This window comes from Carya illinoinensis, chromosome 11 (genome assembly GCF_018687715.1).
Source record: "Carya illinoinensis cultivar Pawnee chromosome 11, C.illinoinensisPawnee_v1, whole genome shotgun sequence".
Taxonomy (NCBI): Eukaryota; Viridiplantae; Streptophyta; class Magnoliopsida; order Fagales; family Juglandaceae; genus Carya; species Carya illinoinensis.
Window position 1 is genome coordinate 10,758,541 of NC_056762.1, and position 72,089 is coordinate 10,830,629.

Consider the following 72,089-nt stretch of genomic DNA (forward strand, 5'->3'; position numbering starts at 1 on the left):
GCATAGTAGGCCTATGGGGGAACATTTGGGTTTTGATAAAATCATCCACATATTGAAAATGGATTTTTATTGGCTAGGGCAAAAATATGATGTTAAGAACTTTTTCAAGGGATGTGACACTTGTCAGGTGGTAAAGGGGGATAATACACTCCCCAGTGGTTTGCTCCAGCCCTTACCCCATACCCTCATGACCCTCGGCAAATATCACAATGGACTTTGTTGAGCGATTGCCTACTTCAAGTGGGTTCAACTCCCTATAGATTAAAGTCGATAGATTCACTAAATATGCACATTTTGAGTTCATTTCTCTTCCCTACATAGCAAAGGTGGTAGCTCAACTATTTCTAAAACATATATTCAAACCGCATGAAATTCCAAACTCCATTATCTCAGATAGGGGCCCTATATTCACTAGAAATTTTGGAAGGAGCTCTTCTCTTTATAGGGAGTTCATTTGTCGTTTCATACTGCCTTCATCTCCAATCAAATGGCTAGACAAAGGTAGTGAACAAATAGATCAAAAATTACCTAGCTATGTGGGGGACAAACCTAAGGACTGGTCACAGTGGATAGCTTTAGCTGAATGGGGTTATAATTCAAGCCAACATGCATCAATGAAAGTTACACCTTTTGAGGCACTATTTGGGTGCAAACCTCCTAAATTGTTAAGCTATGTTTATGGAATAGCTAGGGTCGAGGAAGTGGAACTTACCCTACAAAATCAACTACAGAAACCGTTGAAACAAAATATGGCTAAAGCTCAAGTGAGAACGAAAAAATAAGTTGACAAGAAAAGGAAGGAAAAACAATACTAGACGGTTGATTGGGTCTATTTGCAAGTTCAGCCCTATGGGAAATCTTCCATCAGCCATTGGCAAAGCATCAAGCTTTCCCCTCGTTTGTATGGCCCTTTTCAGGTGGTGCAGCGGATCGGGGAGGTGGCATATTGCCTAAGGCTACTGGGGATTGCTTGGATCCATGATGTTTTCCACATCTCTCAGTTGAAGCAGAAATTGTGTTAGCACATAAACCCTATAGCCAGGCTACCACTTATGGATGCTTGTGGTGTTGTGAAACTTGAAACTAAAGAAGTACTTAACCGAAGGATGAGGACGGTAAAGAACAACCTTTATTAGAGTTCTTGGTCTAATAGAACGGTTAATAGGCAGAGGATGATTCCTGGGAGCAGTACCACCAGTTGTGGTTAGACTTTCCCCACCTTGTGGGCAAAGTCTTTTGATGGGGGAGGGAGTTGTTACACACCGACAAGGGGAAGACTTGGAGAGCTTGGCATGTGTTTTTCTTAAGAGAGAAAACCCTAGTTGATTGAAGAACTAAAGACAAGTTATGGGCTCGATGGTCTCAGAAGGATGTTGGGTCTGTGGTGAAGGGAAGTCAGATAAAAGTATGGGCCTTTGGCAATGGACACATTTGTGGTCAACAGCTATGGGTAATGAAAGGCTTCAGGCTTCTTTATTTTACTATTTCTTTTTATGTAATGAGTCTTAGATCTACTTTCTATCTAGCTCGTGGGCCTAGTTGTAATAAGGACATATTAGTACTTTCTCCTTGAGTAGTTATATACGTTCTGTTGGGGGGAATTTCGGGAAGAGAAATATTTTAATCACAAATAAATTACATAAAAGTAAATTTATAAATTGACGTGGCTTGATGTAGTATGTTAAATTGTAAAATTATTTTTAGTGTAAAGTAGATTTAACGGATTATATGAAATTATATCAATTTGTGGGTTTACATTAATTTTTTTTGTGTATGTAACAGTTGTCTTTAAAAATTACCTAAAAATTTTACTGTTTACTATTCACATGGAGTAGCTCCCCTTGATGAGAGCCGTTATCATTTCCCTTTTCCAGATTGAATATAGTTTCCTTTCATCTTCATTACACCTTTATATTCCATTTTAGTTTTCCATTTTTACAGTGTACCTAGTCCGATCCATGTCATCCAAGATTGATGCTACAGGCATCCTCTTCTTCGCATTCAGAATTAGAATAATATGTGAAAATAAAGACGGAGAAGAGTAATACCTACAAGATCGTGGCGTTCGCCAGTTTGGAAGGAGAAATTGTGGTGGTTTATGGCCTGGGTGTATAGATAGGAGAGGGAGTTGGCCACACTAAAAAATGATGCGTACCTAATCCGATCCACATCATCTAGGGTCGACACCATGGATATCAATCTTCTTCTTCAGCTTCAAGTTTCTTTTTCTCTCCAATCTCTCTAGTCTCTCTCTCACTTGCTCAATCCTTCCAAATAATTGCTTTTTGAGTCTTTTGTTTTTTTACTATTGTGGCAACGACTACCTATTTGTATTGTTTTTAAATTTAAATTTGATGATCTATCACCTATTATTTTTCCCCTATTAAAGTATCAAAAAAAAATTAGTCTCACAATATTTAATAACTTCAACGAAATCTTAAAACAAAATAGATTGTTACTATACTAGTGTTGAAAATATAGCACAATTTCTTGGAATAATCTAGAAAAAAAAACGAAATAAATAAATGACATCAATTTGAAAAACTCGTTTGAATATTGGTATTCTAAAGTCTCTACACCATATACTGTTATTTTAAGACCTCTACACCACATACTGCTATTCTAACTCTTGGAGACAAACTCACAAAATGATGTTTTGATCCTTTATAATTGAAAATCCTTTTAAGTAATTGCCTCAAAATCACACCCACATCCGACTTGCCACAATAGAGAGAAATTTAGGCTATGCTTGGTAAATGAAATAAAATGAGAAATTCTCAAAATTCTCACAATTTCCTTCTCAAACATCACTCAAACATAATATACTTTTCAATTTCAAATATTTAAATTTTTCATCCAATCATTACAACTTTTAAAAAATTTAAAACAAAATACAAAAATCAAAACTATTTTTTTAAACTTTGAAACAAAAATAATGTTAATAAATTATATTCAAACAAATTTTTAACTTTATAATATTTTTATTCAATTTTTTCTTTTTATTTTGCCAAAATCTTTTTTTATATATAAAAAGACAAAGGTCACCTGTCCATGAGTGACCCCCTCTCAATTTTATTAAAAAAACCCTCACTTATGGCGGAGGAATACCATGGTAACAAATAACATCCCAATTAATAATGAAAGACCCAACCCCACAAAAATTAGCATCTAATGTAGAGGAAACCCCAACAATCTAAACATAAAAGACCTCTAAGTCTTCTCGTACCAACATCTTCCCTAAAAAAATCCAAAGGCCCACTATTAGCACCAAGTTTAGCCAAAAAATCAGCTACCATATTTGCCTCTCTAAACACGAATTTAAACTGAACATTAAGCTTCCTAACAAGACATTGAGCTTCCTCCCAAAAATTCCAAAGTTACCAATAATTACAAACACCTAAGACAAACCATCCCACTATAACACTAGAATCTGACTCTACCACAAAATTCGTCAACCCAAGTTGCTTGCACATTTGAAGGCCATCAATAACAACTAGACATTCCACAATGGTATTAGTGGCTTGACAATAGCAATGAGCAAACTCACCCCAAACATGACCAATATCATCTCTAACAATTCTCCCTCCGTTGGACAGCACAGGATTAAGTTTCACCATCCCATCCTCCGGTAACTCCCACGTGATATATCTAGGCATTCTACTCTCGAAAGCCACCACAGGACAATTTAAATCTACTAATATCGAAACATCATGGGGGGCTAATCTTTTGAACTTCCTCACCATGCCCGAATATTCTAAAATAAAACCTTTTACCATTTGAATAACATTCTTCCAATCAAAATTCAGCCCTTCCATACGAGCTGCACAACAAGATCTCCAAAGTGTCTAAGAAATAAAGATAGGAATAACACCACATAACCAACGCACTTGGAAAGATTTTGAAGCACGACTCCACAAAATATTCATCAACCCAGCCTAAATCCATATAGAATGCAAATTTATTTCAAAAATAGCTACAAAATAATTCCAAACCTTCCTTGTCCCCTTCCCCTCACAAAGAATATAATCCACATATTCACTTGGGAAGATAGACAACAATGACACTTCGAAACCAATAGGATACCTAGTTTCTTAATTACCTCATCCACCGGTAGAGCATTACAACGTGCACGCCAACATAAGAAATACATCTTCTTAGGAACATCTTAACCCATTAAAACATCTTAATTCAAATTATTTTATTACTATTCACAAATCATTTTACTACCATTCATAGAACTATGAGATATTTAATATATACCATAGTGTAATTAACTTCTATTCCTTATAATTAAATGAAAATATATATATATATATATAAAATCAGGATGTGATATCAAATGGATTTTTTCACCTTCCAAATAAGAACTATCACCTTAACTTTTTCATCGTAACTAAAATATCACCCACACAGAATCAAACTTTATAATTATTTTTTTATTTTTAAAAAATTAATGGTGGCTGTCAACGACCAGATTCTGACGACCGACCACCAGATTCCTGCGACAGAAGTTGGAGAAAGTGAAATGATACAGATTGAACAAAGTAATTGGAGAAGTACGAAACAGATTAATATTAAAAGAACTCTTTACCTCGCTCCATGCTTGGGGTTCAAGTCTCACTACAGTAATATTACATAGAAATCACTTAAATTATTACATATGATCCTACTCATGTTTCCTACTGAAAAAGATACAAGGAATAAACTCAACTTTAAGATACATTGCAATGCCAATTGTCACATGAAACAAAAAACTGCATATCAAAAAGAATTTTCTTTCTGAATACTGTCCTATGCTTGGTACATCATGTTACAGCTAAAGCTGAACAGAACAAAAGAAAGCCTTCTGATGATTTTTACTACAATAATCTTGAAACGTTATGTGGTTAGGGAACAACAAAAAGTCAAGGGTCACGACACAAAAGGCCCTTAATATAAAGGCGGGAGGGAACCACTTACAGTAGAACTAGGTTGAAGTATGTAAGGTTATCATACAACATCCATTCACATTTGAAGTACACCCACCAGCATCTCAACCATCCCTATGAGTACTCTCCACTTGTGTTGATTTGAACAAAATTCAATTTGGAACTTTCTGTCTTGGGTGAGTGATTATATGAAGTGCATCACTACTGGTAAGCAAAGCATCATGTATTGGCATCATCTTGAGGTTGGTGTGCATTGGTAGTATTGGAATCATCTTGAGGTGGGTGTGCGTTGACAATCTCAATAACCTTACGGTAGAAACCCCATGATAGGTTTGATTCTGTAATGGCACGTTGACCAAAAGGATTCTCCTGAACATATTTCTGAACATTCTTGGCCATAGCTAACCCTTCCATATAAACTCGAAGATCACCGCCAGGTCCTGTGGTGAAAGCAAGTGCAAAAATTGTGGCTTATTGTAAAATAATCAGAGCAAAAGTAAGATGGTGCAACACTTTACATTCCAAAATTACCAAAATGACATACCTGCAGTTCGAATTACATAGCCAACAGTATAACAAGTTCCAGTGGCAAAAACGTAAAGAACACAGGTTGGGATTAAAAATCAGCAACAATACGAAGTCATTCATTTATAACTTTTTGTTAAGTGATTGGAGAAGAGATACATATTAGGACAGAGAACTTTCACTTTCCATTAACCCAAAGTGTCTCACCTAACGACATATCTTCCACGTTCCAATATTGATATGTATGTGGAAATATTGCTGTGTTCACCTATAGCAACAAGAAGATGCAAAGATGAAAAAATATATCATTATTGGAGTATAATCCAGAGTATCAAAAACAGGCCATATTTCCCAAGTGACAGTGGGGTTGATTAGCTCACTGGATTAAGTAAAGCCTTGTATGGTGAATCATCGACCAACAATGTGTTTGCTTCATTATACTCCCCCTTTTCCCATGGAAGATTAGGCTCAAGCTTTTCCCATAGTTTTCTAAGTTCCTTCAAAATCATAGGCTTCTCTTTATTCTCAACAGTACTGAATCCGGTACTGGTACAGTGTGACTGATCCTGCCAAAAAAAAAAACCATTAGAAAATATTGCACTATATGATGACTTGCTAAAAGCCATGGTTTTTGTCAACATCATATGGATTAGATAAATCATCGGCTTTTCATCAATGGGACCCCTAGAAATTGTTTGCACCCAAGGGGTCAAACCTTAGACATAGAGGGAGCATACCACTACGACCAAGGTACTTACCATTTGAGCCAATCCATTTTAATTGGTTGCATCATTCACCAAACAAGATTGCATGACAGAAAGAACAAAAAATACACAACAAATGTTTGATGAAATTATGCTTTTTAAAAATTCCAACTTATTAAAGCAAATCACAAGTTCACAAATCGGGAGCATTTTAGAATGGTAGTAACTCTGAAAATGTTACTATGAATTTGCTGCAGCACCTGATCATAGAGGCAAAGTGAGGGAAGTAGACAAGCAGAGAGTGGACACTCCTTAAAGATTTTTAAAGTACTACAAATTTAACAAGTCTACAATCTTGAAAAAAAACGAAGTTCAGAGAGTAGGTACTGGAACTTTATGAGGCAGCCAATTACAACAAAGGAAAGTTTAATCAAATACGACAGCCATCACTTCACCTCTTATAGTACCACATTAAAATTGTGAGTGGTCGTGACTGGTGAAGGATGAACTAGAAAGGGAAACATAAAATGCAAAGCAAACTTCATACCCAGAAATTGATACAAAAACATGAAATTTAGTAACAACAAATGAAGATTTAAAACACAATTACCCAGCAGAAGAGTAACTTGTGTCTGGAAGCTCCCATAAGTATATCAATCAGCCTGTCCATGTTCCTCCTACAAAATGTTACAGTTGTTTTGATAAGTTCCCACAAAATGTTACAGTTAAGGCACAAATTCATCAATCATAAAAAATGAAGCTGATTGGATCACAGATAGACTACACATCTTCTAAAAAGAATAATTCAAACTAAAGAGGAAAAAGAGTAATCAGACAGATTGATTATTACTTGGTTCTTGATGACCAAACACCCACTACAAATCTGTCAAAACAAAACTGCAGAAAATCGTCACAAAAAGGCCTCTTAAAAACTGGGGAAAAAAGAACAGAGAGAGACAGTCAAGTTAGAATTGAGTCTTTGAATGCCAAACTCTATATTCATGCTCAGTGTCGAGTTTCACCTGCTTTGCCTGATATCATTATGTCTGCATTATACCCATTAGGAACATAAGGAACAATATCAGCAAGAAGCCCATTCAGATCAAGGATGAGAAGCTTTTTCTTAGAAGAATCCAAAAGAGATTTTTCTGATGGAGACTCCAATATTTCTGAAAATTTGTGTTCTTTGACAACAATGCCCGAATCAGTGTCATCTTCTACCACACCTAAGTCTGATGGACTGGCTTTCATCTCGGCTATCTCAACATCCATCTGCTCTAGGTGTTTGTATGAAGGATCACATCCAGATAAATTAGTTGTAGTAATACCATTACCATAAGATGCAGGTTTATCAAGCTCGTCATTTACATGAGATGTATACTGTCCTGTGATATGGTTCATATGATGCTTTCCCCCATATTTATGGTCTTTGTGGTCTTTAGGGACATCTGGCACAGAAGCATCATTCACAAAACTAATTTCACATAAATTATTTTCCAAATTCGTCATTTTGCTTCTCTCCTTGCAGTCCTTAGATGCAAGTTCACTATTCATGTAGTTAAATGAGGCACCCACGATCAATTTATCTTTCATAACCTGTTTTATGGCAGCATGCTCTCCTGAGAGTGAGGTATCTAACTTCTCCATTAACTCAGCTGTCGGTACTTCACCCAAAAGTTGGTTCATAAGCCCTTGCGTATCATCCTTGATGGATTCTAAACTATTTTGAAAGGATGTAGAGGACACTTCACTTGTCTCACTGACAGTTCTACCTCTTTTCTCCCTACTATAAGTTTTCAGATTCTTCTGGTCAAATAAAATACATTTGTTCTTTAGGTCATCATCACATTTCTCTGTGAAACCAGTATTTGCACTCTCAATAAATCCAACATGCTCTCCAAGGACGAGGGTTTTATGCTTTACATCTGCTGAGTTCATCTCTGAAACTTCAGAAACAGTGTTCTTCTCATCTTTCCCAAAATGCTTAACATTAGTGGCAACTTCTTGAAGATCACAGTCCATACCCTTAACTTCTGACCCAATATGCCTCTCATTCTGCTCCTTTCCCTCAACCTTCACTTGAGAACAACTTACTTCTGCATGAGACCCTGCCATTTCTTCTTCCAACACTAAGCACAATTTGACTGGAGACTGAAGAGATTGATCTACTTCAAGGGCAGTAGGCAATCCCCTCTCCGTTCTTCTTTTCTTTGATTCTAAATTACTTTGAGGCATTCCCGATCCTGTCATTCCACCAACAGTATCCAAAGAATCTACATAAACCACTTTCAGGACTAGTTTTCATTCAAGAAGTAACCAGCTAATGTATCACTAATCTTCACACAATGACTGTGCTTCTTAAATATGCTCCATGCTCCTCTTAAGCCCACAAACTCCATTCTGCATCGCTTACTATACTCACCACATCCATCTTTAGCTAATATTATTGGAAGCCATATATATCAATCTTTGCATTGAAGACCTTCCACTACCAGATATCATGGCATTCTTCCTTCCATCATCCACTTTTACTCCAAACAATCTCCAATCAATGTCTCCTTGCGGGCCTCTTCCCCATAGTTTAAATGCACGTACAATCTTGTTTGTATGATTCTTTTTAGTCCCTTTCTTTACAATTCCCTGCAACAGTTGTTAATATAAACAATAAGTAAGCATCATATGGTATAAAAGAAATCTAAGACTTATACAGAAGTCCTGCTTGTCAAACATATAATTAAAAACACAAGTAAAAGATCCAAGAGCATAGCTCAACATTTCTTGTAGAAAAGATTAGGGTCACGTAATAGACTGATAGAGGAAATAAGTGGAGGAAGGCATTAACCCCCAAGACCTGAGCTGGCTTCTTGTGATGAATTTATAATCAATGGGAGCACTTGTTCTCAATAATGTGTAAATTTACACGAGGACACCAATAACAATAAAAATATGAAAGCTATCTTCTGGTAAATGACACATACAGTCCAAAATAGGAAGTTATACTCAATTTTATTGTAATTTCTTATTTGAGAAGAAGAAGGCATTAGATTGTCGCAGAAGAGTAGAAAAGACAGGTCTACGTAAGTATCATCATCATAAAATACATATAAACTTCCCATTCACAAATAGAAGGGAAGTTACACATGTTATAATACCTTTGTTCGTATATAAGAAGGTGGTGAATGGGATTTGACATTATTTGGGAATGAGAAGTAGCTGCCTTTTATAATGGATTCCAAGGGGCTCGAATTATAACATTGATTGGTCCTTTTGGAGTAAGACCCCAAATGTGGCTTGGGCCTTCCTTGGGTCATTACAAATGGTATATGAATCAATTCCAACTAGAAGTGTGGGACTTAAGTCATGCCACCTATGATAGAATGGCCTAACAAGGACATCAAGGATTAAAGGGGGAGATTGTAACACCCTGAATTGTATATAGGAAAGTGGTGAATGCTTGGGTCATTACAATGTTCTCCTACCCTCCTAGCCCATAATTCAAAGAATTACCATTCTAAACTTGTAGTAGTAATCTCCTGAAATACATCAAACCAAATACAATCACCCAATTACTATAAAGCAGATTTCTAATACATATTGCTACTATTCGACATAGCAAAAGATGACTGTGTCACTGACAATAGATTACATAAGCTAATGCAATATAGACATCAGCATGGAATAGCTTCCTAATAAATGACACGTTTTATTCATAGTAAGATAAGCCACAACCCATTTTTTTTCTTTTTCTGCTTAAGAAGTAAAATACAGGATTATTCATAATAGAAGTGTACAGGATTTTTAAATAACCAGACTAGGGAAAGTTGGAAATAATTATTACATTATCTGTAACAAATTGTCAAACTATTAAGCAAAAGTAACTTGCCAGGCCTCTGAATTCTTACATAATTACACATAATAGTTGATAAATACAACCACAAATGCTCATAATCTGTTGGGTGCACAAGTCTGCGCAACATTTAAACCTACAAACTAACACAGCAGCAATACCAAGCCAATAAGATTGCTGGAGGAGTTCTGAGCTAAGCAATGGCTAAATCTTGAAATTCTAAAACTCCATAATGCTTTCTAAGCCATACTAGGGATTATCCACCTTCCATAATTCTATTTATGAATACTTGAGTTGCGGCCAAATTTTGAATTCTGTTCTGGTGATCATTCCAATTAAGGTACTGGTACGAAATATTTTGGTACCGATACGTTTCGGGATGGTCATTATATAAATAAATTATATATATATAAATAAATTATATATATATATAAATAATTATATATATAAATTACATTCTAAATCTTAAAAATACCAATATAAATATTAAAATTATAATAAAAAGTGAAAAGTTACTCAAAGCTGTTTGAAAATGAAACATAGCAAAAAGCAAAGAGATTGACGGATCAGTGGGTTTTTCATTTGTACAGAAGGTTCTTTATTTATAGGAGTATACATTGCTCGAGAAAGTTAAGAGGGTAATGGATATTTTTATTTTCAGGAGTACTTGCTCCAGAAAGCTAAGAGAGTTTATTCCAAAAAAATAAGTTAAGAGAGAGTTTTCTCGTTGCTCCTGAAAGCTAAGAGAGAGAATTAGAGAAAATTCTTTTTTGAGAGAAATTTGAGAGAGAGAGAGAGAGAGAGAGAGAGAGAGCGAGAGAAGTGACTGCTCTTTTGTAGGTGGCCATGTTTTAGCATCAGAGGAAGTTTTGGGGCTGTTTTTGAATTTTAGAAGGTGGGGGTGACTTCTTTTTCTCTTTGGTTATTTATTCCCAATAGGGTTTCAATTCTTAATGGTTATGCCTTTTGTCTGTAATTCTTGTTTGTTTACATGGAGTTAGTTCCTAAAACTTCATATTTTAACAGGTTGAGCCCTCTGTGTCTTCTTATAACATCTTTTTGTCTTGTCATCAGGTTCTTCATGAGAAGCTGTAAGAATTTCTCTTCAAAATATAAAAACTCAATCTTCATCCCAGTTTTTAATCTTGGATGCCTTCTGTTTTGTTAATCATGATTCTAGAGAATTCATAGAGAGTATTTCTTCCCCTTCCTCCCCCATCACTCTCTATTACAAACTTTTCTTCATCAATGTTTCGCACCAAAATGCTAATTTCGGCCAGAATACCGGAATGGACTGGAACATGCCGAAATGACCAGAATTTCAGCCGGTATGGAACATCCCTCTAAGCCGTGCCAGCTACTGTTCTGGCACAGAAAATTCCAGCCGTTCCGGCCAGAACAGAAATGAAAAAACTGGTTGCGGCAATTCCAAACAAAGGAAAAGGAATTACTCTAAGGAAACTCTCTTCTACAAGCTCAAGTCTCTAGGCTGAGTAACAGGATAATTTGTTACAAGCCCAAATGATGGATTCAGTAAATTCTTGCCAATAACCACCCCCGATGGATAGAAACACTAAACCAAAGGCTCGCATACAAAATAAGCAAGGAAAAAGTGCCATATTCAAATAAAGAAAAACCATGAGACTGAATTACGACGGATGCCATGAACAATATCATATTGAAAAGAGTTCATCTTCCATCAGGGGATGTGGTGCAAAAGCTCCTTTACACCATCAAATAAGAAGTTGACAGATCAACTTCCCATTATTTTATTAAAAAAAAAAAAAAAGTGAAATGCACGGGATCATTTCCCAAAAAAAAAAAGACCAGAGAAATTTTCCAATCCTCTTTAAGTTTGGTCTTTGGTTGGTTGAGCATTTCCATCTCCAACTGTCACATCTTATCACCCACTCCCATCACCTCCCTGTTTTAAAAGCCACCCCAAGTTTGACCCTCTTACTCTCCTTTTTAGTTTTTTTTTTATAAGTCTCCTTCTTAGTTAGTTGGGTATTTGGATAAAAAATGAAGCCCTTGACTGTGGAGATGTTGGTTTTGTGATTTGTTCCCGTTTTCAATTTCTAAATTTTTATGAAGTTTTATTTTCTTTTAGGATTCATGAATTCTCTGAAAGTTCAGTACGAGAAAGAAGATAGGGTAAATAAAAATGGGTACAAGGATGGTTTTGTGGTTACATATTCCCAAGGCTCAAGTAGATGCACTGTTTATGGCAGAAACTTCAGGAAGGAAATGGTAGTAAGTGTTGCAGTGATAGTTGAGCAAACTTAGTATTTTGAGACAGATGCTATCTAATAAACAATGATCAACCTAAAAGAAATTAATCTTCAAGGGTAAAAAGTATTTGCACATAGTATGGTAAAGAAATTATAGCAATCAGCTAGATCACCAAGTCAACAAATCCACCATGACTCAACGGATTCCATCACTTCAAATGATGCAAAGATATTCTTTGATGACGAGGAATCTCAGTGTGCAAATGAAACATATCTTTTATTTTGGTTAAACACGTCCAAAGCACATGGCTTAGGTAAATCATCAGCTTTTCACCGATGGGATGTGGCCCCAAGAAATTGTTTGCACCTAAGGGTTCAGACCTTAGACCTGGGAGGAGAATACTCCTAAGACAAGGGTCGTTACCACTTGAGCCAGCCCCTTGGGGTTTAATACAGAGATATTAAAAGTAAGGAATCATAGAGCAAAAAATTATTTCAAAACAAAATATTTTTAGGTCGATTGTTTAAATAGCGTACAGGTCTGCAACTCACGTACAAAGGAAGTATATAAGAGAACACACCCTACTAAATAGAATAGGAAAAACAATAAGAGTCCATAAAATCTAGAAAACTAGCAAATCAAGAGTTGTTGCAGGCAGCCATCCAACCATGATGGAAGCTGACTCTAATGGCTTTTAACTCTAATACTGTCATCTTGCCATCTTCAAAGGTTTTTGCATTGCACTCTTGTGAAATACACAACCCTAAGCATAAAGAAACAATCTTCCAAACTTCAATATAACTGCAGCTACCCAAAGGGTTTCGCTAACAACTCCAGTACCTACTGGGACATTAATCCACTCAAACCCAAAAAGATGAAAGATCAATAGTTTCAACTCCCTATCTAGCTCAAAGTGAAGCAGAAGGTGGTCGATGTATTCGCCACTCTGGATCCACATATAACGCCAACCAACCTTTTAACCTATCTCTTTGTCAAATTATCCACCATAAGAATCTTCCCAATGGCTGCTGTCCAACCAAAGAATGCTACACTTGAAGGAGCCTTGTTCCTCTGTATGCTTTTTCAAGGAAATGAACCTCCGACTTGAGGGTTGAGCACATCATAGAAGGACTTGACCTCAAAACAAAACACAAATTGCTTCTTCTTTTTTCTCTCTATAGAGTGGAACGTCAAAAAAGAAGAGCCCTTTGAAAAAACCTCTAGGGCTGGGGAGTAAAACATGGATGCCATACCTCACCCTCCAAGTTTTGGTGTTAAGTAACTCCTGGTGTGAAATCAAACCAGAATATCCGAATCTAAGCTCATCCTGAGTTCATCTTTTGACTACTAAATTGCAATTGACCAGTAAATTTGTAACATAACAAGGGGAAGCAAAGCATCGAGGACAGGCTAATTCCTAGTCATAACTAGCCTTTATCAACTAACTTTCCAAGTTTCTTTTCTAGGAATTTCTCAGCACTTGCATTCATCAGAGCAAAGTCTTATACTTATCAGGAATATAAAACGACTATCTCATTTCAAAGAAAACAGCACAAAAATTTTGAATCTCGGATCTGCCGAGACGCGTAACCGCCAAACTTTTTCTTATTTTGATTGTACTTCGTTTTAATATGCTTCAGTTCGTCTCAGCAATTAAACAGAGTATCAATGATAATGCTACGAATAGAAGAAAATGAGTCAAACCAAGAAAAACAAACATTTCCAATGATGAAATCAACACTTATAACGCTTAGTTCTGTTAGAAAAAATCCCTACGAATATCCATTTCGTAAAAATTTGGTAACTTTGCAACGAATTGAAGACAGATCCAACAATAGATAAACTAGAGCGACAACGTTAAAGGAACAGAGAGAGAGAGAGAGAGAGCACCTTGTTATGGGGATTTGATTTGAGTCGCAGGGATTGTAAGAAGAAATGCGACAGACAGAGGTCGGAAAATTAGACAACTTTTCTTTGACGTGAGTTGCTTGTGCAGTTGTGCTCGTGGATTTGCAACAGTGACGGCTGGGCTAAAAGAGAATTGTCAATGGATTATCCATATGTAAATGTTTCTAATAAATGTAACATGATTTTAAATTTTAGTTATTTTATTTACATAAATTTATATATTAGAACAGTTATTTTTTATTATATAATAATAAAAAATAATATAAGATGAATTTGATTTTGATTATTTACATCAAATTTTTACATTGAATTATTTATTTATTCATTATATTAGTAATGAGTAATTAAATAATTAAAAAATCTTTAATTTTTTTAATTATTAATTTAATTTATTTTATCATATTTTACTATTCTATCTATTATATGTTAATTATTAATCATATTCTAATTAAATTATATAGATGTTTGTGGATGTAAATGGATAGAAGAGAAAGAGAGTTATAAGCATCAAATTTGACTTTCTGTTTGCAAATTCTGTAACTCAAAATCAAATTATTTGAGTTTGCCTCATCCATTGTGAGCCGCTTTTTATCCCTAATAGTTAAAAAGTACTTTATTTTTACTTTTACAGAATCCATAGAGTCTTTTTAATGGATTATACATATGTAAATGATAATTTTGATAAATATAAGATGAATTTAGATTTTGACTATTTTATTTACATAAGTTTCCATACTAGAATAGCTATTTTTTTATTATATAACAATAAAATAATATAAGATGGATTTGACTTTAGCTATTTCATATTAAATCTCAACATTAGATTATCTATTTATTTATTATATAGTAATGAGTAATTAATAATTTAAAAAATAATTAATTTTTTTAATTATTAATTTATTTTATCATATTTTAATTATCTATTATTATTATATTCTATTTTATCATATTTTACTATTTAATTTAAAAAAACTGATGAAAGTTTGTGGATGTAGATGGAGAGAAAAGAGTGTTATAAAAATAATAAAATAAGATTTACTCTTTGTACAGTATATGTCAAATTTGATATTTTCCTTTAGAATATTATAGCTAAAAGCTACAAACTTTGCCCATAGCTAATCCATTGTAAGTTTATTTTGTATCAAATAGTCAAAAGTCCAAGTTATTTTGGATATAGAATATCCAATGAGACTGCTCTTACCGTTTAGCCGAAGTTACATTGGAATGGGCTTGTCTTGCTTATTTATACGAGTGCCCATCTTCTAGTTCCCAAACAAGTTGAATCAAGTAGGTTTTAAGGCCAGGTTTGGCAAGTGGGATAAGACACAAAATTTTTATCTGATCATTACGATTTTTTTAAATTTTTACATAAAATATAATAAATAATTTAATTTTTTTAAATTCCAATTCAACTTTTTCAAATCTCAAAATAATAATAATATTAAAAAATAATATTTTAAACTTTCATCTAAAACCAAAAATTCTCATCTCACTATCTAAAACCAATTCATTATTATCCCATAATACAAATCATTTTTATAAATGTGATACTTTTCAAATTATCTCTTAATTTTTGTAAAATAATTTTAAAAATTAATAAATAATATCACTTTATCATAATAGGATAAAAGTGGGATAGTGGTATAGTTTGTGGAATTCTTCATTACTAAATGGCCTCAATACTCTTGCAATAGATGTTTTTAAATATTTAGATGAAAATGTTGTATAGTATTAAAAATCAAACAATATAAAAAAATTATAACTAAATTTAAAAGATCATACAAAGATTTTACTCAAATCCTTGAGATAAGAAAAAAAAAATCAAGGCTTTTCCAAGATAATGCATTTTGAATAAAATGCTCTAATATTTGATGTGTGAGTATAATATTTGGAGAGGATGTAGATTCTATTAATGTCATTGTGGGTATGAAATAATTAGGATTATTTTCATTTGCTTTTCACGGTTTAAAACTAATTAGAAGGGGAATTGTGAAAAAAGAGAAGAATAAACTTTCGTACTCAATATTTTTTGAAAAATGTTACAAACATAGAGATATTACATAAAATAAATTTACAAACTGATATAGTTTCATAAAATCTATTAGATGTACTTTATAATAAAAGTAACTTTACAATCTGACATATCATATTAAGTTATATCAGTTTATGAATTTATTTTTATGTAATCTCTTTGTGACTTAAAAAAATTTTATATTTTTTTACTTGAGTAATTAGGTAGCTCAAGAATTATGTGGTTTGAACAAACTACCTTGATGGTAGCCACCCTTTTAGCTCAACCCAAATCAAGCTGCCCAAGTGTAAGTAGCTCAAGCTAGACCACCCATGGACCAGACACGTGGAGGCCAAAGATAGGCCACCCATTAGGTAGCCCAAGTCAGGCCACCACACCATGGCCCTTAGTTTTCTCAACATTTTTTAGATTTTTTATTTGAAGCATGATTTCTTAATTCCAGAAAAGAAAAAATGTTAAAAGTAAAAGAGATTTTGAACATGACAGATTTTGTATGTTGTATATTTGAAAATGAAAGCATTTAACATGAGTGAAAACTAGAATTAGGTTGTTGGTTATTGTAACGTCTGTCTTTGTGGCAAGTCCTTTAGAAAATAATTTTTTGAAAATAAACGAGAATTACAGTTCCTTTTCAATTTTCTATTCCTTCCATGCTATGATACAAAAGATTTTATGCTTATGAATAAAATATGTTTCTTAATTTAAAAAGTTACAGCGGAAAATATTAAATTTTGACTTTCACTTTATTTTCGCTGGATAATTGTATAACCATTTTGAAGGACTTTTATTTTGGTGGTTCTGTAATAAAAAATTATGGTACTTAGTTGGCTATTTTTATTAATCCACTGCGATGTTTGTTGTACACTTTTTGCATGTACACACACTTAGTACTTGTCTTTTGAAGTGTATGACCCGTTTTGTCATCATCTCGATATGACGATTCCCGCCTTTTTGTACGTGGGAGTTGGGGCGTCACAATTTCATCATCTTTATTTTAAAAGGTTTGGGTTCTAAGTTTAACCCAATTGTTGTAGCCATTAACACGTATGATAGCTTTCCATCCCTTGAGGTCGTGATCAACAAACTACGTGATTTTGAGCTCTATATATTTGCTACATGAGATGCCAATTCCCTTGTTGCTTTATATACTCAACGTGATGCTTCTTCTCCCACTTATCCTCCTAGCAACTCCTCTGGTTGTGGACGATCACAAAATCATCACAACAAAAACAAAGGAAATGGTGGCAGTGGTCATCCTCCCACTTGTGCACCTACTGGTCACACACAACACACACCATCTCAAGGAAGTGGTCATTCTTTTGGCTGCAAAGGTCGCATTACTTGCTTCTGGAGGCCCCAATCACAAGGTCAACAGTTGCCATTCACCTGACAAAGAGGCAAAACAATACCAAACATTCCTCTATGTTCAAGCTGGAGACACCTTGGAGGACACTTGGTATACCAACACTAGTGCCAACTAGCATATGGCTCTTACCACTTCTGAGGCACAATGTATAATAGTTTATACTAGAACTGAGTTTATAATGGTCAGTAACGGGTCTAATCTTCGCATTTCTACCACTGTTAATTTTGTTGTTCTACATACTTCCCTATCTATAAATAATGCTCTTGTGGTGCTTACCATTAAAAATAAATTACTCTGTTTCGCAATTTACTAATGACTAACATTGTTGTTTTTTGTTCTATCCATGGATTTTTTTTTTTTTTTATATCATGGACCTAGAGACGAATTGAGTGATGTTTAAAGGACTAGTCGAAGGTGGCTTATACCTTCTACATTCAACGCCTCATTCTTCCTCTCCAGTTGCGTTTTAAGTCCCCAAAGTTTCAGGTTCCACATGGCATGCACGTTTGGGTCATCCCAACTCAAGATTTCTTGCTTCTTTGTTTAAATGTTTACCAAATTTAAATAAAACTCTTCCTTTATGTGAAAGTTGCACTCTTGGGAAGTCTTCCAAATTACCCTTAACATCTCGTACCATGCATGCTCTCTTTTTTCTTCACACTTTACGTATGGATGTATGGGGACCAAGTTCCATTTCCTCTTATGATGGGTTCCCTTTTTATTTGGCTATAATTGATTAATTTTTTCATATACTCAGCAGTTCCCCATGACCTGAAAATCCAATGTTTTTCAAATCAATCTTGCTACAGTCAGTTGGGGAATGCAAACGTGGGGTAAGCGCGCAGACCACGTCAATTAAATAAAATAAATAAAATGACAAAAAAAAAAGAAAGAAAGACATCAGGTGGTTGTCTTCTTCATCAGTCTCTCTTCTTCGAGTGGGTCTCTCATCTTCATTTTCGAGTGGGTAGATGAAAAAGGCAAATCTTTGGGTTGAGTCGTCTTCGTGTGTAGATGAAAAAGGCAGATCATCCTCTGCTTTACAAGTTCATTGAAGAATTTGCACTGACTTTCGATGGGAACAAGTGGGGGCACAATGGCCCTTACCTAGTCTCAAGAGTTGTTTCCAAGCTGAGTGGAAGGCCTGGATTTAATTTCACTGTGTTGCTGCAATCAGCATTTTATCCAGTTGATTAGAGTCGGATTCGAAGTCTGTTTCGAGGGCCTAGAGACGAGCTGCATTCACCCAAAAAAACACCCCAGGATCCACAATTCCTTTCCTTAGCCTATTAAACCACGCTTTCGCATGAGTATTCTTGAATATATATATAAATATATATATATATATATAATCATAATCTGGATTAATAGCCATTACCCTGAACCCCTCATCTAAGAAAGGTTTCAGAACTCGACTTCCTCCTTGATTTCATTGAATTTGAGACTATGACCAAGCAAGCATTTGGGTGAGACTTAAACAAGCTTTCCATAGCCAACACTTCTCTATCACCAAATGACTTCAACGAAATCCTAGTCATAAAGAATCGAAACTTACAAGAGGCAGTAGAATTTCCAATGAAGAAATTCTCAATTCTTGGTGAAAAAGGACTGGGCCGAGCTTCGGAGGGCACACTTTTGAGCTTGCACTTGTGCTTCCGAGCTCATCTCGGCCTGGAAATCGAAGAATTGGTTATGGGTAGGATTGAAAAGCGTGATTTGCGCAAAAGGGGCGACTGGGTCTTCAAAATCACAGTTGCTTTTCTTCTTTCGTTGCATACATCACTGAAGCAAGGTCAATGGGTTCAATGGAAGAGAAATGGTGTTTGAGTAGAGGGAGGAGAAGATGAGGGGAGACGAAGAAGATGAAGAAAGGAAGAAGATGGAGAAGATAAGAGGGGAGACAAAAGGAGGAAGAATATTTTGCATGATATACGCATTGTTTCATTAAGGACACGTAGGACCCAACTGCTCGGCGACTTCCTCTCACACTTGCAGTTAGCATTTTTCTTTTCAAATACATCCAAATTTTTTACAAATGTTGGAAAATCAATTTCACACCTTCGTTAAAATTATTCAAAGTGATGGAAGTGGTGAATTTGTCAATCTCATGTTAAAGAATTTCTTTGATTCCAAAGAAATTATTCATCATATTTCATGTCCTGGAACTCTTGAACAAAATGGTTTAGCCAAGCATCACTATCGCCATATTGTTGAAACCAGTCTTACACTTCTAGCACATTCCTCTCTCCCACCTAAATTTTGGACCGCTAATTTTTCCACCTCCATCTTTCTTATTAACTAGTTACCGACTCCTATTCTAAATGGAAACTCTCCCTATAAAGTTGTTTTCCGTGCACCACCTCCTTACACTCAACTCCGTATTTTTTGTTACGCTTGTTATCCAAATCTCACTCCTTTTGGTTGATCTAAACTTGATTTTAGATCCATTCATTATGTCTTTCTCAGATACTCTCCCAATCACAAGGGTTATTGTTGCATCAATTTAATTTCTAGTTGCATCTATATTTCCCGCCATGTCATTTTTTATAAGACCTATTTTCCCTTCTCTTCTCATAAAATTAGTCTTCAAACTCCTTGAAATTGTTTCGAAATCATGCTATTCCACCTAGCCTCCAAAATACCTCAACTCAGCATGTTCCTATTACTCCACCTGCTCTATGCTCAATGCGTGATGACTATGTGCATGACTCCTTGTCAACTTCTCCTAGTCCAAGCCACCAAGACCAATCCACATCACCTGTGCGTCGTAGCTCCCTTACTCTTTTACCCCATGGCACCACTTCATGACCTAGCACTCACCAGACTTCACCACATGACTACACGTACTTAGGATGGCACCAGGAAGCCCAAAATTTTTTTTTCCACCCATTATCTCATCCCCACTTGTTTTGCAACTACCTTAGTGAATCAACCCACAAAGCCCAAGTCTTATAAGCAAGCTCTTAAGGATCCACGATGGTTCCATGCTATGCAATCCAAGATTTCTACCCTTCATTACAACCATACGTGGACCCTTGTTCCTAAAATAGCATACAAGAATTTGGTCACGAGTAAATGGGTTTTTAGAATTAAGACTCAGGCCGATGGTTTATCGAGCATTACAAAGCTCAACTTGTAGCACGTGGTTTTACTCGGTTTCATAGACTTGACTATGAGGAGACCTTTAGTCCAGTTTTCAAACTTGGTACTATTACACTTATTCTCACATTGGCTCTCTCTCACAATTGGTCATTAAAGTAGTTAGATGCAAGCAATACTTTTTTACATGGTGACCTTCAAGAAAAAGTGTTTCTCGCTCAACCTCCTAGTTTTGAGGTTCCATTCATTCGGATTATGTCTGTCGTCTCTAGAAATCTCTTTATGGTCTCAAATAGGCTCCACAGTCCTGGTACATGAAGTTTAGCTTTTATATTTAGTAAATGGGTTTTCAGCATTGTCCTTACGACATATCATTATTTTTTCATCATCAAGGTTATGCTATTATTTTTTTCTTGATTTATGTTGATGACATTATTATCACTAGTTCTAATGCAACCTCCATCCATCATTTTATATCTCATTTGTCCAAAGTGTTTCACATGAAGGACCTTGGAGAGTTATTTATTTTTTTGGCATACAGGTTGCTCGTTAAAACTATACACTTACTCTCTCATACTTGTTATGATCCTTACTTCACAAATTCGAACTTGAAGGTGTCAAGCCCATTGACACACCTCTTGCTTCAGGCACTCAACCCAATGTTTTTTATGGTGTTTCTTTTTTAGATGCCACCTTGTATCCCCAAATGATTGGCTCCTTCCAGTATCTCACATTCAGCAGGCCAGATATCACATATATTGTGCACTTTGTTTGTCAATTCATGCAGGCACTACGTGACCACCATTTTATTGTTGTCAAGAGGATTTTTTAGTATTTAAAGGGCACCATCAGCGTTGGGCTTCACTTAATCAAAAGCTCATTGGTTTTGGTGATGCCAATTGGATAGGTGCTTGGCATGACAAACACTCAACTATCTGGTTTTGCAATTTTTATGGGTCCAAACCTACTTTCTTGGGGTGAAAAGAAACAAGCAACCGTCTCTAGGTCCACCGCTGAAGCTAAGTACCGAGCACTAGCCTCCACTACTGTTGAACTTATATGGTATTGCATTTGCTTAAGACTATGGGCTATGTGCTATCCTCGCCTACACTCCACTATGACAATAAAAGTGCTCTTAACATAACAAAAAAACCCGTCTTTCACCATTGCACTAAACACATCGAAATCGATTTACACTTTGTTCATGAACAAGTATCCCATGGTGTCATTCCGCTTGAACATATTTCTGGAGAAGATCAAGTTGTTAATATATTTACCAAACCTTTGTTTAGTCCAAAGTTCTTACCAAATTGAAACAAACTCTATGTCGGGCCAATCCCGCCTTGAGTTTAAGGGGGAATGAAGAGACATATCTTCTAATTTACTGCCCATATCGTTCCTCATGAATGATTGCGGCAATCTCTACCATTTATTTCTACACTGCATTATTTTTTTCCTTCTGTAAATAGCTCATCAGTTATCTTGTAATTGCTCTAGTTGTATATTTCCTTGTTTAGTTCTTTATATATCTACATAGGCCAACTGTAAACATTATATAAATGGATTAATAGCTATGCTCAAGACAAGCTATATATTCTCCCTACAGGTTCCCCATCTGACTGCTAATGACCTGCTTGCTCGTTATGATTTATATATAAATAAGAAACCCTAATCAATCAAATCAAGTGCTACCATTTTCATTTTCTTCCTCTTCTTTCTCTTTTTTATGCTTCTACCTCTTTATTCTTCTTTCACTCTCGTTGCAAAGACCCACAACCATGACCATAGTCCTAATGCACATTTAGATTTAGATGCGCACAAACAACTCTCGATGTCTATAATTCATTAATAAAATTAATTAAGTTTTGATCATACAACCTTTGTACTATGCCCTACTTTGATCTACCCCCATACTTGTTTTCTTAGACTTAACACTGTGGTAGACACAATTGTTAATGGGGATCTTTTGTTAGAACTTCCATCTAGTCCTTAACAAAAACCTTGGCATGTCGCACTGGTGCATGTGCTTTTGTTACTCATTTGGTGGATGATATGTTGACAAACAAATAATTGAGGAGTAACTGTCTAGTTAATGAGATGTACTTGTGTTACACCTCTATTGGATGACCTGTGTGATATATTGTGTCTAGCATGTTTTGGCTTTGTTTTCACTCCTACTAAGAAGTATTAACTTAGTTTTGATTTAATTAAAACCTATTATATAATGACCCAAAATTGTTACTTGCATAATGCGGTAATAGATTTACTATTAGCCAAGAAGATTCAAAAGAGAAATTCTAAGACATTGCATATATACGTGGAATATGATGTTAACGAACTTGAACATCTACCACTTCCCAGTAATGCAATAAATGAGGCTAAGGTTCATTACTATGAACACTAGCCTAAAGAAGAGTTAAATTCAAATCATAACTAACACCATGATCCACAAGCTAAGGACATGGTTCAAATGCAAACTACAGTTAGCAGTCACCAATATTCGATGATGACAAAGTCTAGCATGCTTTGTGGTCCCTCACAGGGATGCATTCCAAATTAGGACATTCAGGCTTCAACCCAAAGCACAATTGTGGGAGGCACTGTTTGATCAAGCAAGCAACTACCTAGAATGTTTAGGTCTAATTTTGATTGGAACGTCACAACTGTATCATAGTCCCATAGGGTCACTGTTTAATGTGAATTTTAAAAAATATAGGGGTTGATGTGTTACTCGCCTTTAAAAATAAATCTTTTCTTCTTAATTAAGCACTAGGTTATAGAATATTCCCTTTTATAAAATAAAATATAGTTTATTTTAAAACTTGTAACACTATGAAGTTGAAAAACTGTAATTTGGAAGTTGAAGTAACGATGTCTTCGTCTACCACCGGAAGCTGTGGCAAGGTGAGCAACAGTGAACCCTAGCTTTGATAAGGTGAACACAGTGAACTTGGGTGAGGGAGTTGTGAGATTATTTTATTTTATTTAGATAAATCCGTGTCATCTACACACTGGCCGGTGTGGCTAGTGTGTTAAAATTAGGGCTTCTCTCTAGCAATTTTCTAAAATAAAACCTCTATATAGTGAGGCCTCATAACATTTATAACTGCTCGAGTGAGCTTCTCGAGCATACATTAAATACCCGATAAATATTGTGAAACCTAGTTTTTATATTTATCTCTCTACCACTCTGGATTTTAGAGTTTGAACAAAATTTTTAGGGATTCGAAATTCATGTTTTGCTACCCAATTGTTCCCCCCAACAAGTGATGTGTTTACACCAATTCTATCTCTACATTAGCCCCAATAAACATTCTTCCACCACACAGGTGCTCATCACATAGATATCCTTTACCACACAAGTGCTTATCACATAGATATTCATCATACAAACTTATCACATAAAGAAATTTGTATCGGGAATGCTTCTACCCGGCCAACCAACTCAAGAACACCTCCACATGTATGCCGGGTGATCCTACATCTCAACTATTAGGTGAGACCAAGCATAACACCATTCCACCACAATCCCCACTAGGCATTCTCCTTCTTGTGTGAAGCACTCGACAACGTTTTGCAAGAAGCTCCAAAGCCATAAAAGAACTGTTAGGGATAATTTTAATATATTATTAGCACTAATCTATTGAGGATTAAGCAAAAGATAATTTAAAAATTAAGAACCAACACGAGTTATTCCATTCTAGTCTATCAAAAGACTGGTTTTTTCTGAATGGAGTAATCAAAGAGAATATTTGAAAAGATGAGGTGTTCTCTTACTCAAATTGGAGAATCACTCTTAAGAATTAATCATGTAAGTTTTAATTGAACCATGCAAGTCGACTTGCACCCATCTCAATGTCTCCTTAAGTCGTTGCCTGATTTTGGGGACCTCCAGTTGAAGAGAGATAAATATATTAAATATGCCTTAATAATATTTATTGTTGTCCGTACAAATGGAGACAACATTAAATAAACAATAAATTTCTTAGGGACAGACCTGAAGTTTCCGCTCCCTTGCATCAAGTTTGGGCAACAATTGAAGATCTTTTTCCCACAAATCCACTAATTAAAAGACCAAAGACCAGCCATCACGCTAGTGCATCATTTTCATTTTTTTTTTTTTTTTTCCCACCCTGGCTCTCATCTTTTTCTACTTCTTTTTCATCTGTAACCTCCTTTGCTATGGCAGCAGCGTCTTCTTTTGCTTGGGCAAAGTTCTCTCCCTACTTGGGGAATATATTAATGTTTCAAAACATAGAGAACTTTCCTCCTTATTTCTGAGATAGGTTTTTTTTTCCAAACAATACATGATTCCCATTTCCACATCAAACTTGTCAAAAAATAATAATAATTAGTAAAAAAAAAAAAATGGACGACATTTACCGAGATATTGAAAGAACAGTAATTTTATGGATGGCAACATTTACAGAGGGTGTATGAAATTGAATAAACTAGAGTCTAGAACAAAACACAACAGCTACATTCCAAGAAAACCATACATGCACCCTTCGCAGCTGACTCACAACTCTGCTGAGGTTGGGATCCCAAGTAACCTTTGTCCTCAAGTTCATCCTCCCAAATGCTGTAATATTTTTCTTGCACTTGAAATTGCAAACAGCAAAAAGTAGACTTCAAGATGCCGGCAGAAAACTCCCATCTATTCACAGAACCCTACAATGTTGACAAAACTATCATAGAGCTCAATTTCCAAATCTTCTACAGTAATAAGCTGGAATCGCAGCTTACACCTTGACATACTTATCCACATAGCCCTGCAAAATATGTTGGGAGAGTGGCTGAGAAGTATGAAAGATACAACTTCAAAGTATCATAGAAGTACATGGTTGTGCATAAGCCACTGTTTGCAGTCTCAAAACAACCCCCCACCACCCCCTTAAGAAAATTTCTGTTTCTACATAGAACCCCTTCAATTTTATATAAACATCTTGATCAACTACATTCCCCCCCCCCCAAAACAAAAACAAAGAATGGCCATGAAGCAGTTCATATACAATTTCTTGTTTTTCTTGACAGAGAAAGTTAGGGAATTGAATATTACTGGGAGCAATTAGCAACTTGTGTCAGTAAGTTTACTATTATTTATAATAGCCTAATAGGCCACCATCTCTTCCTAATTTGAAGTTTAGCCATTGCTAGGAGAAGGTTTAGGATCAAATGGTTCAAAATCACCCACCAACCTTTTACGGCGACAAGTTATTGATAACCTCATGAGATGATAAAAAGGGGCAGGCCATCTACTAACGTCATGCCATGTGAAGAGTGAAAACCCGTCATCATATTTAAGAACACAAGGATTGGGCTGAGTTTATAGCGTCTATTTTCTTTTCAGCAACACATGCTTCATACAACAAGAGAAATAACATCCATAAAAAGAACACAAGTATGGGTGGGCATGTAGAAAAGGATTTACCATCACAAGTTTGGTCAGTTTCCGCTGTGATGAATCGATATATTGATCTATCTTTGCCTGAGACTTGGGTACCTTGTGGCTCTTCATGGCTCCAGACACCTTATCAACAGTCTTCTTTACAATGGTCTTAAATGCCTCCTTGCTCATATTACCTTGTCGCCACGAAGGCTTAAGAACCTCTTTTACAAAATCAGCAACGGCAATCTTGAAAAGTTTCATTGATCGAGAATCTTTGCTCTTTTTGCTCTTCCCTGAGGACTTAATCTGATCAATCTCAATGTCACCCCCAGTTACGTTTGCTACATTAATAGGAGTACTTGGGCTCTCATTCTCGACAGCACCCACTTCCGCATCTGCAGTCTCACCATATTCATCATTGTCCAGAGATGTAGTTGAAGCAACAGCCCCAATCTCCTTATGCTTCTCTTCCACATCAGGCAGCTTGTGTGTCCCACTGAACCTTAATATGGAGTCAGACTCACCAGTAAGTTCTGGCTTTTGACCATGATCATCTCTCCTGAATGAATTCGATACCGGTTCAATGCTGTCAAAAAGTGGGTCATACTGGTCGCCACCTGACCTAGGCAAAAGCTGCCCAATTGCTTTAGTAGAACTTGGTGAGAAAGTCGTCTGGCTTGATCTGACATGGCCTATTCCTAGCCCATCAACAAGAACATGGCTCGGCTTGAAAGAACTATCAAATTTACTAGAGTAAGGTGCGTCCTTTTCTTGCTTGAATACACCAGAACTCAATATGGAGCTCAGTGGCTGCTCAAAAGTAGATGCATAAGGATTATGATGAGCAGAAATTCTTGAACCCCCAAACTCAGGAAGTTGAGACGACTGATGCCCACCCAGAAGCTCTGAAGGGTATCTGGACACCGAGCTGGTCTTTCCAGGCTCACCCAAAATGATATCAGCTGCAGGGTATTTCAAACCATATGGTGATTGTTGGCTTTGTGAATAAGGAACGCTCTGAGAAGATAACTGTATAAGTTCAGCTGGAGGCAAACTGTCACCAGAAAAAGAATGCATTTTGTCTTTAAACAATTCTCGTGCAGAGGGCAGCATGTTGCCAGCAGCAAAGGAGCTTGAAGAGATTAAATCCTGGGCTGGAAGCTGTGGAAAGTGATTCTCTCTCACAAGACAAGTGCCGCCAAAAGGCTGACTAGGGTGGTTGCTCTTTGGCAGAGGGTTTGATCCCAAATCTTGTTGATGAGGCCCCTGCCCTGGAGGACAGGCTTGAAGAGGAAATTCACTAACTCGTATATAAGCAGCCCTATCGCTAGGGTAGATCCTTACAGAAGCCTGAGAACTATAAGGGAGCGAGGGACTCTGCTGAAACTGTGAAGAAACACCTGAGGAGGCAGTTCCTGCATCACCAGTTGAATCATACAGCGGTCGTGGAGGGGGTGGCGGCAAGGAGGTCCAAGAAGAATTTGGGGGTACAGAATATTGGGAATGTTGTTTGGGTAGTGGAAGTTGATAAGGATGAAAACTGTCCCCAGGAACAGATTCAAATGGAAAGGATGCACTCTGTGGTATCAAGTCATCCTTCAGTAACTGCACCGTATGGCCAGCATTTACACCTAGTGAGACAGGAGGAGGGTGCAACTCAGAAGGATGGTGAGAAAATCCCATACCAGAAATGCTATGAGATGACTCTTTGGGAGCCAGAGATTGCAATGAAGATTGTTCAGACGAAAGCGGCCGGCTGATAGAGCTTGAGTCAGGCCATGGCTGAGTTGATGATTTCATATTTGGTAAAGGTTCACTTGTTGAGAATTTATTAGAAGTCAGGGGTGTATGACCAGGTGATGAATCAGATATAGAAGAGTCATGTATCTGCTGAGATGGGCGATCAGCATTTTGAACCCCTGGAATAGAAAGATCGCATTGACATTGCTGAGTCAATATATTTTTATTAAATGAATATGCATCTGCAGAAATATTACCTTGTAACTTGGGGATATCAGCATCACTTGCAGCTTGAGAGAGACAACACTCCACTGACAATGGCTGTTGAGAGTCCACGGTTAACCGACTGTTCTCAGCATCATGAATATTAGTAGTTTGCTGCTGTTGCTTTTCTTGAACAACTTGCATTTCCCACAATTCGGCAGCTACATCTCTAGAACTCTCATGCTTAATGATATTAGAATTAAAAATTGGGCCATCACTATCCGAAATACCAGATTTTCCAGCATCATTAAGAATATCTTCCCTTTTCCAACTGATGTTCCCATCTTTCGTAGCATCATGCACATCTTGATAGGGATGCAGCTCCTGGCTCTTCGATGCTTCGCGCTCATTATTAGGTACATTTGCTGAGGTTTTATGGATGTCTTCACGAGTATTAGAGTTCCTCAAACTAGGAGGATCTTCAGGAAACTGTCGTTTGCTCTTCTGGTACCTTGATCCACTGCTCCTGTCAGATTCATGGTGCATATACCGACAGGATGCTCCACGATAACACCTTCCTCTACGGAAGTCAAAGCATTCTGGAATATGACCCTTCTGCCGTCTCATATTTTCAATGCTGACCTCACCTGCACGCCAGGATAGGGGAGACCTGCTCCTGCTTCTTCGACTCCTTGGAGACCAGCTGAAACACAGGAAGTATTGACATTAAAGTGTTGACAGCTCCTATGCCCCAGAAAGTTATGAAAGTACAGAGTACGAGGTCACAAGCAAAGTAAAAGGCCTACAGCTAATATTCTAAACACCAAACAGCAAGTAATCAACCAATTACAGTGATCAAGTTGTATATAAAATGCACAAAATACCTGCGAGATCGGCTTCGCCTCTCCCTTCTTTTCCGGGGACGACTCCTCCTACTTCGGTCTATAGGAGATTGGCTACGGCTCCTACTTCTTCCCCTCTTAGTACGCCTCCGAGTGTGGTGGGAATCATCAGTGTCACTGTCAGTAGCATCATCCTTCACCAATCTCCCAAATTCATCAACTTTTAAAGGTGTCGATTCAAGTTTCGTGTTTTTCTCTTTATTTTTCTTTTGAGACATGGCACTCTTAGAAACATCAATACCAGTGCCTCCCAAGTCATCTTTTTCCAAGAGAGCCTCATGTGAAGCAGCATGGCTAATAGCCACTTGATTTTCATGGTTATAATCAACATGTTCATCAGTTGTCCCACTTGAGATAGATGCTGTACCAGTATCCTTCACCACTTTTTGTGAATCTGAGGTAACTTCTGGAGCCTTATGGGCAATGCTGGATTCAGAGTGCAGTCCAAACCCCTTTTCAGTCTCGTAGAAACCCTTGGATACCACATCTGTCCCTAGATTATGACTAGAATCTCTATTGGAATTCATAGCAAGAGGTGTAATTGATGGTGAAAGTGTTAGGGGACAACCATCTTCACAGTGGGGCTTATCATCATTTTCTGAACTGTCATCAGAAGCATAGCCTTGTAGAAGTCTGAATGGGCTGCCACCTTTGATTGGTTCACCAAAACACTCATCAGTAGGGATGGCTTCAGCTGCACCAAAAGTCTTGGACAGACAAATAAGCTCATTAGATAGAGAAGCAGGAGATTTCTCTAAATTTCTGGCAATGGTATGCTCTGAAGCTCCAGCTGAACTCACAATTGGGATATGAACATCATAAATTGGCTTTCTGAATGTTGAGTTGTCAAGATGAAGCCCTGAATAAAATATAATAATAAAGAGTCTGAACTTAGAGGAGGTGCAACCCAAATGAAAGATCGTTCCATATCAACGAAAAAGAACAAGCTAGATGAGAAATGAACAAAAAAGATAGATTATGAATACACAGTTGAGATGAGATCAACTTTAACAAAAATTACACAGGTTTAATAAGGTTATAATTAAACTTTAACAAAAATTACACAGGTCTAATCAGGTTATAATCCACTGCCTCCGTCAATTGGTGTATTGTTGGGAGGGTAGTTTATCAAGATTGAAATTAAACAACCCAACAGCTGCATCAGGAACTGAAAGATCCAAACCAACCGAGTCCCTTTGGAGTAAGGTACCATGAGCATGATCTCCAACTCCTAGAATAGGTAAATGCCTTATTTTTCAATGAGAAGTTAATACTAAAATTCTAAGTTACAATTAGAAACTGAAAGAGCTGCAATGTAAAGATTAATCTTGTGTACTGCAATCTATTAATAATTCAACAAAAGAACTTCACTTTCAATATCACTAATACTCGTGAAGTTGATATGACCCTCGTGAGTATAAAGTCACTTCAGCAAATCTGTGAACATTAAAAGCAACTCTAAAGCTCGAGCAAGGCTCATGGTTGGAAGCATAAATTAAAGCAAAAGCTTCAAGGTGCATGCTTTGAGAATTTGAAAAGTGATTCACCTTGGAGGGAAAAGATCAGAAGACAATCTATGCTAAAATTGATAATGAAGAGAAAACACAGAAAAGAGATATTCGAGTACAACCTTTACCTTCTTCTCCTATTTTGGAGGGCCCAGAGCAAGTCCCTTTTTCAGATGAGGCTTCCTTCATTAGGCTACCTTCCGCTAAACTATGTTGTGCATGTAAATGCTCATTTGCATCACACTTCTTAGGGACCAAATCACACCCATTGTTTGGTATTTCAATTGAGTGATTGACTCCCTGATCATTATCAGACTGGGCGAAATCATCTTAAAACCACCCATTAAAGGACAAAAAAGAAAATAATAATCAGCTTCTTACTTGTCAAAAAAAGGTGCTCAATCAAAGACTATATAGACTAGGAGAAATGTAAATAACCGCTTTTAACAATTCTTGCTTTCCCCTAAGGCCTCTAACCAACAAAATTCAACACAAACATCATCAGAAGAAATGACTTACAATCCATATAACAAATTAATAAGGGAATTGGACAGCTTGAACAAGATCAAAGTGAGATAAATTCACTTCAAGTTAGATATTATATGATATTTAATTGGAATAAAGAAAAACTAAACCAAAAAAAGGCTAGACATTAGAAAGATATGATGACCTATATTTTGGCTTACAAGAAGGCCAGAATCCAATAATCTAATGGAGAAAAAACCTAGACATTAGAAGGTAAGATAACCTATATCATGGCTTTCAAGAAGGCCAGAATCCAAAACTCTAATGGAAAAGAATCTCATAGCCTGTGATGACAAGTGAAATGTAAATCAACATCCTTGGTAGATTGTATTTTCCCATTAAGACAACCAATAAACAAAATTATAAGAAATAAATAAAAAAAGAAAAAAGGTTGCACAATTGTGTTCATTGGGATGGTTTATCACTGGTTTCTTTGGATGTGAGAGCCGAAAGGTCAGTTTTAATGGCTTTGTGGTATTAAGTTTTCAGCATCAAGCTATAGGTTTTCGTTAATGGGCATGTGGATGGAGGTAATCTTTTAAGATTCCAGAGAATCTTAAATGATTACCCCATTTGGATAGACTTCAGTGGGGAGAATCCAGATGGCTAAGGGAATTTGGAACCCATTCCAACCACTTTTTGAAGGAACTATTAATTCCATTCTAAAGTCCCACCTCACTTGGAATGTCCTTTCTTAAAAATAAACAAAAATATCCTTTTAAATTTTTTTTTGATAAATAAACGGTAGTATTAATAAGAATAGGCATAGCCCAAGTACACAACGAATAGGTCGCTAAATAGCAATAGCCCATTGAAATAAAGTGCTGAAAAATAACACGCAAAGCTCCTCTAGTGTGTGCTCCTTCTCTTCGAAGGTCCTCTCGTTACGCTCTTGCCATAAGCACCACATAATGCAGATAGGGACCATCACCCAACTCGCCAAAAGCTCAACCACTGAAGCTGGCATCACCCAGTTTAGGCCTATGCAACGGAAAATTTCGCACCACAGGACTCTAGCTGTCTCACAGTGTAGTAAGAGATGATCCACTGTCTCACTGGCTTTCTTACACATACAACACCAATCTGAAATAATTATCCGTCGCTTTCGCAAGTTATCGGTAGTCAGAATTTTACCCAGGGCTGCTGTCCATGCGAAAAAAAGTGCTTTGGGAGGCGCCTTGTTCCTCCACTAATTAAATTTTTTTAATTAGTTACATAGTTTTATTTATATAATCTACTTACAGCTGATCAACATTAGCCTGATTATTTTTTAACTTTGCCTAATGACTACAAATATGACTGTGATTCAAGTTCTTGCAGATGCAACTGTGAGTCAATTATATATGAGTGGCATTGATCTATGGTCGATAAAAATTTTATCATTTGCATAAACATTTTTTTTTTTAATGTATACCGTTTTTTTGTTGGATACTATTTGTTTGATCAACTTTTATGCTACCATTTGATCAAAGAATTTTATGTTACAATTTTTTTGTTCATTGTTTCCATTTGTTGAAATAAAAAAATTAGAAGAAATACTTCAAAAAGCCTGATACACTTCAGAGAAAATATTGGGATATTTTGGAAAGAACAAATAGCTCCAATAGAATTCTTAGCAATAAACCATACATAAGAACCTCATATTAAAGTGAATCATAACATATTCCCAGTATTTCCAAAATTGAATTTAGTCACATTCCCAAGAATTCAAATTCACAGATATCATATTCTTAGGAATTTATATGCCAAGGGAATGTTAGATTTCGCAAACAAAACACCCCATGAGGGTATAATCTTTTAGGTCCTTATTCAGTGAACTCCTGCATATCATTTGTTCATTATGCACGATCAAAAACTAGAAACTTGAAATTTTGATGACATTAATGATCAGCAGTAATAAATTTAAGAAATCCAGACAGCCTAAGATTTTATTATTCACACGAAACCATTAGATTTACAGGAGAAAAATTTAGCAATAGTAGAGGTAGGAAGAGAGAGAACCTTCAATGCTGCACTGTAAGTCAGTAACTCTTATCAGTATTGAAAAAACTCAAAGAAAACTTCATAGCCATTCAATGACGTGGTTGGTAGACTCCAAGTTTATTATCTACTTTCCTTGACAAAGTACCGAATGATCTCCAAAAATTCATTTCTACTGTTGTAGTATTGTATCCTACTAGAGGATTTCTGCAGTAAATTACTGGTAAGTACAGTTTTTTTAATAATAAAAAATTAACTCTTTAAAAGGAGAAAAATCCAAATGCTTTCTCAACAACATTCACGTGATTTTTTAAACAGTAACTTTTACTAGTGCGTGGTGAACTCCAAAAGTTCATAACAAAAACCTGTTGAACCTTAAAAATAAATTTGTAGAACTCATCATAACTACATGACAAACAGATAACAAATTTCTAAGAAAGTAACAAGTATCTTATAACACATGACATGAAAGCCAGTGAGGTCAAGCCTTCATCTAAGGAAAAGGGAAGCAATCATGCATACAATACAAACACACTAGACATAAAAATGCCATATTACTAATACTGGGAAGAACAACCACAATAGGTCATACTTACCTTCCATCTCCATGTCAGAATCTGTAGGTGAATAACGTCCAGATCCAACAATTAGGCGGTCAGGTTGTGTTGAAGACTCATTTTTTGAAGCCCTCAATGACGAACCACTTTGCCATTCACACGTCTTATATGCCAAGATGCATTTCTTCCTCATCCACAGGAAATACTCATGAGCAATTGCAGCGTCACTGCCTGGCTCACCACCATATAAAAATGCAAATTCTGGATTCTTGGATTCATTTATGTGAGCCATATCTTCAACACAATTTCCATTCTTAGCAATAAGGTGGCACAAATCTTCAATGTTCCGAACAACTTTTTTTTCTGATGGCTTAGGTGGAGGTGGAGGAAGATCTGATATAGCACTTCCATCTGATGTACTATCTCCAGCTATAGGACCCACCTCAGAGTCACTTCCACCTTCTTGATTTAGAAAGGCAACATGGGTAGGGGCATTATGTCTAACCTGATTGGGGGCAGAAGATGATGTAAATGAAGAAGTGGGTGGTGGCGGAGAAGGCAGACCAGGAGGTGGAGAAGAAGGTGGTGGCGGCGGTGGTGGTGGTGGTGGCGGTGGCGGAGGCAAAACCATGGAAGGCGTATGAGAATCTCCAACAGTTGAAGGTACAAAACCTACTTGAGCAGGACTAGATAAACTATAAGTGGGAGGGCGAGGTGGGATATGTTGAAGACCCTGCACAGAACCAGGCTGCTGTGGATGTGGATGAAGAGGAGATCTATACAATGTTTGTCCTTGCGGAGGAGGAGGAGGAGGTAACACCCTGGGAGGAGGTAGGGCCTGTAACATTTCCGAGTGAGGACCAAGTGGTGGAGGTACTGGTGGTGGAAGGTGATGCATATTTTGTGTCCCTAAATGCGGATGATACTGTGAATTCTGTTGGCTATTAGAGTATGTAAGAGGCAACTGGGCACTTCCATGAATTTGTAAATAAGATTGACCTGTGTTTGGCATCCCACCAGCTGGGACTTGAATGGGTGGACCTTGGTGAACTGAGAGGGATGGAACAGGTGGAACATGCTGATGATATATATGAGGACCTGGATGACCTACATGAGGTGGAACAGCAGGAGGAGCTTGTTGATTCAAAGGAGGTGGTGGGGCTGAGTGCCCTTGATGAGAATGAGGGTGAGGAGGTGGTGGAGCCAGAGGTCGCTGTGGGTACGCAGTTGACATGGGTGTATTAGGACCCTGCCCAAAATGAGGACCATAATTCCCTTGACCATACATCTAATGTGTTACGGCTTCACTGTCAATCTGGTAACAATTCGGTCACTCAGATTTTCCCAGCCTAAACCCAATTTTTGCCCATCTCAGATGCTGACACAACTCATAGCACAAGTTCTGGTTCGAAGCTGAATGAATTCATCGTGAGAAAAAACCAGTAAACACTACAATGCTACAACATTTATGTATGAGTACTACAAAGCTACAATTAATAAAGCCAAAAAAACTTTCGAACTTCTTCAAATTTTAATTGGGACCCAATGCACAAACATACAACTTTGGAAACCCATAAATGAAATTAGCATTTTTGTTTATCCTTTCACTCTTAGCACCTAAAGTAAACCCTTCACATTTATACGTCAAGCTTATAAAAAAAAAAGTTCAGAAAATTAAACATCATACCGAATATGCCTCAATAACCAAATTCAACTGAAAAAGAAGACCATTTCGGAAGTCGAAATTATCCGAAGCAAAATCCTCTCACTGGAAATGCATCATCCCCATCATAAACAGTATATTTTTTTTAAAACACAATAGGAAAAGCGACCGCTGATCTTCCCTTTCAGTGCCCAGAAAACCTAAGATAAGAAGCGAAAAGAAAAAGACCTAAAAGTATCCACTGTGTTTAGTCTAACTCCATTGAAGTAATCATTTGGCAATAAGCAGATTGTGTCAAATCTCAAAAGACCGTTTTCCGTCGTCTTCCTAAATATTCCCAGCAACCAAACAGAGAATAAAGCAGAAATTCATTGAAAACTAATTCAGAACTAGGCCGAAACCTTACCTCTAAAATCCAAATTCACGGAAACGAAATGACCAGTCCGCTCGATTCAAAGGATAATAAGTGCGAGAGAAATTTGAAAACGACGTATCTTTAGGGAGCTTCGAAGAGCTGAGACTATAAGGTATAAACCCTAGAACCTGGGCAATTGAAAGTTCTGGTGGTTTTTATTTTTATTTGCTTTTCAACAGTTGGGAGTGAATGTTGTGACCGCCTTTATAAACCCCACCCCCCCAATATAAAGAAAGAAAACAGAAAAAGGTCTCATCTTGTTTTTCACTTTTGAGTAGGCTATGTTTTGATTCCCTAGCCCTAACTCAGCGTGAGAATAAAGAAAGGAAAACACCATCCGGCCGTCTCATTCTTTTCGCTGTCTTACCGCTTGACGTCGTCATGCCATGTGCTTAAGTTTCCATTTGGTTATAAGATTAATTGAGGTTAATTTCATTTCATCTAATTTTAAATTAAGTTTAATATTTAAATATCTAATTTTTAAATTATTAAACTCATCTTAATTTAAAATTTTCTATACATAACTTTTTTCAACTCAACACATCTTTATACGTGGGACCTATAATCTTTTCTAATTTTCTATAAATAGTATTAAACTCATCTTAACATCTAAATATATCTAAACTCATTTTAGCTAGGCCTCACATAACTCACTCCGTCAAGTTAACTTACTATTATTCATAAAGAACTTAATTCAGCTCAATATCTAATCATAACCTAAGTTATTTTAAAAAAAGACAAAAAACTAAAGAAATGGAAGCCCTCCACCCCGAGCTACCAAAAGCAAATCCTAGAGCATTTGAAACCAAATCATCCCTTGAAGTGGTAGAATCTCAGCTTCCTTGAACTTGGCCCCAACATTACCTTCAGGAGGTTGGGTAATTTGTAATCTTTTGTCCACCTTTTTCTAGAGGCTAGGCAGGCAGGTAGGGTAGTGCTTGTGACACAAAAGTCCAGACGGTAGGAGAAATGCAAAGATATACCTGAAAGCAATTGGTTGATGATGAGAACATTTCTAAAAGCAAAAGACCAAACTGGTTGTACCTATAAATTCACATCCAATTGACCTGCTATAATATTGTGAGATGGGGAAAACCAGCACCTCATAGCTGCTTTTTCAGTCCCAAGTCCAACCTTTCATCTCTCTCCCTCTCTCCAAAGATTGTCCCTTTCTGTCTCTCTAACAATACGCCACAACAACAAATGAAAAGATAGAAGAAACCAGGAAAGTTCAAGCAACTCCCCTCCCCTCCCCCAATCAAAAAACAAAGGAAGAGTCATTAAGGTGTCCCTTCATTTTTAATTTATATTATTATTTTCTTTCCATTGTTTCTGATCCATTAGTTGTTTTGTTTGTTTATGAGTAGCAATATCTATGTCACTTAGTGGCAATAGCTCAAGTGTAATTTTAAGGGATGTGATCACCAAATAGTGTATCCCTTAAAATGACATCCTCTTCACGGTGATGGTTTCCATAAAAGGCAATAGAAGAGAAAGTGTCAAGAGACACAACCTTTTAATTTAGTCAAAAGTTTGTGTCACTTACCAATGATTGTGCCCATCGCCAACCAGTGCCTCATGGTCTATAAATAGAGATTATTTGTGCACAATTAATACACTTGAATTCTCCTTATCCATCACCAACTTGTAGGACAAATATCCTCACAGGAGTGTCACCATATTTCTAAAACTCTGTCCATTTTCATTTTATAAAATTCTACAATGGTATCAAGAGCCTAGTCATGCGAGATAGGTTATTTTTGCACATTGAGAAAACCATCAATAGGCAAGCGCTTCGTTTGGCAATCACAGTTACATATTACAATCATCTTCAGAGACTCTTGGATTCGAAGATAAAACTTTTCAAAATTATGGTGGGAGGCGTAGAGTATACTGGGAATCTTCACAATGTGGTAAGTAGTTACTATTTTGAAGAAAACTATTGAAATATTTTCACTCAAAGAGGAAAAACAATGCTACTCGAAATAGAGAAAAGTGAAAAATTTTCAAAAACTATTTTGGCTGGTCATTGAATTTTTTTAGTACCACCAGGATTTGAGTGTCAAAAATTGGGTCGCCATCATCCAATACGTTGGAGGAAGACACCACTTGGAGTTTCACAGAAATGGGAAGGGCATGAGGAAAAAGACAATACATTTGCTATCGACTAACGATAACAATACATACTATGATTTCTTGGGGCAAAGTATATGTAAATTTAAAGTTAATGGTTCCTTTATTTACTTATTGATGTATTATATGTATCTAGTATTCGTAAGAATTCAGTATTAGTGCTTGTACTAAATCAGAAAGGCTAAACAATTAAGTCTAAATCTGAAACTTATGTTATAAGTAAAGGTGATGTATCAATGAAAGGCATAAGAAATCACGATATGTACGTACTGAATGTTAATATTAATAAAGTATCTATTATGATTATTTGAATGTGTCTACTAATTGTATATGTTTATGGCATTTAAGATTAGGCCATATAAATAAATAAAAAATGATCAAAATATATAAAAATGGATTAATAGAACAAATAAACTCAAATAATTTTGATATATGTGAATCATATATCAAAAGAAAAATTAATAGTAAATATTTTTCCAAATGTTGAAAATCCACAAATTTACTTGAAATTATACATTTTAATATTTTTGGAGCTTTTAAAATAAAAACCCACAGAGAAATTGAGTATTTTATTAATTTCACTTATGACTATTTAAGATATGGGCATATTTACTTACTCAAACATAAATATGAGGCAATTGAGAAATTTAGGCCCCATTTGGATACGCATATGAGATTAAATATTTTGAATAGTAATGAGATATTTGAGTTAAGATGAGATGAGATAGTTTGGGTATCTAAATACTCATCTAGGCATCTAAATTGGACCTTTAAGAATATAAAGCAAGAGTAAAAACCTAGTTGGGTAGGCCCGTTAAAGGTTTGACTAGAGTGATAAAGGAGGTGAATTTAAAGTTTTGGATAATTTCTGTAAATTGAATAGTATAAGACATATTTATACTATGCCATATAAGCCTCAATAAAATGACATTGCACAAAGAAAAAATAGAAATCTATTGGATATGACGAGATCAATGATGATATATGCTGATCTATTAACACATTTTTAGGGAGAAGCATTATCAATTGTGGCATATGTATTTAATAGAGTTGAAACCAAAGTGAAACCTCTAACACCTTACGAGATATGGACGAGACATAAATCAGAGTTAAATAAATTCAAAGTTGGGGTTGTGAAGCACAAGTGCTTATCCCAAAGCCATTAAGGGACAAATTCAAAGTAAAATATGGAAATGCATGTTTATTGGGTATGCAGAAAACGAAAGTGGTTACAAATTTTATTATTCTAATATAGGATTAACAGAAAGTAAAGATGTCGTTTTCTTAAAAAATACTTACATTGTTACTCCAGTTAGTCAAATAGATTTATTAAGTGATCTTGAAAATCAACAAATTTCAATAGAATCTGAAAATGAAAATCTTGACACTACTCAAATATAGAGTAATGGAATTAAAAGAAAGTTAGATAAAAATCAATTTTCAAGTATTGATATTGGAGACAATGGGAGTAAAATAACCAGATGACCATCATTATTATTTCAAGATCATTATATCCTAAATACAAGTATAGAAAATTTAGATAATGATACTAAAAATTTTTTTGAGGCAATCAATAATGTCGATTCAGATAAAAGGCTGCCATGAAAGATGAAATAGAATTGATAAACAAAAATTATGTTTGAGAGTTAATAGATTTTCCAAAAGATGTAAAAGCTATTGGTTACAAATGGAAAATCTAAAGTTAATGGTAGTTTGCAAAGGTAAAAAGTAAGGTTAGTGGCCAAGGAATATACCCAACAACTAGGTGTAGACTTTGTGGACACATATTTGCTTGTGGTGAAGTTCACATCCATAAACATTATCATGTCTATTGTTGTCAATATGAATTTGAAATTACATTAGTTAGATATAAAGACAGCTTTTCTTAATGGCGAATTAAAAGATGATATCTTTATTATTCAGTTAGAAAGATCCCAAATTAAAGGATATGAAGAAAAAGTCTTTAAGTTGAAGAAATCACCATATAGACTCAGAGACTCGGACACAATCTTCAAGATAGTGTTATTTGAAGTTTCACCAACCCATTTTAGAAATGGGATATGAAATGAGTTCACCAAATCTCTATGTATACATATGGAAAAATGATAATAACGTAACATTATTATCATTATATATTGATGATATATTACTGGCAAATAATCATCTAGAATGATTAATAAAATAAAAGAATTCTTGAAATCTAAATTTGAAATGAAAGACATGAGTAAAACCACCTATGTTCTTGGTATAAGAATTTCAAGAGATAGAAATTCAAAAATTTTATATTTCGATCAAGAAGAATATATAGAAAAAGTACTTAAAAGATTTGGTATGAAAAGTTCTAAATCTTTAAATACACCTGTTTGCAAAGGTCATGCTTTAAATGAAGTATGTGCCCAAAAGATGAGGAGAAAATAAGTGAAATGCTTAAATTCCCTATGCTCAAGCTATGGGAAGTCTCGTAGTTCCCTATGCTTAAACTTTCCTATGTGCCCAGACATTAGTCATGCAATAGGACTAGTAAGCAAATATCAATCCAATCTAGATAAGGAATCTTGGCAAGCAGTAAAGCATATATTAAGGTATTTACAAGGTACCAAAAATATGAAATTGTGCTTGGAATCGGTGGTCTAGATTAATCGAATATTTTGATGCTGATTTTGGAAGTGATTAGAAAATCTACAAGTGAATATATATTTCTATTTGATGGAACAATAGCTTCTTGGTTGGATAAGAAACAGGGTTGTGTTGCTAAGTCTACTATGGAAGCAGAATATATTACTTGTAGTATTGCAGTGAGTAATGCGGTGTGAATGAAATATTTTATTGAAAGCTTAAATTTGGGTACATCCACATAACCAATCAATGTGTTTTGTGATAGTCAGTCTACCATCTCATTGATAAAAAGTGGAACACAAAGTTCCAAGGGCAAACATATTGATGTGCATTATCACTATATTTTGGATAAAATAGAAAGAGGTGAGGTCGAGGTTAATTGTATTATCTCAACTAAGATGGTAGCAGATTCAATGACCAAGGGATTTGTTCTGGAGAACTTCAGAGAACATGTAGCTAGAATGGGGTTAAGAGATACCTAGGTGAGACAACCTCATGATCAACATGAATAACTCGAGAAATTCTAGGGACACCTAGATAAATGGAGTTATGGTGATTTACCCAAATGAAAATTTTGGTCATTTGGGTAATTTGTAAAGTCATTGATAAAGTGATTAAGGAAAACATCAGGGATGACCTTAGGGTGAGTATTTGATAAAATTTCAGTGCAAGTTGATTAACCAAATAATTGGTTAATCATTTTGTAAAATTGTTGATAGGGTAATTAGGGAAAGTGTGGAACCCAGCTCCAAACCCAATATTTTGGTTTACTATCTTCTATCACTATGAGCTTGGCCCGTGTAGAAGCCCAAACTAAGACTTAAAACCCAGCTTTTACCCTCAGGCGGTGTGATTTGATCTAGGGATGAAACCCTAAGATTTAATTTTTCATCATTCTTCTTCTACTGCACCGTGACCCCCCTTCTCTGGATTTTGCTTTTTCTTCTGCTCTCTCTCTCTCTCTCTCTCTCTCTCTCTCTCTCTCTCTCTCTCTCTCTCTCTCTCTCTCTCTCTCTCTCTCTCTCTCCATTGCAATCGATGTGTGTGTTGCGATCGGTGTCACCACCCCAACTGGCCTCAGTTGTGTCGCCTCTTGCTACAACACCTTGTTGCCACCACATCTCATATCGGCATCTTGCCACCTCCCATAGTCGAGAAGCTGTCTCTCTCTACCTATCTATCAATCTCGCTTCCCCTTCCTCTAATTTCTCTCCCTTTCTCACACTATCTTCATTTGTGTGTAGCTACCTTACCCAATGCTATTGTCGATCACCTCGGAGGAGCACCACATCGAGTGGATCTCTCTTTCCCCTCTCTATTTTCCATCCCATGCAGATTAGGACAAATATGCTCCACCGCGCAACACCATGGGCTCCCTTCCAGTAGCTTCGCACAGATCGTTTGACCCCTCTCACTCTGCTAGACCTCTTTTCCTCTCAGATCCACCCAACCCAAGTTTGGATCCCCTTTCTATGTTCTGCGCCACCGCCAACCACCACGAGCTCCCCCTTCCTCCACCCTCTATTACATCAGATTTGTCGTCAATAGCACTCCCAATTATGGATTCCCATCATTTTCCTCCACAATCGTGGATTTCCATCATTTTCTTCCAGATCTGCCCATGTCTTTGTCTCGCTGCCATTGCCACTACCACATTCCGCCCCTCTAGACGCCACCACAATAAGCCATTCTACCTCTTGCCTCGTACTTTAAATTTGGGTCATGTTCATATCAATCTAACCAAATTTGTGTCTGTGCAGCAACATGTGCATGCATTCATGCACTTACTCAGCACGTCGTGATCATCCAAAAAATCTCCTCCGCGTTAGTAAGTAAATTTCCAGACCGACCCTTGAATTACTAACATGGAAACTATCATTGAATGTTGATGCAGTCTGCTTGTGAATGGAAGTGGCCAAGGGCCCTGTGGAGCATTGAGTTATAAAGTCTGTAGTTTGTGATGAATGTCGGCCTAGGCCGGGTGGAGCATTAGGAATTGCTTGTAGTTGTGGAAAACTGATACTGTGAAATGTGATGAATATGTTGTTTTGTGTATGATTTTACTGAAATATGCCATGTCATCCAATAACTGTTTATCATGCATCTATATTTTTAACGTCCTCTACTGGTTATTATTTTATTACATATGCTCTATTTATCTGGTTGTGTTGTGATACAGGAAAACTGTGATTTTTTATGTTATAACAAAAATGAGGATTTTGTAGGTGTGTGCGTATCATGACCTCAAGCCAATATAGGGTATTATCTAGTTGGAACTCCTATGGTCACTCGGGAGTGTGTAAAACTAAGTGACATCCACTGTACTGTCGTCGGGCGATAGTAGGCTCGACTAAGACTGTAACACTCTTGGTTCGACTCAGTGGCTCCTCTACTGTGTGGGCTAAAGGATGTCTGGTTACGTACGTCCTAGGCACAGAGTTGGATATCGCTCGTTACGAAGTCACACGTATGGTCATTATCCGTGGTGTGACAAAGAGAGATAGGATGTGGATATGGTTTCTAGGGGAGACCATGGTGCACAGTATAATAAAAGAATGTCACTTATGTGTGTAAATGTGGTTTTTTGGTGAGTACCTTAAATGATGAAACCTATGAGTAAATTGTAAAAAGAGGTATTTTGGGATAATCTCTCATGATTGTTGTGCATATTTATTTGTATGCTTCCATGTTTGAAATTCCTAGTTGTTGATCTATGAGTTTATTTGTTGAGATTGTGAGATCTCATCATGGTATTTCCACTTGCGGTTCCATTTCATAGAATCATAGATTTAGATATAGAGGACGAGTTTCAGCACGATGGTCCGACCCCGCCTGAGGAGTGATGACTTGGGGGATATTTTCAGTTGTGGTTGAAGACTTTGTTTTATTTTTTTTCATTCGGTTTAGCTGGATGACTGTAATAACCTTTTGGAAACTTTGTTGGATTGTATTTTAGATTTTCTGGTACTTAGTTTGGACTGCCTTTTTATTTACCGCTACATTTATAACTATACACATGTTACATGTGTGCACACACTTTGCACATTGCGTTAGGAGTGAGTGATCCGTGCGGTTAGCACCTCAATGTCACGACTTCCTCCAAACGACAAGTGGGGGTAAGGGGCGCCACAAAAAGTCTCAAGAATAGCCTCTAGAGAAATTACTTAACGAAAATTTAACATAGGTAAATACATGTATTATGTATTCGACTGAAGTTGTCAATTATTACAGGAATATTGATTGTTGATCCCGTCACGAAGAATTGATGTCGTTCACTAATTTTTATTTTTTTTTTGTGAAATGAAGTCACAATTTATATGTGGTCAGTGGGAGAGCACATATGGTAAAGGGCATGGTCAGATAAGATAATAACAAAATCGTGCACATATAAAGACTTGTCATGCTCTGACACCAATCTACAGGAGTCTGCAGATGAGAGTTAAGTAGTGGAAAACTTATATTGATACCAAGGTAAAATACTCAACTGGATCATCATTGTTTTCTGTGATTAAGTGGGAGATGTAATTCTAAGTAATGCGATCACCAAATCGTGTACCTCTTGGAATGACACCCTCTCCATGGTGATGGTTCCCATGGGGGTGATGAAGTGTAAAGAGACATAACCTTTTGATTTAATTAAAATGTTGTATCACTTATCAATGGTTGTGCCCCTCACCAACCAGTGCCTCAGTTTATAAATAGGGTCCATATTGCCGAAACTCTGTCTATTTTCGTTCTATAAAATTCTGCATTAGGCTCAGAAAATTCAAGAGTTGAGTACCTAATATGTTATTATAGTATTAAAGCATGTCAAAAAATCACCCCTATGGAGAAAATGAGGGACGGCGATTTTTTGGATGCCAAAACTATATGGTAAAATTTTGTGTTCTTGCCCCTATTTCATATGAATTGGTAGTCTTGCTTGCTAATATGTACTGGTCGATTTTGTAGATTGGGCATTCTTGCAGATTTTTTTGTGGGTATGGCTCTAAAATAAGAATACATGACCAATAGATAATTAAACGATTATAAGAGTCAATTGATAAATCAAAAACTGAAATTGAAAAGATACAAGCAGCAATAGATATTGAACCACTCGACATCAACTAGAAATAAAGGCCGAAAGGGGCAAGAGAAAATTAGTTATATTATAACGATATCATTTTAGTGGTTAGTTTTTTAGGAATATTTATATCCACTTAATGTGTTGTACAAAAGAAAATGTTAGTCATTTGATGTTGGAATAGAACCAAGGAACATGGAAGCTCTAGAAGTAGAAGTTCTCATGTGTATTTATATGCCGATTTCTCTACCAGGGAACATCAATGGAATCTTTTGTACTGAGATATCAAAATCATACATATTTTGATTCAACTACATTTATGTAAATAATAATTGCCTCTGATTAAGATGTTATGTTGGGCTGATAAGAATTGAACCCAGCGAGCTGAAGTTTCTGAGTTCCTCTGATTCCAACGATCACCGCTATTGACCGAGTATTTTCTATCACGAATTTATAATGTCTGAATTGCATGCACAAATAGAAGATGGTTTCTTATATATATATATATATATATATATATATATAATAAAAATGCTAGGCTTCCCGTTGGGATTTTTTTTTATTATTTCGTGATTAAGAAAGTAGTTGTTAATGATATTGTGATTTTTTTTTAAAAAAAAATTTAGAAGTATTAAAAAATACACGTGAAAAAAAAAACTTAAAATTACACTAGCGGGAGCCCCAGCGGTGACTGTAGAGCCACATTTATTATAATTCATTTGCTATATTGTATTAAGAAAGAAATTGTTAAGAATTTTACTTTAGAGATAAAAATTGATGAATTTATTCCATAAAAATCTCTAATCGAGCTTAATTAAAGATGATATCCTAAGTCTCTTTTTTGTTTCAAAATAAGGTTTTTTCTTTTTAAAAAGAAAAAAAGAAAAGTTTTAGATCAAGTGTTTTTGTATAAACTTATACGATGAACGGTTATTTTCAAATTAAACTTAAGCCACACCTTTGTTTTTGATATAATCACATGCAAAGGCACCTTACTTATGTGGAACCATACGACACACTTTGATCACCCCCACATATCCCAAACTCGAATTCTGCCATTGGAGACCATGCTTGAAGTGGCACGATCTTGATTCAATGTGCGCTTCAACATGTGTAGAAGTTGATGGTATGTCCAAAATGGTACATGGTGAGATGGTTTGTGTGGCAGGCATCATGCTAAAATTCTCAATCACACTTATCTCAAAAGTTTAAGTCAGTGAAAAAATATAAATTTTATTATTTTAAAAGTAGTATTGTGTAGAGTCGAGATTCAAACTCAATTTATATCCTGATATCCTGTAAAATTATTACTTGTTCTAAAAAGTTAAACGAAGAGGTAGATTTTATTATTTATATTATATTCTTAATACTTGTTAATTTAAATAATTTTATGTAACAATCACCTTAATTGCAACCACTAATAATATAACACCTAGCAATTGTAATTAATGATGACAAAATTTACGATAAAAAAAAAAAAAAAAAAAAAAAAAAGTATTTCTCTACATGCAATTAGAATGTGTCTTCAAAACCTATACGATGCATTATTTTGTGTATTTTTTTATAATTTAAAAATCTATAAAAAACAAAAAAAAAAAAAAAAAAGAATTTTCAATTACAAAAAGAGAAAAAGAAAAGCCACACAAAAAGACAAGGAAACCAATAATAAACTAGAAAATAAGTTAGCATTCTGTACAAATTTTAAAACTTGAAGAATCCTTCCAATTCTATCAGCCATCTGTCCCGCGTGGCCACATTCCCCATATTGATAAAGTTTTATTATCTATAATCAGTTTTGCGTATTTTTTACGCACTCTACTGATATGATTGATTAAAATAATTATTTTATAAAATTTTACTACATACAAACAAAGTCACGTACTAATCTGCATACCAATACTGATTCCTTCATATTCAAAATTTAAATTAACACTATTTTCAATAAAATTTACTTTTTAACTAATCATATTAGATTAATACATATATTAATACATAGTTATACTTACAACTACATTTTTTCTATTTTATAATAAAAAAGCGATGCAACCCATCACATTAGTAAAAGTGCACAAATATATACAATTATTGATAATTAAGAGATGATATCTTTCCAAATGGGATAAGAGAATGAGTATTCTCTATTATTACATTGTTTTCCATTCTCTTTTCTTCTCTTAATAAAAAATAATAATTGAAACAAAGTACAAAATGAGTAATAATCCCTTGTAGAGACTGTACGATTCAATTCATGTCAACATTTCTGTTATTCAGGTTGGGTACCATAGATCTATAATTCGAATTATGTTATTGCTTTATAAATGTATTAAGGCTATAAATAAATAACACCACTCGACAAGCCGGTCGAGACTAACTCTATTAAATTCAAGTTCGACTCAATTCGTTTATTAAATTAGCTATTCATGAACACAAAATTAATGGATCGATTATTAAACTACTCAACTCATATAAAACTCGCCTGACTGAATTTGTATAAACTCGAATAATTTTATATTTCTTATTTTTATAATATTAGAATATTTTTAACATTTAAAGAGAATAGAGCATATTATATCCCTAATACTAAATATGTTACTTGAATCTTATAATCATTAATATATGTATATATAAACTTTATAAATATATTAACAAAGAGTCAAAATTTATAGATAATGTTATCAAATATAATATAAATATCATTTTACAAAATCTAACACACTCGAATATTAAATGAATTTTTTGTAAACATAAAATCAAATTTAGTGAAACGCTCAAGCTCAACTCGTGCTCGAATAAAAGTTTAAAAAAAAAAATTGATTTGACCCTCTACTACTTGCTTAAACTCGACTCGACTCATTTACACTAGTCCGTCGACAGTCGATAATGTTGGGGAGGGGTAGCGATCAAACGTTTGGAAGAAAACTCTAAAGGAGAGAATGAGAAAATCTGACCTAGAAAAGACAAATCAAAGGCATCATCGACCGGCATTTAACGCCGAGGTATCAGCTCGCATCTCACATTTCTTTGTCTTAGGATTGAGAAATCAGAGATCCTTTGGATCAGACCATCCATGTTCCAATGAACCACTCTCATCGGAACATTTATCGGCAAGAATGTAGCTGAAACAGGAAACTCCGATTCCCCCTCTCGTAGGGGCTTAAAAGATTATTGAACTGTAAAGCTAGGTTCTTTGGGTTGCAGATACTAGACTTCCCATGCTCTTCCGACCCAACGTGCGATCATCTCGTGTTTGTCAGAGCTCAGATTATCATGAAAGTCAGACTCAACCAAATCCTAGGCAACATAACTGCTGGTTTGGAGGGACATCATAACTCAAGCCAGCGTTTACTCAAAGCATCATGGGGAGAAGGTTACTCCACCACATGCTAATCTACTACAGCTAAATCAACGAGGAACATCAATTTCCTCAGCTGCCAATCTTTAATCTGACTTCCATTCTCTATTGAAGATATCAGATCTACTTGAAACAATTGATTACTTATATGGCATAAATACTACCATAGAAAAAAATATATATATGATAATGAATCAGGAACAGAAATATATTTTCCTGTGAGGATCACTGAAAACATAATTTTTCTTAATCTCAAATGTGATATATTTCTTAGAAAGTGAAGCCTTGAAAGGCACTCTTCGGAAAATTTTCCAAGCACTAATTTCTTTAACAGATTTCAGAGGAGACAAGAAAAAAATATCTAGAGTAAATGAAGGCATTTTGACATCTCATGGTTAAATGAGCCAGCAGAAGTATGTGCATTGCTGCAAACCCATTGATTCTTTTGCTGCAAAGAGAGGTACCCATATAGCAGTTACCAAGTTATGAGCAATTTTCTTCTTTCTTTAGCCACAAAGTAACTTAAAGTAGTAACTAATTGAGTATTCACCAGTCTCGGACAAGAACTTCTATGTACTACAGTCAATCAGTATCTTGAGATCAAAAAATAGCCAGTTAGAAATTTCCGTACATCACCTGTCATATCCATCTATGATACCTTGCAGTGAGGAATGTACAAATGGCTGGTGATTTGTGTTTAAGGTTATGTTCAGAACTGAACCTTGACCAGGGTCCAATTTCAATTTGCGGGTTCACTAGAAGTAGCTGTCCCACCATCTGCCATCACAAACGGAATAATTATCAGTTGACAATGAAAAATTCTACTCATCATCACTTAGCAAATATGTGATTATCTTTTTAATTTTTTCCCTCAGCAAATATGTAGCATAGGGATGATGAGTCGAAGAACTCAATTAATTTAGAAGGAATAAAACAAAAAAAATTAAAAAAACTAAAAAAATAAAAACAAATATGGTGTGTGGTGTGTGAGATTATGAGTAGCAAAATATTGATTCATAACAATATGCAAGCACGCAATTTTTTATTTTTAATAAGTAATATGCAAGCACACAAAAATACACTTCATGCAACCATCAAAAACAGAAAGCATCATGGTTCGTCATCCTTCCCCAAAAATGGAACTTTCACACTAGAGCAAGAACTAGCATGAAAGTCGATCTATTATGACCAGCATGGTGGTTCGTATTTCATCTTCTTCCAAGCCGAGCCCTTCTTAAAAAGCTACGGAATATCAAATCTTTATCGATTGAAAACTTATTTGATAGTCTAGGAGAACGAATGACTTGGTACTATTTTTTTTTTTAGGATTGGCTCCGGGTGTCCAAGAACAAAGTCCCAACTAATCCCAGAAATGACTTGGTACTTTTATCCCCTCACACGATGTCATGCTATCAAAATTGGTTACATGGGCACTAAATTTTAACGACATGCTATCTTGTATGGGATGGAGTACCGCATGTATGTACTCTTAGAATAACTAATAATATGATACACTTAAGTACTTAAATTTCATCTCCTTATTGCTATCTACTATTTATAGCATTTGAAATAAATTTCTCAACCTTTGTCGATGTACAAGACAATTATAAGGTTATCATCGCATGCCTTGGTGTTTCTAATTTCTCGTCAAAACGGGCAGAGATCTACGACACCCCTTGCTCTGTCCATACGTACGGCCAACACCGGAGTCTTGTTTACCATCCAACGTGCCTCGTGTCAGATTTTCATATGACAAATGGTGTGGTGAAGAAAGCCTCCAAGACACTTTCCCTGTCATATTTGAGCTTGCACGAGCAAAGGATGCAACAATAGCGGACCTTTTGGCCTTTTCTAGTGGCTCCCCTCAATGGAATGTTGATTTCACTAGGGCAACCCAAAACTAGGAGTTGGAGGCTATCACAGAGTTCTATGCAGTACTGTATTTCGTAAGTATGACCGAGGGTACCATAGATAAGATGATCTAGAGCACCCTTCCAAGGAAGGTAAATTCACTGTCAGATCATTTCACAAAGTTTTAACGAGCCCAGGCATGCCTACATTCCCATGGAAGAGTATTTGGCAAATGAAAGCTCCTTTAAAAGCAGCTTTTTTTGTTTGGACAGCATCATTGAACAAAATTCTCATTACAAATAATTTAAGAAAACATCGGGTAATGGTGTTGGACTAGTGTTGCAAGTGTAAGAAGAATGGTGAACAAGTAGATCATCTGCTCCTATGGCCAGGACAATGTGGGATGATTTTTATTTTTTATTTTTTGTAGGAATTGGATTATAATGGGTCATGCCTCTTAGATTAGTGGAATTTTAAGCAAGCTGGAGAGGCTTCCGATGTAATTCACAAGTTGCAGCAATCTAGAAAATGGTTCCTATATGAATGTGTTGGTATATTTGGCAGGAACAAAACGAAATGATAGAAGCTTCAAAAACTGCAAGAGCCAATGGAGGAGCTGAAAGTTTTCTTCTTTAAAACTTTGTTCTTATGGGTGGGGGCCATGTTTGTAACAGACTAAATGTCGATGACTTTTTACTGTTGTTGTAAACTCTAGTTAGGTACTTCTCACATATGCTCCCTATGTACTTGGGCTTTGCCTATTTCTATGAATAAAACTTCTTAATTACGTATCAAAAAAAAATTCTCATTACATGACCAATATATTTTTTTTATACGTATTACATGACCAATATTTGAAATCATATGATTGTCAAAATGAAATCATTTAACTGGAAATAATCAATTGAATATAAGAGCGAGTAACATCATTGGGTTACTTATTAAACAAGTGACTGACAATGTTTTACTATCAGATCCATAAAGTGGTGAAATCTTGGAGTGCAACCACTGTGTACAGGAGGCTCATCATCAGTTTAAGATTCCAGCTAGCTAGATTGACAAATTTAATGAAAGAAATCTGTGTAAAATGCATGAATGGAAGGTAATTGATCATAGAAGAAACTGATTGCTCATAGCATGCATACCATGGCAGGAGAAAGAAGTGACAGGGTCCTTGTCTGCCGCAAATGTGTTCTCTTTTGGAACTTCAGGATTGCAATTTGGATCATTATTTGTCGTATCCTCTATTTGAGCTTCACTGTTGGATCTGGCTGCACCATTTTGCAGATCATCTTCCATTTGCAAAGATGGAGGCACTGACTCTTCTGGGTTTACGTTGACCTGCAGAAAGTGAGATGTAATTTTTTGCTGACATGAAGTTAGGGATAGGGATGTACAAAAAACAAAAGGAACGAACAGACTGACCGGAACCAGCTGGTTCCTCATTGGAACCAGTCAGTCTCCAGTCTTTTTCTCCTTCGAACGGATCAGTTTGGTTCCGTTCTCGGATTGAGGAGACCAGTTCACCAAGACCAAACCAAACCGGCTCATAGCTATTTAATATTACATGTATTACAAACGGGCTATACCACCTGGCCTTTGGGCTTAAAAAAAAAAACTGCTTATTAACTTGGCCATGCCAATCAGCCAAGATTTTAAAGAAACTATAGTAGCTCGAACCACCCAAGCCACTTTTAGTCTTCTTTTTCATTGGAGCCCTAGGTTTTTTTTTTCTTGTCCTTCACTGATGTCAGTGCTGCAACCAGTCATTGCTTCCACCAAGCGCCAACCAATACCTTGCCTTCTGCTGCTGCAAGCATTGTCTCACCAAATCTTCATCTACATTGTTTGTCCCTCATTTTCATATCACCAGTATGGGTAACTGCCTCTCAAGGGGTCAGTTTATACCCTTAACCCAACCCCCTCACTGAAACAAGGGGGTCAGTTTATACCCTTAGTTAGGGTATCCCACATCAGGACAAACCTAGTGTGCATAGCAAATGCACGGACAACTAGTCACTGCATCTGGTGTGGCAGATACAAACCTAAGTACAATTCAAGTGTTGCCATGCATGCACAAGATGTCATGAGTGATAAGGAAATAAACATGCTTATATTGTCCAACATCATGTACCAAAATGCATGGTCAACCAGTCATCTCATCCTGAATAACAGCTATGTTGTCATGCATGCACAACAACATTTCATGAGTGATACGCGGAAAATAGAAGCAAGCTTATATCGTCTGAAATCTGTTTTTTGCTATTTCTGTTTGTTTCATTTTTGCCTCTCATCTTTTTCCCATCTTCAGTCACAGTTGACCACAACACGATAGCCAGAGCAGCAAGTTCCCCTCCAAACCCCCCAAAATGAATAAATAAATAAATAAACAGAAGCTAGATAAAACAAACTATGAAGTTGGGAATGGCATAAATACGTCACATAACAAGAATAATTGAATGGGATTGATCCTCAGTGGAAGAAACAAAAAACCATTTTCAATTTACCCCAAAAGTATCTCAAATTTTTAATTGATTAAATAAAACATATAAGAATGACCATCCCTTTAGAGTAAGAAGTACACTATTTTTTATTTTTATATAAGTGAGCAGTACACATTAAGTTATCAGAATAAGTTATATAACCAAGAACCACAATATAATTTATCATAGTCAAATTTGCAGCTATATTTCTGTCAAACTTTCTGTTTCCAATGATCTCGAGTTATCAAGTTGGAGTATGTAGTCAGTGCATTTTTTTTTTAAAGTTTAACCGGATGTTGGTGTTTGCAAGTTGCTTTACAAACATTTTTAGTTCTAGTTCAGTTTATAGTAGCTTCTAAGAGTCTTTGTCTAACATGATGGAAAGAAGATCACACCTTCAATGCATCGGAGGATGCTAGATTCTTTAAAAGAGCAGCAGAAGCATCTGTCCTGGGCTCATGCGATGTGGACTTTTCTTGAACGCCATCTACCTGTCTGCGATCAATTGTGTCCTGCTTTGGAATTCTGGGCATTTTCGATTTTCTGTTATAATCTCCATTTGACACACCAACTTCCCCAGAAGCTCTCTTCCTGTTTTGAGAATTTCAGTATCAAAACTTAAAACCAAAATAGCTTAAGAAAATACGGTCATAGCTATTAACACTGAATCAGTAAAATGACGTGAATACAAAATGACAATATCCTCACCTACTGTAATCATGATTAGCCATGAGGTAAGAGTTTGACTTGTTGGAAAACAATATTCCACGAAGTGGCTTTCCATCAATGATAGTTTCAATAGTAAATCCAACTGGGATGTTTTCAGTAACCTTTGCTTGAAACATTTTCTTCCCTTGAAGAGGTTGGGACTCTTTCCTTGGGGAATTTTGTTTCCCTAAAATTAAAGAACCAGAAGTTAGGTACATAGCTTCATGCCACAATTGACATCTTGAATAGTTACCCAGTTTGATCAAGTAACCATAAATAGAAAAGCATGTGTACGTCATTACAAGTGCCAAAGTCCTATTCACAAACATGAACTTGCACGGATGAAAATACATACAAGCAGAACTCTGATGAAATTTCAGGACCTAAATTTCAATTCACAACCCCCACATCTTCCAATTTCTGGATAATCCCAGCTGCTCATGCGTGCACACTTGTACAGACAAAATGCATGCCAATGATTGAAGCATGATAAAAAGATCCTATGAAAACCCAAACCCAAGCCCATGGAAAAGAGAAAGAAAGAAAGAAACAAGAGAGAATTGGCACATTTCACTATTCCTTTCTAATTCCCGAAGCTTCCTATTCCCACTGCCTCATTCTTCTCTCTCTACCTCTCAATCTCTCTCCCACCTCCCTCCCCCCCTTTTTTTCTATGCTTTGGCCATCTCCCACAACCACGTTGACCTCCAGCCGTGATGGATGACCTCCCAAAACTTTAGCTGCAGTAGTGTTGGTGAAAGTGCTAGGTGCACCTATGCACAAATGTGGTATAAAGCCTAGGTGCAAAGCACGAGCAAACATTTGATTAAATCAAAGCTCATATTTTTTATAAAACATTACGATAATTAAAAAAATCCATAAAACACAATTAAAAAAAAGGTTTAAAAAGCAAGATGGTAAAATGTTTAGCCTACTAACTCAATTTATTAGAGTATCATGTAAAATGAGAATCAATTGATCATCTAATCACACAATTTATACGTAGCATTTTATAGAATTCTCTCGTGCTTTACTAAATGTATACACATCTATGATATTTGATAGCCATAATCAACTCATAGTACAGGTTTGAATAAAAATATACCAAAAAGGCCATCACCAAAACAGCTCACAAATTCTAGTATTGACTCCTATGCACATAAGCAATCAAATATCAATCCATTTAGAAAGCCAACTTGGACCATACATTTGATTCAAAGCATATATATCACATATGAAAACTTTTTTTTTTTTTTTTTGTAAGTAAAAGGGAATTTTATTCAACAAATGTAATAGGCGAAGCCCATGTACACAGGAAGTATACAAAAGAAAACACCTAATTACATTCTAACTTCTAAGAAGGGGAAAAAGAAGACAGAAAATCATGAGCTGAAGCTCCATCAAGCCCTAAAGCAGAACTCAAGGATACAGTAAATAAATAAAAATAAAAATAAAAATAAAAAATACAGTATATAAATAAAAATAAAAATAAAAATAAAGCCCTAAAGTAGAAAACCATTGCAATAAAGAAAATACAAAGAATTTCCAGATTTCCTCCATAGTGTGCCCCTTATTATTAAAGCGTCGCTTGTTCCTTTCCCACCAAATACACCACATGAGACACAAAGAAACCATCTTCCACGCTGCAGCCACTTGTTCAGAACTTCGAAGCCCCATCCAGCACTGAAGCAAATCCACTACTTTCATCAGCATCACCCAAACCAGCCCAACTCTACTGAACACACCATCCCACAATGCCTTTGCCACCTCACAGTGCAAAAGTAAATGATCCACAGATTCCCCATGTTTCTTACACATGAAGCACCGCTCCATAATAACAAAACCCCGCTTTCTCAAGTTATCAATAGTCAAAATTTTTCCAAGTGATGCTGTCCATATGAAAAACGCTACTTTGGAAGGCACATTAGACCTCCAAATACGCTTCCATGGAAAAGGAGAACAATGCTGAACAGTCAAAACCTTGTAATAAGACCGTATCCCAGTACAGCTCTAGTAAAACCAACATCCCACTACAAGATTCCATTAGAATGGACTAACACATCAGAAATAGAAGCATACCGATGAGCTGCTATACAAAAGATAACCGGAAATACACTAAAAAGATCCCGATCACTACACCAAGTATCAAACCAAAAACGGATCCTTGACCCTCACCCACAACAAAGTATGTATGTTTAACAAAATTCTCTCATACCTTTCTAATAAATTTCCAAAGACTCGCACCATAACTCTCTGTAACCTCCTTAGACCACCCCCCCCCCCCCCAAAAAAAAAAAAAAAAATCTCATCCATATTTCTGATCTATTATCTCCCTCCACAATGACTCCCCTTCCAATTGATACTTCCACAGCCATTTCCTCAGCAAGGCCTTGTTAAAACTACTCAAATTTCCCAGGAGAACAAACTCCATTCCAACTAACAAGGTGGATTTTAGTCTCCTCACCCATTCCTCCCCACAAAAATGTACCAAATAATTTTTCAATTCGGTTTCCCACCCCTGCAGGCAAAGGAAATAAAGAGAGGTAAAAAGTTGGGAGATTCAAAATAGTACTTCTGATAAGAGTATTCTATCCCCTTTTGATAGATATAACCCCTTCCAAACCGTCAGCCTTTTCTCAATCTTCTCAACTACCCCATCCCAAATAGACTTAGCCTTGAAAGACGCCCCCAGTGGAAGGCCAAGATATTTCATAGGTAGAGCAGCCACTTTACACCCCCCAAAAACTGCCCTTTAAGCTCACTCAAAAAGTTTCAAAAATGCGCCTTTGTAAATGTGTTCACTTTCGGAAAGTGAAGCGCAACATCGTGTTTTTGTGCTTAAGCACACTTTCACCAACACTGAGCTGCATGAATTAGTATCACAGAAACTCATTTTTCTCTCACTTTAGCTGCACACATTGGTTGGTCCACCCAGCAAACAAGCAATTCATGTAGATTTAGCCATTTAAGTCTTATGTAAGCAGTCCAAGAGAAATGAGTATCAAGAAAAAAAAATTTTGAGTTCTTCCAACATCATTCACAGTCCTCAAAGATTTGAGTTCCTCCATATTCACAGATTATTCTGGACTAAAATAGTAGTGGATAATTCCAAATTGTAAAATTTAGCCAAGATCTACTCCAGCTTATTTGGCATATTTAATAATAAAATCTTTGACTACTTATGCAAAAAATGTCAGCAAAGTTCTAAGGAAATATATAGAAGTTAAATTTTACGGATGGATATTATTAGAGACCTATAAAAAATACTTGTAAGAGTTATGGTTACCTGGTTGGCCAAAACTAGGCACAACGATAGGTTGGCATAAATCGGCGGCCGTCCCAATCCTAACCAGAGCTTTATCATGAGCATGAATGAAATTTTGCTCTTGACACTTTAGTTTCAATTGCTTCCTCAGAGATAACTTATCTAGCCTCCATTCTTTTTCCCTGATAAGTCCTAAAAATTAGAAATTATACAAGATCAGTTACAGGATTCAGATTTCACTTTCTTTGGAGGGGTTTATTTAATTCTCTGAACCTTTATTTTTATTTTTATTTTTTTAAGCTAATCCCAGACACATAAATTTCTAGAAGTAGGAAAAAATCTTAGTTCTTAGCTAAAAGGAAAGAATATGCTGGACCTGTGTGTAAGTAATACATGTCATCGAGAGCCTCAAGACTCTTATTGCAACCACCTACAAATACAAGGACACCACCCTTAATTGGATCCAAACAGTCGCCAGCCACTGAGAATCTAGCAGAAGGCCCATCATTAGTTGTAATTACCTTGGACCATACACCAGTATCTGCACCAATTACAGAATGCGATCCATCATATGGAACATATATATAAAACATATAAAGTAGCATGCAGAAACCATCACTGGCTCTCTCTTAAATAAGCCACTGGGTTGAAAATAGGCAGTTTATTGTTACCTATTCCAAAGTAAGCAAACAAGAACAGTTATCAGAGCACCAAAAAATTCATATAGCTATGTGCGAGTGTATTCTGCCAAATAACAAAGATCTAAAATTTGATGTCGACTAATTATTTTGTTTCAGCTATCTAAAGACACATATTTTTTCTTTTCAAGTATTTACCAAACTCGGGACTATCAATTAGAATGCAGTGAAAAATGTCAGTTATGGCCATTCTTTAGATTCACCATTGACCCAAGAGAACTCAACATTGATTGTAATTCTGTCCCCACAATGATCACAATGGATATCTAGAAGAAGATTTGTACAGTAAAATATCTTGGAAGAAAAATAAATAGTTTCGTAAACATGCAAATACAATAATTTAGATACATACCAACATCAAGTGCATAAAGGTCATTGTATAGATTTTGAGCATCCGTAAATCCCCCAAAAACAAACAAGTTCTTGCCAAATGCAACAGTTGCATGACCAGCTCGAGGGGGCAGCAGATGGCCTGAAGTGTTCAGTTCCCTCCAAGCTAGAGTATCTAATTAAATAAATGCAAGAATGCAACACAATAAGGACATGCAATGCAGAATTGATAAGTCCTCAGCTACGCACACCAAAATTTTGATGACAGTTTTTAAACTAAACTGGGAAAAACTATACGACCTGTATCAAGAACATGTACATCAGATAAATAATAATCGTTTCCATCTTCACCACCAATCACAATAACATTGTTCTTCCAAGATGAGCAAGTATGGCTATCACGTGGAGATGGCGGAGTGCCTGAGGTTGCAGCTCGTTTCCATACAAACGTCTCTACAAGTGAAAAAAGAAGGATAAGTATCTTTTTTTTATCTACCATCAAAGAATATAGTGTGTAGATTCCAAAGTAGCTCCATAACAGTATATGACTGACTGGTCCTATGACTTAAGTGCTCCCCACAACTCAAAAATAAAACAAAGGAAAATAAAGTGGAAAAAATGAAAGTGGGACTGAATCATAGATATCTAAAAGAAAACCCTAGAGGCTTTCTTAATCAAGTTAGCTGTTATTTTCACACCTTAAATGATTCCAGCACCAGATCCCAAAAAAAATATTTGTGGAAGATAACAAGCCCTAGACAATTCACTTTTACAGTAACCATCTATAAGTGAAACCATATGGTGCACACTTTGAGATTGTACGGTATGCTAGTGACTGGAGTAGGTAAAACAATTTCTGCCAGAGTCAATGCCTGGCTAGGTGAAAAACTTACCTGTATTCAAAATGTAAAGATCATTATAATATATTTCATCATTAGTATCTGCCGATTTCCCGCAGCCACCAAATATAAAAAGCCGTTTACCAACAAGGGCTGCACTATGACCTTCCCGTGCCTCTGGTCCATCACCCCTTATACTTGGAGAAATCCATGTATGCGAAGCTGAGAATATGCTAATGCATTAACAAGCATGAAACCATAGGTATTTGCAAATTAAGAAATCAAGAAAATACAATTCAGGAATACTCTTCAGAATCATCAGCACCTATATATCACAATAACAGGACTCTCTAGCTTCCTGTCCTAACCACACAAATGCAAAATGAAATTTCACCAGTTGATAGCCATGTTTAGTAGCCATCAGAACTGCAGCAAAATAACTGCTAGCACGAAAAGGTTAATATCAAGAGAAAGCTTACAAGTATCTAGTATATGCAAATCTTTAAGAGGATTCATCCCATCTGTACCCCCAAATACAAAAAGATTATCAGCAACAGTGGTGCAGCTGTGGCTATCCCTCGGGGTGGGCGGTGTTCCTTTAATCATAGGCAGGCTCCATGTCTGATTTGCTGCAAATCAGCTACTAGATGAGAGAGAAATACTTATAACAACATGGAAGGACATCAAATGGTAGAATTAAAATAAAACAAATTGAAATACAAATCAAGGGTAAATCCAATCACTATAACCCTACCCCCACCCCCAAGGCAAATAAATAAATAAACTACATAGAAAGTCGAAATTATTAAATTGCTGCGATGGAATAGAGTTTTACTAAATTATACTGATAGCGTGGGCATACTAGGACATTGAATGACTCAAAAGAAAGCCACCTCCCAACAAAAATACGAACCTTACCACCAAAAGGAACTGGCAAATCAAGTCTAATAGCAAACACATGGAAGCATTAATGCCTAGAATAAAATGTCATCTTAGAAACAGTCACAAAACTCATGCAAAACAGCAAGATCCGAAACAAAATGAGCTACAATAAACCAAAAAGAAACCCTAACAAACTAGGCCAAGGCCATCCCCACAAAGATAAAACACCTGGGTATATCAAAAAGGTTCAAACTTTGTCCAGAAACCAATCGTAACAACAATGTTAAACCCAGTATTTCACAAAGCGTGTAATAAGCAAAAGGTGCAAATGAAGATAGTGTAAGAGAAATCCAACAACCATGGGGCCAAAATTTTGAAGACCCACCAGTGTCATATACATGTACTTGGTTGGTCTGGCAGTTATTTCTGCCATAGCCCCCGAAGACATAGAGAAACCTGCCTCCTTTAATGGAGTTGCAGGTGTGACCCCACCTCTTTCCTGGCCCAGATATCTCACCCACTTCTTCTTGTTGCTGTTGAGCTCCTTCTAGGCTCTGTCTGGGGTGGAGCCCGACCCTTTCCCACCTCATTTCCTTGTGTGAATCAACAGCCAAATACAGAGACCCAGTTTGGGAGAAGACACGAAAAGGTGAAAATTTTTCGAGGAAAAACGCAATCACAGAGAGAGAGAGGAATGGAGAGAGAAAAGATTTTGGGGATTTGAGTGGATTTGGAGGTGTGTTTTTCAGTTCATGCAAAAGGAAAAAATACAATAAACCAAAAAAAGAAAAAACGGCCAAAACAAGTGTCATATGGGAAGAGGCAAAATAAAAGTTAACATTTATTTTGGAAATCTGGAAAGAGCATTAAATATTTATTTAAGTTCGTATTAACGATGGAGTGAAGTGTCAGAGAAAGGGGGAGAGACTGTGTTTCAAATCAGATTAAAGCTTGGCCACGTGTCCTTTAGACAGTGGTCCGATGTAGGTTCATCTTAGATGGTCCAACCGAGGACAGTCGGTATACTTTTGGTACGTTGGGAGATGAAAAATGTCTGTCACGTTGGGAAAAAAAAAAATTAGAAAATTATATTATTAATATGTTTTTTTTTTTTCTTGCTTCAGAATTCAGATGTTTATCCCGTAAAATTTAGATATTTACGTTTGGTTTTGAATTTACAGATTTCTCAAGAAAAAATTTTAATTTTAATATAATTATGTTTTAAATATAAAAAATATCATATTTTTAAAAGTATCTAATATTTAAGTATGTTTTATAGAAAATAAATTATAGAGTCTTGTTATCCCTACCGAGAATGTAATCCGATAAATTCTCTCAATAAAATTATTTGACGTTTATTTATTTATTTTTTTAAAATATTTTTTAATTACTAAATAAAAAAATTGTAACGAGATCTATTCTCAATAGAAATCCTCGAGACAACTAACATTATTCAAAACATGAATAAGTTAATAACCCCAAAAACTATATCCAAACAACTAAACAATTATACTTTCCCCTTTCACAACTTAAATTAAAAAGCATATCAAAAATAAATTATCCTAATAAATTATAAATTTTCATTCTATCTATCTACTTTTACAAATTTTTATATAAAATATATCTCAACTTTTTTTCAAAAACTTAAAAATTAAAAAAACATTTCAGATCAAAGTACGTCATTTCTATAATAAAATTGATATTTACAGTTTTAAAATGTGCAAATTATGCGCACTACATTTTAAAGAAAAAGTAAATTTGAGATTCATATATAAATAATATTTTTTAATAGTATACCTCACTTTTTTTAAATAAAGCCTATGGTACTTAAATATTTTATTACTATATCTAGTATAATTTTTTTATAATATGTATCGTCTCGATTGATACATCCTACATTTTATGATATATATATATATATAAAAAAAGAAAAAAAAGGCATGCTACCTATATATAAGAATTTCATAAACATATATCATATTCAATAGGCCGGTGTCTTCTATGCTAAGCTGGATAGAACCTAATGAATACTCTTATCAATATGTAAACCTAAAAACATTCAATTACAATTATCCAACAAAAGTGATAATCTTATTAGAAAGTTAAGAGTTTTTAGTAAAAATTAGTTCATACTTTTCAAGTATTGCCTAATTAACAAGTAAAGGAAGAAAACCCAAAAGTTATGGTGAAAGGGTAAGAGAAAAGAGTGATAACTAATGTTTAAGAACAATCATTTTAATAGGGGAATGCAACTAGTAGCTTGGTTAGGCGAAGAAGCTTGTCTCAATGAAAACATGAGATATCTTGCTCATCTATTCTACCACATAAGCATATCTTTGGTGTAATTTGGATAGTAAAATGAGATGAGATGATTTTAGATTAAATTTAAATAAAATATTGTTAGAATATTATTTTTTAATATTATTATTATTTTAAAATTTGAAAAAATTAAATTGTTTATTATATTTTGTATGAAAATTTGAAAAAGTTGTAATAATAAGATAAGATAAGATGAAACCGTTTCTATATCCAAATTAAGCCTTAATCATATACTAGTTTGTTTGATTTGAAATTTCTAAACACCACCTTGTTTTAGGTCCAATAGTCCAAATTGAAAGGACAATTTGATAGAAATATGAATTTTATGTCATATTAGGTTTTTATTTTAAAAATCTAGGTGAAAAATAAAAGATATTTTGATAATGTGTAATTGTAATACAAATTTAAAAGTTAATGCTCATTATCACTCGCCAAAAAACCACTCTTCCTATGATAGATATGTGAGAGATTACACTTATGGGGGCATACTCTCTCACCATCTAGTATAGGTTGTAACGTCTAGCCATTATGACAGCCGTTACGATTGTGCATGAAGTGGCTATTAAGCCATTTAGGAGGCTTTATGGTTAGCCTTGAAGTCCAACTATGGATTTCATGAAAATATATAGCGCAACATCTCTTTGTTTAAAGTAGGGATAGTAATATGTAACACGACCCGTTAACCTAATAAGATAAAAAACAAGTTAGGGTTGAGCCTTAATAGGTTTGGGTCTAAATGATTGACATATTAAGACACAATTTCTTAACAGGTCAACTCGTCAAGAAAGTTAAAATTACACTTTTTATCATTCTGTCTAAAAACCAAAAAAATAAAAAACAAAAAACCCTAATAGAAGACTAAGTCCCGCGCCACACACCTCACTGTCTCATACCCTTCTTCTTCATTCTTCAATCTTCCTCTTGCAACTTGCTTCTTCATTCTTCCTCTTGCTACCATAGTGTCACGACACCTTGCCGTTCAACTGTTACCACTCAGCCTCTAGGCCATCTTCTCGTCTTCTCCCATATTGCATGACGGCATGAGTCACGGCCACTACTGCTACATAGACTCTAGTGCCCGCTACGCTGCCACCTCTCTCTATCCCTCACGAGTCGCAACTGAGTGGAGCCCTTGGTAATTTTTCCTCTTTTTCTTGATTTTCTTTTTCAAGGTTTATATTTGTTGGTTCCCTAGAAAATAATCAAGATAAATTTTTGGTAGATTATTTAGAGCTGTGTTTTGGTAGATTATGTAATACTAGAGCTATGTTTTGTAGATTGTATTTTATGAAATCACTGTTGTCTTCATTTTAATATATTACCTTGTAAAAACTGTTATTCTAAAAGAATACAAACTCCCTTCGCAGGACTTCAAGCTTAGAGTTCTTCTCCTTCAATTCATTCTCAAGGTTTTAATAAACATTCACACATCTGTCAAAAGATCAAGTACGACACTAGGCCAGAAGCGGGACTTCTCCAACCATTGCCAATTTCAAACAGAATTTGGGAGGACTTGGCAATGAATTTCATAGAGGGACTACCCATCAGTGCAGGACATGAAGTGATTCTAGTGGTAGTAGACCGGCTAACTAAGTATGCCCACTTTATCCCTCTATATCACCCGTATACAACCAAGTCAGTGGCTAAAGCTTTTATCAACAACATTACCAAGTTGCATGGGTTCCCAAAGACCATAGTATCATATCGGGACAGGGTCTTTATGAGTTCATTTTGGAGGCAGCTATTTGAATTACAAGGCAGCAAGCTTAAGACAAGTTCCTCCTATCACCCACAAACGGATGGCCAATTCGAGGTGGTCAATAAGACTTTGGAACAATATTTGAGATGCTTCTGCATTAAAAGCAAAGGAGATGGGCAGATTACCTTCTATGGGCAGAATTTTGGTATAACACCTCTTATCACTCTTCTATTGAAAAAAGCCATTTTGAAGTTGTATATGGCAGACCACCGCCACTCTTGGTCAGCTATAAAAAGGGTTCAGCCAGTAATAATGAAGTGGAGCAGGAGCTGATTGATAGGGACAAGGTACTGACTGGCCAAGTTAAAAGAGAGCTCAAGAAGGCCCAGACTCGAATGAAGAACTATTATGATTGGGGGCGACGTGCCATGTCCTTCAAAGTAGGTGACTATGTCTATTCGAAACTTAGGCAATTCGGGCAGAAGACCATGAGGAAAATCGCGAGTGCAAAGCTGAACCGGAAGTTCTATGGGCCTTATAGAGTGTTGGAGAAACTGCGCAATGTGGCATACAAGCTTCACACCAACTTCACAGTTGCATCCAGTATTCCATGTTTCCTTACTCAAGAAGAAGATTGGAGATCCGAGTATTGTAGGGGAGGAGTTACCCACAGTGGATCAAGAGGGAAGGATCCTTGTGAAGCCAAAGGAAGTGCTCGGATATAGGCTACATCGGAGGGGCCGAGGGAGACCCAGGGTGTGGCAAGCATTGATCCTGTGGGAAGGATTATCAATGGACGAGACAACTTGGAAGGACTATGATGGGCTGGAGAAGAAGTGTCCCTAATTGATTCTTGAGGGCAAGGATATGCTAAAAGGGAGGAGGAATGTCAAAACCCCAATGCAGGAGGTCATCGGCCATGCCTTGACTAGCATCCGCCCGTGCCAGGACAGCACACCAGTAGCACTGTTGGCATCACTTGATTGCCCACAGACTGAGCCCTTGGTGAATGCTAGGCCACGTTCACCCTCCATCAGGCAGCGAACAATCAGTGCGCACATGCAAGCGAGGTTGTCACACTACGCTCAACGCACGGCTAGACTGCATGCACGCCTAGTGCGCGTGCACGCATGGGCTATGCGCACACACCGCGCGCATGAATGGGCCGTGCGTAGGCATAAGGCCCATGCATGACCTAGGCACCCACGCAGCGCACGCATGCACGCCCACATTGGAATTGATGGTTCGGCTGCCCAGCAGGTCCACACATGCTGGCATGCCGCTCAACGCCGTGTGGCCTTGGCCAGGGCCTTGCTGCTCAACGCCCTGATCTTGACCAAGGCCATGCTGATCAACGCCTTGGCTTTGGCCAGGGTATTGCTGACCAATGCCCAGGCACCATAGTCGGGGCCATGCTGATCAACGCCCAGGCACTATCAGCCTGGGCCATGCAAACCAACGCCCAGGCCCTATTGGCCTGGGCCATGCAGCAGCCTGCCATGCTCAAGCACACCACGGTCCAATCCAGCGACTCACCAACGATGCCCAGCCTACACAACCTGGGCCACACATGCAAGGACCATGGACTAGCCAAGGCTAGCCCGGTCGGCCAACCTGAAGACCCACGCACACAAGCATGCAGCCCATGCTGTAAGTAATCTTGGCCATCCATGGGCCACTGACAGCATGAGGCCTTCACCAGGAGGCATGGCAGCATGAGGCCTTCACCAGGAGGCATGGACCTAGAATCATTTCCCTTTGTAATCATTTTATTTGCTTTCTAATATAAGTTAGACACTAGGCCATCATTTTTTTTTTTTATCTTTGAACATTTGGACGAATTTGGCTTGTAAGCCCCCATATACACATTGGTGCTATGTCACTTAGGCTCCATTGGGTGCAATCCGTGAATCCCAAAGGAGAAGGCTTACCCTGTGCAATTCGTGAATCAGGGTAACCTATTCATTTCATTGTTTTCTTTTGATTAATGCATTGCTGAGGTATTTCAGCATTTTGAATTGTGTCTGTTGCATCACATTCGCATTTGCTTATTGATCATTTTGAACTGTTCGAGTGGGTATCGTGTAAGGCAGCCAGGAGTTGCCATTGAAGGGCATCTGGTTTGCACCAGGCCACCATGGTCTAATCTGGAGTAAGGTCAGGGACAAGCTGATAGTTACCACCCACCAGCCAAGCCACACGTCCAGCCCTTGCCACCTATCTAGCCATAACCGCTCCCCTACTCAAACTATTTCTCAATTATAAATGAAAATTATTAATAATATTATGAGTTACTATCGTTTTCTTTTAAAAAAAATAGAGAAAGCAGTAAATTGTCAACAAATGTTCAGAAAAGTATTATTCAATGTTGTCCTAAAAAAATTAAACTGAGGAATTTTAGTCATACAGTTGAATATTTACTAACTTGAAACAAAACTGCTCTCTATTGTGTGCTACTTTGTTAATATCAAAAAATCAGCTTAAAATATGTGGATCCATTAAAAAAAGGGATTGGATTTTCTCTTGCATACATAATATTGGAGACACTAATAAGATACCATGCAATTCTATCATTAGCTTGATTTCTATCAATTTGATTGGATTCTAAATTTCTATAGTCCCGATTTGGTTTGACCTGGTGATGGCCTATAATATTCTATTACATACTTCCATTTAATTGTATAGCAGGTTTTGTCTATATATTCTATAATGGCTTTGACTTGTTAAACTTGATTGCTATTCAATGTTTCATTTCATTGTCTCTGCCAATCTCAGAGTTTTCATTTTGAATACAAGACCTTGTTGAAGTGGCTTGTGCTGCAAATTTTAAAGTTTTAGACACCAAGGTCCAAAGTTGGTATATTTATTTTTTGTATTTTTTGGAAGGATGTGAACTGTGAAGTATTTGGTCAAGTACTTATTTAATAGTTGATCTTCATGTTTGAGTTTTTAAAAATATTAGATGAGTAAGGTAGTTGGGGAAAATGTCAATTTGATTGACTTGGACAAGCTGAACTCATAAAGTTTCACAAATGAAGATACTAAAACAAAACGAAAAAAAATGTCAAACGTGTGAAGTTTCATTGAGATGCTTTCTGATTTTGATAAAGGTGATAGTAAGACATGAGCAAGTGCAAGATATGTGGAGCTACTTACTTGGCATCGAGCAAATATGAAACTGAAAATTTGAAGCGTCACATTGACACATGACTTAAAAGAAGTGCATGAAATATTAGTCAATTGATGTTAGCACAAAATAGTGGATGTATTTCGATAAGTGCTTCTAAATTTTATCCTGAACAATATAAATAACTTTTGGTAAGCTCTATTGTGAAGCATGATTTGCCTTTTTGGTTTGCTAAATATTTGAGGGTGAGATCTTTATTACAATATATGTGTCCAGATGTTCTAATTATTTCCAAAAATTCTGCTAAGGCTGATTTGGTTAAGCCATATCATCGAGAAAAAAAAAAGTGATTAAATACATGTTGAGTGATGCTCTTGATAGAATTTGTCTGACATTTGATTTATAAACTTCTATAAGCACTAATAGTTATATATGCATTACAACACATTTTCTGAATAAGAAATAGGTTCTACAGAAAAGGGTTTTAAACTTTTCTTTTATGCCACCACCATATAACGACATATCTTTATCTGAGAAAATTTATAATTTGTTATGTGAGTAGAGAATTCGACACAAGATTTTTGCATTGATTTTAGACAATACTTTTTCTAATGACGTGTCGATAGAGTATTAAGAACTCAATTGAACATTAAGAAAACCCTTGTTTATGATGGTGAATTCTTTTATCTTTGTTGTTGATGTCATATTCTCAATTTGATAGTACAAAATGGGTTAAAAGCATTTGATTATACTATCTAAAAAGTTCATAACAGTATCAAGTGTGTAAAAGGATCACAATCAAGGAAACAAAAATTTTTAGATTCAACAAATGTCTTTAGATGGTAAACAAAGACTAAGACAAGTTGTCTCCACTAGATGAAATTTAACTTTTCTTATACTTGAGAGTGCTCTTTTCTATCGTCATGCCTTTTTCCATTTAGAGTTGACTGATTCCAATTTTAAACAGTGTCTATCAACATTTGAGTTAAAAAAATGGAGAAGATTAACACTTTATTGAGAGCTTTTTATAATGCCACTTGTAATTTTTTGGAATCAAATACCCTATAAACAATTTGTACTTTTCAGCAGTATTTATGATTTATTTGATATTAAAAGAGTATTCTGAAAGTGAAGATGACTACATGAAGAAAATGGCTTGTCAAATGCTTACTAAGTTTGAGAAATATTTGTATGAGTTCAATGTGTTATTGGTTATAACAGTTATATTGGATCCTCGATATAAGCTTCATTTTGTTAATTTTTTTTATATGAAGCTTTATAGAAATGGTTCCCTAAAACTTTTAAATGTTCATACCAAAATGGTATCTCTTTTTATAGAATATAGTTCTTCTAGTGATCCTACAAGTTCTACCACAACTTTTGAACGAAGTGTTAATAGAGTAGAAAGTTAATCATCTTCTAGTAGATGGAATAGAGTCAATAAATAAGTAATTTAAGTAGATTCAAATAATATTTTTTGTTTAATTATCTATATTATATTGTTATTTTATTATTTTATATCACATATTCTCAATGGAACTTTATTTTTTGTATAGAAATTTGATTCATTTGGAAATGATGATCTCGCTGCCCAAATGCAAAAATTGATATTATTTCCTTTTGGAAATGAAATGAATTTCGTTATCTTGATCTTGCTTTTATGGTTCGTGATATTTTGAGTATTCCAATTTCTATAGTTGCATCTGAATTTATTTTTAGTGTTGGTCAGCATATCATTGATCAGTTTAGGAGTGTAGTGAAACTAAATATTATTGAAACATTAGTCTACACAAAAAATTGGTTATATGGTGAGGAAACCGAAGTTAAGGGTAACATTATTTATTTATTTTATTTAATACTGTCTTAATTCTTTTACTAACGTAATTTTTTTTAATAGGAACACAAGAAATGCAATTGGACGTATTAAATGAAGATATAATGGAATTGGAGATCAATAAGAGTAAGGACGACGCTACACTTCCTTCTGTGAATTCATAATTTATTTAAATTTTTGTGCGTATCATCATATTTGATATTGAAACATTTATATTTACAATATGTGTTTATCATATTTGGTACTGTTGGATGTAATGTAATAAGTAATAGTTCGGTAGGCGTTCTAACTATGCATGCAACACTATGCAGTATACATGGCTTTGTGCGTTTATTACTTTGTTTATCATATATGGTAAAGTTGGGATTTTAATTTCGGTATATTTATTTTTTTGATTGTAATTTGTACTTGTAGTTACTTTTATATTTTTTTAGAGACATTGTGATTTTAATATTTATATAAAATTAATCTGGTCAAACGAATTAACTGGTTATGTTCGTGTCCATTAATATAAACGGGTTATAATGGGTTTTGTTGTGTCATGTTAACCTTTTTATAGGATTCACTAACGAGTCATAACAAATTATGTTGTGTCAACCCGCTATCTTAATGGGTAATATAACGTTTTACATGAAAGACTTACTGGGTCGTGTTCGGGTTGACCTATACAATATAATATACCTGTTTCGATGCGACATAATACGAACACGATCCATTAACATGATTTGACATCCCTAGTTTAAGGTTAGTACATAATATAAAATCTCTCTCAAATATGTGTTGATTTTAGTGCTCAATTATTTTCTATTCAAAACAATAAAACCTGAATATTCAAAAGAAATATACTAGGGTGATTGATAGTTTACATTTTGCTTGATAATTGTATTGAAATTTACATTACATATCTAGATGCAGTTTAGTAGATTTACTAGCAAGGTAATACCATACAATTGAGTGAGTGAGAAGGCAAATTGTACTTGAAAGTTTTAGTCAAATTAATTAGAATACTTGTCAGGTAATTATCTTTCTACCATTAATTATATGTTGAAAATCTGAAGGGAAAAAAAAAAAACATTTTTGCTAGCTCAACCATAAAAGCTAAGTTTATAGCTTTGCTTCAGTGGGAAGGCAAATTGATTAAGAGATATATGGAATGAAATTCTCTGAGATAAAAAGTAGTTTCATCCAAATTGATTAAGAGATTTACTAAATAAGATTTTTTTAATGGAAAAATTAGTTCTAGCTTTGGAAGAGTATGAAACTGCTATTATAATGGTAAAATTAACTAGACTCATACATAATATTGTAGTAGTGTTATTAGCATGAATTATGTGCAGTCATATGAGAGCCTAACAAATTGTTGATTTAAAATCATTTGACAAGAGAATGAGTCTAAATATATCAAGAGAAATGGTGTTAAAGTTCTTAAATTTATGAGTCATGTATAAAAATACCTAACTTGTGAACCAAAGATATGGAAAATCAACTTTCATGAGAAGAGCAAATCATAGAGTACTTGTAAGAAAATCTTTTTTTTTTTTTTTTGAAATTTACTTATATTCGCCCATTCTTATGGTGTGAGTGTATTTATCCTATAATATTTGATAAGATAAATCCTTTAAAAACCTTTTAATGAAAATTTGTAACTCTTGGAGAGGATGCTAGAATTCGCATGAAAGATTTCATCTATGTGAGTATTGGAGTGGCGCTGATCTTTACTAGAAGTGAGTTTATTCTCCAATACCCTAATGAAAATGGGCAGTAGACAAAGTCATAATCTATTAGCTAATAAAGTTCATGTTAAGTTGTTAACACAAATTGTGTAAATAGTAATTCTTTATTTTCCTCAAGAAATTATACATCAGACTTGAGATTTTTACTAATTCTAGAATAAAGATTGTTGTTTCACAAAATAAAAATCCAATATAGAGCACACTTTCATTGTACAAAAATCCTCTCATATTTTGTAGCATTTTTGTTATTTTAAATTGCATTTTGTGGGAGTTACATATTTTAATGAAGGGAGGAAAAATTATTAAGTTATAACTTTTATACAACTGTATAACTTACTTTATATGAAATGTTGTGTAGTTTTAGAAAATTTAAAATATATTTTTGATTTAATAACATGACTGTATTGACTAGTAGTAAATGCATTGTAAAATAATTTTATACAAGAAAAATGATAGTTACAGTCGTAAGTGTGCAAGCGACATGCAATCATTTTGAAAAAAAATGAATAAATATGGGACCCACATGAAAAAATTAATTTTTTAATAGTGAAACACACTTTTTTTCAAAGCGATTGCATGATAATTATGCATTTCACGGTTGTATGTAACATTACTCTTTAAACAATTGTAGGTATATCATTACATATGATTTAGTTTGACTGGACTGTTGCTTTAATATATAAAACGGCTAGAGAATCAATTATGAGTTAATCGCTTATATTACTTTTTATATAAAGTTTGACAATTGTTTTAATGAAGAGTAGCCGTTTAACCTATAAAATTTTTAGTTTTAATTTCCTTTAACTCTTTTCCAAATCATTTATTGTTCAACAATTCCTTAACTTCTTCTTCTTCTTCTTCTTTTTTAACTTTCAATTATTCCTTCCATTATTTCTAATAGCGGGCCTAACTAATAGGATTTAATATTTATTTATAAAAATGATAGTGTTCATTGAGCATGTGATAAAGATATAAATTTTTGAAAATCTAATTTAAAAAAAAATAAAAAAATTCTTATTTCAATTGAACATATGAGAAACACATATTCTTCCAATTAAGGGACATGCAACAAATGTATAAATGGAATTGAAGAAAAACTTTATGCCTTGACTACTATCAAAAAGAAAAGTAAATTCAAACAAACCATGATTTTTCTAATTGAGCTTTAGACCAATCACTTGTGTAGAATATTCTCAACTTGTCATTTGTCAAAAATAAAATTGAAATTAAAGAAAAAAAGATCATATAAAACAATTGAGAACTTCCCAAGTAAAGTTTTGAGCTCAACTGTTTATGTAGAGTCCAAATCATATAATAAAAAGTTTGGCTACTGCATCTTAAAAAAGACAAGTCAAGATTATATTTCTTACATCAGATATTTTGAATAGAGATGCGAAAACAAGGGGAAAGACTTTGAAGAAAATGTTATATTCACTTATTTCTAAGGATTCATTGCAAATTCAATACTTGTGTTTTCAATGGTGCACAAAAAGTTACATTGACTTTAATGACTTGCAACATTAATACCTAACAAAGTTCAATTTTGTAGTTTGCCATTTCTATCAGTCTTCACATAAGTTTATTAATAGACCAAATTGCTAAGTGGCTAATCAAACACGTTTGAACGAATCATAGTTTGACATGTGCATTTAACTATTTATGTGTGTCAAGTGTGACACATCATCATCAACTAAAGATTGAGATATGTCTCCACTAAACCATGAACTTCAGAAATCATTTTCCACCCAAACATAACCTCCTAAAATCATCTACCAACCTAAACCCCAATCTCCTGAAAACCCATCTCTTTTTCCTATTCCTCTATTTTCAACATCTATAGTAATAAAAACCAAACAAAAATTATATCAATAGTCATCCTTAACCCCCAAATCAAATTTCTCTCTCAAACCCTAACGTCCTGAAAAGTAATCTCCTTATCCTCATTTCTCCATCATTAATGATTACAATGGCTGAAAATTCTTTACTGATGGCAATAACCTAGGTTTTTCTTGAACTTGTAAGGTCATACTAATAGCATAATGTAAAGATTATTATATGTATATGCGGGTTCTCTGTGTATATAACTTATAACGGTTAAGGTTTGAATTTAAAGTATGTATTGTGTGATAATTGTTATTTGGTAGCATTTGTTTTCATTAAGAAATGGATGCCCTTGTTTGCACTTTTGTAGTCCGTATGATCTATAAGGTATACGTATAAGTTGTTTTATCTAGGCTTATTGGAAATTGGCAATCAAAGTATTAAACATATAATTATTTTTAATACATTGTGATAAAAGTAACATGTGATATATCAACATAGCATGTAGTACATCAACATAATTGAATATCATAGTGTATCTCCATTGTGATAAAAATTATATTCATTTTGTTGTCTATGTGCATTTGCAAAAGTCTAACTCAATTTGGTTCCTTTTGTGCAACTCATTTCTCAACATACTTACATATAATTGTATTCAATCTTGACGACCTCATTAGTGCATTTCCTTGTTTAGGTACATGGCTCGTCTATTTTAGAACCTATTTGAATAGTTAAGGTTTATCTCCATCATGAAGGATTTATAAGATGCCAATCCATGCCTTATATAGGAGGTATAATGGAATACCTTGAAA

The 72,089-nt window shown here is 35.5% G+C and overlaps 3 protein-coding genes across 8 annotated transcripts; all 3 read right to left on the reverse strand.

Moving 5' to 3' along the window:
- Positions 1–4,701: 4,701 nt before the first annotated feature.
- LOC122280958 lies at positions 4,702–14,279 on the reverse strand. 2 transcript variants are annotated; one of them, XM_043092113.1, is made up of 7 exons: positions 14,127–14,279; positions 7,180–8,797; positions 7,008–7,089; positions 6,768–6,834; positions 5,834–6,013; positions 5,661–5,721; positions 4,702–5,368 (listed from the first exon to the last, which is right to left on the reverse strand). In XM_043092113.1, exons 2-7 carry the CDS (start codon positions 8,405–8,407, stop codon positions 5,148–5,150), a joined length of 1,839 nt encoding a protein of 612 aa, XP_042948047.1. In that variant the 5' UTR covers positions 8,408–8,797; positions 14,127–14,279; the 3' UTR covers positions 4,702–5,147. The 2 variants fall into 2 exon arrangements, with proteins under 2 accessions (XP_042948047.1, XP_042948046.1); XM_043092112.1 differs by having other exon boundaries at positions 5,834–6,019.
- Positions 14,280–25,029: 10,750 nt separating this feature from the next.
- Positions 25,030–35,847, reverse strand: LOC122282284. Of its 4 annotated transcripts, none has more exons than XM_043094240.1 (8): positions 35,516–35,847; positions 33,486–34,859; positions 30,513–30,713; positions 29,677–29,735; positions 28,859–29,583; positions 28,028–28,677; positions 26,073–27,949; positions 25,030–25,413 (listed from the first exon to the last, which is right to left on the reverse strand). In XM_043094240.1, exons 2-8 carry the CDS (start codon positions 34,732–34,734, stop codon positions 25,384–25,386), a joined length of 4,791 nt encoding a protein of 1,596 aa, XP_042950174.1. In that variant the 5' UTR covers positions 34,735–34,859; positions 35,516–35,847; the 3' UTR covers positions 25,030–25,383. The 4 variants fall into 4 exon arrangements, with proteins under 4 accessions (XP_042950174.1, XP_042950173.1, XP_042950172.1 ...); XM_043094239.1 differs by having other exon boundaries at positions 30,507–30,713; XM_043094238.1 differs by having other exon boundaries at positions 28,859–29,735.
- A 12,324-nt stretch (positions 35,848–48,171) lies between these two features.
- On the reverse strand, positions 48,172–59,572 carry LOC122281891. Of its 2 annotated transcripts, none has more exons than XM_043093751.1 (11): positions 59,130–59,572; positions 58,342–58,491; positions 57,917–58,084; positions 57,324–57,476; positions 57,046–57,198; positions 56,372–56,536; positions 56,017–56,187; positions 52,731–52,917; positions 52,418–52,613; positions 50,685–50,880; positions 48,172–48,465 (listed from the first exon to the last, which is right to left on the reverse strand). In XM_043093751.1, exons 1-11 carry the CDS (start codon positions 59,554–59,556, stop codon positions 48,428–48,430), a joined length of 2,004 nt encoding a protein of 667 aa, XP_042949685.1. In that variant the 5' UTR covers positions 59,557–59,572; the 3' UTR covers positions 48,172–48,427. The 2 variants fall into 2 exon arrangements, with proteins under 2 accessions (XP_042949685.1, XP_042949686.1); XM_043093752.1 differs by lacking the exon at positions 59,130–59,572 and adding an exon at positions 58,973–58,991.
- Positions 59,573–72,089: the final 12,517 nt, after the last annotated feature.

What these genes read in the sequence shown, in the direction of transcription:
- LOC122282284 (XM_043094236.1), bottom strand. Translation starts at nt 34,734, where the DNA reads ATGTATGGTCAAGGGAATTATGGTCCTCATTTTGGGCAGGGTCCTAAT. An exon ending in AGGCGAAGCCGATCTCGCAG is followed by an intron (nt 28,678 to 28,858) that starts GTATTTTGTGCA and finishes CCTGTGTTTCAG; the next exon opens with CTGGTCTCCAAGGAGTCGAA. An exon ending in TGATATCCCCAAGTTACAAG is followed by an intron (nt 27,950 to 28,027) that starts GTAATATTTCTG and finishes TTTCTATTCCAG; the next exon opens with GGGTTCAAAATGCTGATCGC.
- LOC122281891 (XM_043093751.1), bottom strand. Translation starts at nt 59,556, where the DNA reads ATGACACTTGTTTTGGCCGTTTTTTCTTTTTTTGGTTTATTGTATTTT. An exon ending in TGTACATGTTCTTGATACAG is followed by an intron (nt 57,199 to 57,323) that starts GTCGTATAGTTT and finishes TTATTTAATTAG; the next exon opens with ATACTCTAGCTTGGAGGGAA. An exon ending in CCTTTATGCACTTGATGTTG is followed by an intron (nt 56,537 to 57,045) that starts GTATGTATCTAA and finishes TAATTGGTGCAG; the next exon opens with ATACTGGTGTATGGTCCAAG.
- LOC122280958 (XM_043092112.1), bottom strand. Translation starts at nt 8,407, where the DNA reads ATGACAGGATCGGGAATGCCTCAAAGTAATTTAGAATCAAAGAAAAGA. An exon ending in ACAAGGCTTTACTTAATCCA is followed by an intron (nt 5,722 to 5,833) that starts GTGAGCTAATCA and finishes TTGTTGCTATAG; the next exon opens with GTGAACACAGCAATATTTCC. An exon ending in CGTGGAAGATATGTCGTTAG is followed by an intron (nt 5,369 to 5,660) that starts GTGAGACACTTT and finishes CTTTCACCACAG; the next exon opens with GACCTGGCGGTGATCTTCGA.